Source organism: Lactuca saligna, chromosome 3, assembly GCF_052625555.1.
Source record: "Lactuca saligna cultivar CGN05327 chromosome 3, ASM5262555v1, whole genome shotgun sequence".
NCBI lineage: Eukaryota > Viridiplantae > Streptophyta > Magnoliopsida > Asterales > Asteraceae > Lactuca > Lactuca saligna.
In genome coordinates this window covers 174,913,913-174,986,001 of record NC_136419.1, presented here as the reverse complement: position 1 = coordinate 174,986,001, position 72,089 = coordinate 174,913,913, and the positions used below count along the sequence as shown (strand labels likewise).

Genomic DNA, 72,089 nt, shown 5'->3' with positions numbered 1-72,089 from the left:
CTAAATCAACATTCTCAGGCTATAAGATCTTTATTATGTATAATCGTGATGTATACACTAAATCACTACAGTGATTATGTTAATTTCATATAAGGGAAACCCTAGGCTAGCAGGCACCATGTAATCAGGCAATTCTATCATGCAATTCCTAGAGGTCCCTAGCCTAGTACTAGCATGTTGTTCTAACATATCATATAATCAAACAACTGTATGGTATTTTGATGGGTTTTGGCCATAAGAACATCTTGTGTGCTCATACAAACCCTAATGCTTGGATCTAGGTTTCTCTATTGTACATGCAATTCATCCAAGACTATAAACCCTAATTCTAGCATATGATAATCGATATTAACATAATAATGGGTTTAAGATATTACCTTGATTGTTATGCAGCAATAACAATCTCAAATCCTTCTTGTATTGACTTTAGAAAGCTTAGAGTCACAAATGTCACTCCTCTAATGGTTCACAAACACCAAGAGCAAGAGGATGGAGCAGAGAAGAGAAGGAGGTTGCCCAAAATGTGTGGAAAACCTAACCAATTAGTTCACCACATTTTTGGGGCTTAAGGGTCCTTTAAATAGAGAGGCTATTAGGGTTATCTAACAAGGAAACCCTAATTTGGATGCTTAAGCCCTAAGCAACCCATGGACTCCTTCCTTAACAAGCCTTGGACGATTTCTAATGGGTTTCCCCATTGAATTCGTCCAACCTTATATTATAAGGTAATTCATAGCCCAATTTCAATTATCTTATAATTACAATTCCAGTCCCTTAAGTTTAATTAATCTCTTTTAGCCACAAACTTAATTCTTATTAATTCTTGACTAATATTAATTAAACAATATGATTTACCCTTTAATATATTATTCTCATAATATATTAATAAATCATATTTAATCCTTTCTCTCCATAATTCATCCTATCAAGTTGCTTTGGTGAAGGCAACCCAAAAGGACCATGCACCATCGGGTCAAGTACATACCAAAATAGTTATGGACTTAGACACTAATCCAACAGTCTCCCACTTAGATAAGTCTAATAACTATTCTGCGTGTGACCTCAGATCCTAATCTGAAATCGTAGCTTTCTAAAGCCGCTGTCAACTCTGATCTTATCAGATACCCGTGTCCTTTAGATTAGGGATCATATATTCCTCCATTTTAGATATCGTATAGACTGAGACATGGATCTAAATCATTCTCTCTGTCTATGTGCTGTTTCCCGAATTTAGATTTATGACGACTGACAACAGACTACAATTGAACACATCAATTTAGTCCCGTCTTGGCCAAGCGCTTAGGTGTCATCACTAAATCATCGAGGGGCCCACAGATATCATTTTTATCCTACTTTGGATTGAAGGAACGGATAAACTTTGACTCAATGCTCGCTTGCACTCACTCACCAAATCACACACAACAATATGTTTTATAACACCAAGTTACTGATGCATTTACATATTATCAATTTGGAACCGACTCGCAAGATACAACTCACACATCTCGGTTTCAAGAATATAAGATATTACCATCTCACCAATCACTCGTGATAGAATCCATGAAGTGATCCAAGTGAGTGTGGGTTTAATCCAATGCTCAAATCATATTCATAAGCACTCATGAACGTTGCAGCAAACATTTTCTTATGTCTAATACACTTTAGACAATCCACACACCAATTCACGATAGTCTTCTTTCATATCTACTTCCAACATATGAACGACTGTGGCCCGTTTGAATAATTTGACTGTTCTTAACCAATTAAATTATTCAGGAAGTCCAAACATGCAAAGTGAAACACAAGAATAATACTAATCCCATATGGCCTCAAATCTTTGAGTATAAATAAAACACCTTTTATTTATCACTATATCGATTACTCATTATTTGTCGTTTCGGGTAATCAACTTCTTACTTGAATTATTACCACACTTGTCCCATGCTCTTACCATGCACACAATGATTACCTATGGTTCTTACTTTGTGAAATATATCAAATGAACACATTACCAATCATACTCATTTCACAACTCCCAATCGTTACAAGTGAAAGAATATCAAATTCTTGCCACTTATAGAATATGCTAGATTCTAACATATTATGTAATGATCCTTTTGTAATGTCACTGCACTAAGGTCATAATAACTATTGCCAATGAATTACAAAGCTCTCTATTGGAAATTGTTACAAGACAATTCCATAGATGTGATGTATCTCACTCAAAGTACATTTCTATGAACATCCTTTTGCATAAAAGTTTCTAATCGGGACATAGATTCTCAATATCTAACTCCCAATATGGAAACGTTTCCATATTTTTCATATGACAACTCATTCTTAATAGAATCTTATCTATTCATAATAATGTCGATATGCTCCATCCAATACTATACTTCCAACTACTCACAAGCGACCAATCCTCAGTGAACTTCGGATTGTCCTTTGATAGTTGTTTAATTGTCTTAGTCAAAACCGATTCTTGTCCTTTTCCCTCTAAATGTCCTGGACATTTGGAAAATTTAGAATGGTCAAATATTATAGCATTTGCAATCGATCCTATACCCGAAGCATATGGGACACGATGCATAATGTCTTACATAAAGATTTGATACTTTATCAATCTTTTGTCATAAGATTTTATGTACTATGTTCTCACAATTCGAACTATGAAGAGGAATGTGGTAATCATAATCGAAATTTAAGAACACATTATGTATCTTTGACCAAAAAGTATTAACATTCCACAACCTAAGCCTTTAGATTTGAAATGAAGAATAATATTCTCTCCCTTAATTATAGCAAAACAACTATTCAACCCTTACAACTTTGCAAAGTATGACTCCTGTTTTCTATAATTAATATTGCTAACTTGCAATAATTGCCTTAATAATCATACAATCATAACATTTATGCTCCTACTATCATGATGATTATTATAAACATAACACTTATGCTCCCACTAGCTTTGACATGTATTCAGAAACAACATAACTTTCAGAAAAACAATACCTATTGAATTTCTTAAGTTCATGTTTCTAATACCTAATGCTTTGATAATCTTTTATCTAAGCTTCTTAATCTCATACACCTTAATCCAAAATAGCTCATATGTGTGTCTTAAACAATTCAGACTAATTGCCAAATCTCACAATTCGAATCATGGAAAGGGATACCGTAACCATAATCGAATTCGAGAATCCAACTTTCACAATCACTATCTTCTCAAAATCTTTCTTAGTGAAAGCATTTCATCACAGTCATTTTTCATGAAGGAGGGAATCTTATGACACTTATATTTTAATGGTGTATGTGTTCTTATCCATGTGAATTGTCAAAACCAAAGTTTGCGACAAATTCAAACTCTTATGGACGAAACCTTTTCAATCTTGATTTCTTGCCTTATGGTAACACGGCTGCCCACCATTTCTTTCAAGTAGTTAAGAAACTCACCCTTTCCTATCAATGTACTTTTCATTGATCAAGGTCCTTGCCTTTTATGCATTCAATGAGAACTCATAGGACTCATATGCATAATTAACTCTATTGGAACGACACAGAAACAATATAATGTCAACATGATAGGTTGTAAACCTCTACTCGTGTGCTAGTGATGATCGATAAGGTTATTCTTGATTAGTTCTTGAATCTTTTCAAGACCATTAAGACTCCCACTGACTCCTTGACATATAAGATTCTCTTGTCAATAACCATTTCTTGACAAACAAATATTCAAGAGTTAGTGTAGCTTTTATCAAGATAAAACACTTCACAAATTGGTCCTAGTTGGTCTTTGTCTTATCCAAGACATCACAACTTTCTACATTTGGTGAATGTTATAAACCTTCTTAAGACTTGTCACTCAATGTCACAATCTTAGCTCTAAGAATTGTTTTGGAACGAAGTATGATTGACTTCTTGATTTAACCATTTCTTCAATTCTTGATTCTCTTATCAAACATAGAATTGTACTAAGACTCACTTAGAGGATCAATTGAGATATGGTTCTTAATCATTGAGACCTATCATAAAACATAATAAAAGGTACTCTCCCTTCTTCTTAGAATAGAGAAACTTTTATCTTTCTGCCTACTTGATTCTTTTTATTCGTTCTGCTATTGATTTAAACTCTTTCAATCAATTTAGTATTACACCATATTTACTAAACCTTTAGTAAATTATGACGAATATCTTTGTTACTCTGGTGGTGGACTTGATCAACACACAACTTTGTGTACTCGATCTCCTAGTCCTTCACTTGACACTTTGTCAACAAATTAGTCTAATTTCCAAATATGAAATTTCTCATTCATCATGTAACCAAGTTGCATGATTCCTAGTTTTTTTTTGTCCAATTGAAACTTGGGTGATGAGAAACTCTCCCTATTTGGTAAATTCTTGACCTTTCCATAATTAAGAATCAAATCCATTATTGCTAATAATAGAAACTTACAAACATCAATTTTTTCATACATGCCATTGCAAGGATAAATAAATAATATAAAATCAAAATTTTATTTTATTGCGGGAAAATTTGTTCTTACAATGCAATTCATTGAAAAACTATGCTAATACATATTTCTTAGCACTCTTATTCTAACTCTAAGTAGTAGCTCAAGAATCTAATCTTCAAGTAATGCGATCAAATCCATTTCTTCACGATTAGATTCCGCTCACTTCTTCCCTTAAGCTTCCTCTCTTTTCTTCAATTCTACAAAACATCAAATGTAATCTTATCACATCATGTATTAAGAATCTTGAATAGGAACTTAAAAGAGTTAGTTAATGGATTTTACCTAAATTAGAGCCATACATTTTGACTCTCCCATCTCTTAGATCTCTTAGGTAAATAGGGCAGCTTCGTCTCCAATGCCCCTTCTCTTGGTAATAAAAGCAAATGGATTCCTTTGGAATGGCACATGGAATTATCTCAAAATCTACATTTTCTGGATCTCCAATGTCACCATTTTTAATATCCATTGAAGTTTGGGAGTTTGATTTACCAGACAAAATTGCTCGACCAGCTCGCCAAATCATTTCTGATTCAGAAGCTATAAGCAAATAGGTCAAATCAATGAGGGTCACGTCATGATCCATCATATAGTACTCTCTTGCAAACTCACTGTATGATTCAGGAAGTGACTGAAGAACCCAATCAACAGCCAACTTGCCTGAAATCTTGACACCCAACATCCTTAACCTTTCAATGTGTGACTTCATCTCTAATACATGTACACTCACAAGTTTCCCATGTTTACTTGCCAAAAGGGCTTGAGTGAGCTTGAACTTTTAAAGCCTTCGAACTTGTGGGTTAGGGAGAATAATTGGAGGAGGTGGAGGAAGGGAAGCATGATCTCTTGTTCCTCGATCGAATCGTGGAATATCATCTTTATGTGGAATGCTTGTTCCACGGGATTTGGGAAGACCATAGTTGTCGTACTTTGACATCTACAAAATGGGAGAAAACAAATTCTAGTTAGTTGATAGATTGAGTCCTTAATAAATCACCCAAATGAGATATTAAGGCTAGGACCCAACACAATACGCTACAACCTAGAAGAGGGATGCCATAATCTAGTTGAAAAATATTTGAAGGTAAGTGAATGATGATTCACTAATTTCCACCATTAAAAATGAAAAAAGAAATTTAAGTTTTAAGATTATGAAAACTCCTAGATCCTTTGAGATTCATTGAACCTTTTCAATGGCATGTTTAAATCTCGATATGCCCCTCTAGTTTGTGGCTGGGATACCGAGGATCACAAAGCGGGTGTGAATAACCATGCAAACTTACATGGTGCCCCCACATGTTATAGTCACCTATTCGATGTGCCGGTAAACCACACACGCTCCACCGAACTATGATAAACATTAAGTCACCCTTTGATACCTTTGCTTAGAACCATTTAGTGTGCCGGTAAACCACACACGCTCCACTAACGTCTTCGCAAGGGCACAAAGTGTAATTTCATGGACTTGCATCAATTCACTTTTTCCTAAAGTAACTAAGATTGGGAATTTGTAAAACATTTAGTTACTTTTGTACTTCATTATACTTATAATGGAAGGTTTTGTCCTATCCTACCCGTTCGGCTAACGACCCTCCACTAGTCAAGAGTGCGGTGGGTAAGAGTGGATACCCATTCAATCGCCATTTTATAGGCAATTTCCTTAAACACCCCTTATAGACCAACTTCGTGAATGAGGCCTACTAACGGTAAGACTAACTTTTACTTATACATATATATAATGTTAGACTTTTAATGTTATATATAGTATAGGGTGTATTTTACACTTTTAAAATACTATGTGGTCAAATTTAACAATTATACTTTTAATTCAATTAAATTGTAAACCAAAACTTTATGGATTTATTAAACCTCTTTTAATTATACACTTTAATTAATCAATAAAACCATAAGGGTATTATTTGAACTTTTCAAAACAATACTAGGGTTTTAGAATTTAACATTTGTAAATTAAACTTTTAATCAACTTTTAAATTCCAAAACTTGAGGGCAAGTTTTGAAACATTTCAAAACATTAGGGTTTTAACTATTTAAATTTCAAAACCAAAACTATTAAGTTCAAATTTAAACTATAAAACCTACATGGGCATAATTGAAACTTTTTCATAACACAAGGATCAAATAACAAATAATATAAATTAAACAATTAATTTCATCATTATCTATATTTGACTTAATTTTAATTTCTTTCAAAACAAGTTACCCAATTAATACAAATAATCAAACTTTATCATATAAGGAAGTTATTATCCAATCAATTGGTAATTATCTTTTGTTTAATCAAGGATATACTCACAAATATGAATAAAATCGAATTTTATCATAAAAATACGTTTTTGGTATTAATCCTTCAGCAAAACAGCAAGAAATCTCGATATTCCCTCTGTCCGACGCTCCGACTCGCCGAGTCACACATTGGAACTCATCGAGTAGGGTAGACTCGCCGAGTCCATGTAGTGACTCGCTGAGTCAGTTCGAACAGAAGGCCAGAATTCGATTTTTGCAACTTGAACAAACATACAAGGCATCAATACAATAGAAACCAATCATGACTCAGATACCACTGATGGGTTTTGGCCATAAGAACATCCTATGTGCTCATACAAACCCTAATGCATGGATCTAGGTTTCTCTATTTTACATGCAATTCATCCAAGACTATAAACCCTAATTCTAGCATATGATAATCGATATTAACATAATAATGGGTTTAAGATATTGCCTTGATTGTTATGTAGCAATAACAATCTCAAATCCTTCTTGTATTGACTTTAGAAAGCTTAGAGTCACAAATGTCACTCCTCTAATGGTTCACAAACACCAAGAGCAAGAGGATGAAGAAGAGAATAGAAGGAGGTTGCCCAAAACGTGTGGAAACCCTAACCAATTAGTTCACCACGTTTTTTGGGGCTTAAGGTTCATTTAAATAGAGAGACTATTAGGGTTATCTAACAAGGAAACCCTAATTTGGATGCTTAAGCCCTAAGCAACCCATGGACTCCTTCCTTAACAAGCCTTGGACGATTTCTAATGGGTTTCCCCATATATTTCGTCCAACCTTATATTATAAGGTAATTCATAGCCCAATTTCAATTATCTTATAATTACAATTCCAGTCCCTTAAGTTTAATTAATCTCTTTTAGCCACAAACTTAATTCTTATTAATTCTTGACTAATATTAATTAAACAATATGATTTCTCCTTTAATATATTATTCTCATAATATATTAATAAATCATATTTAATCCTTTCTCTCCATAATTCATCCTATCAAGTTGCTTTGGTGAAGGCAACCCAAAAGGACCATGCACCATCGGGTCAAGTATATACCAAAATAGTTATGGACTTAGACACTAATCCAACAATTTTGGGGTTTACTTACTGGCTCCGGCTGATCGTACACCCTACATCCTCCTTTATTTATTTTGAAAACCAATTTCTTAAAACATTTTTGAAAACCTTTCCTTGGTTTGAGACTGGATTCACACGAATGTTCCTCCAATTCACTCAAACCAAGGCTCTGATACCAACCTGTAACATCCAAATTTTCAAACCAATTTAAACTTTTTAAACATATCAAGTTCATCAAAACAGTACAACTTTGTTTTCAAAATATATTGATTATCAGAGTTTTTCCCAGAAACATAAGCATAATAGGAGGGGCTGTACGATCATGCATTCACCTTGCCGCGATCCTATGATGTACCTGAAACAATAAGCTGAAACTGTAAGCCCGAAAGCTTAGTGAGTTACCCCTAAAATACCGATACACAAACAGTCCACATAGCAATATCAACATTAGCATATAATATCAATAAAACAGAACAACATATACTGGGTCTACAGCTTAACAAGCTGGACTACCCCTGGGACATTAGTACGAGTCTGGAATGCCTACCGGGACCTCAGATCGTATCTGGAATGCCATCGATCCCTCAGTACGAGTCTGTAATGCCTACCGGGCCCTCAGCTCGTATCTCGAATGCTCCCGAGTCCTCAGTATGAGTCTGGAATGCCTACCGGGCCCTCAACTCATATCTAGAATACTCTAGGGTTTGTTGGCTACCATACGGAGTAGTACAACCTTAACCCATCCCACATAACATGTCGACATGTAACAGATAAATGCACATACAGGTAATCAATCAGTATCACAAGCAGTGCTACAGATCTACCCGACTAGCATATCAACTGGCATACATTACTAACTCAACTCAACATATCAACAACTACTAGGTTATCAAAATCCAATGGGTCGACCTTGGTGCCTTAGACCCCTTAGTATAGTGAGGATAACTCACCTCGTAGATGTCAGCTTGGTAAATAATCAAAGCTCTTTGATCACTTGTCAAAGGCTCCACCACCTATTACCATAATATGACATGCTCATAAGTCTCTATCCTCACAGGATAACTAACCTTGATCAAGGTCGAAGTCCTTAGTCAAGGTCAACAGTCCATGTTGACCTCAACTCGCCGAGTTTACTCGGCTACTCGCTGAGTCCTTTGAAGCACATCCAACTCGCCGAGTCATCGGGGTGACTCGTCGAGTTCCTTCGAATCTCGATCAAACCCTAAGGCCACCCGTCGAGTTCCTTCCTTGTAACTCGACGGATATACATGCAAACATGTCCTGGTTAAAACTTATCCGACTCGCCGAGTTGTTCTTCAACTCGTCGAGTCTTATGTCAATCTTCATCAGACTCGCCTAGTCGTTCGTCCAACTCGTTGATTCTAATGCACGACTTCATGTGACTCGCCGAGTTGGCTTTGCGACTCGTCGAGTCCCTTTAGTCATTTATCATGCATACAACTTTTAAGCCATGGTAAAGCCCCAAATTGTAGATCCAACTTCCTTAGGCCTGCTTATCACGTAAAGTTGCAAACTTTACGTGCATGCAAGGCTCCAATGACTCAAAAAGCCCAAACTATGCTTGAAATGGGGTTTTACACTTAGGGAGGGGCTCAAACTTGCCAAAGCTAAGAACTTTATGGTCCTTCAATCTATAGGGAGTTCAGATCTGAAGTTACAACTTCAGATCTTGGCTCATACTCCAGGAAATGACTTTATAACCCAACCAAGAACCTTAATCTCCAACCAAGGAGGTCTAGAACGAAATAGAAAGGAGGATAACAGCTTGATACCTTCCCAAGAGATGACAACTGGAGTAGATCCGGATTTTCCCTAAGCTCCTTGCTTCAAACCACTTGCTTCCCAAGCTCTTTTCACCAAATCCTCTTCCAAGGCTTCAAACACACAATGGGCACACACACATATTAGGGTTTGTTAAGAGACTGCAAAGAGGCTGAAAGAGGTTTGTGTTCCCTTAAATAGGGTGTACAACCCCGAGATTTAGGGTTTCAGCTGCCAGCTCCTACTCGCCGAGTCCTAATATGGACTCGTCGAGTAGGTTACTTAACCCGTGATCCTTCCTGCTACTACTCGACGAGTAGATCAACCAACTCGTTGAGTGGGCTTAACCCAATAGCTCATATTTAGACAATACTTGAGAATCAGGGCGTTACAGAAATACGCATTTGAAAACTAGCAACCCAAATATATATATATATATATATATATATATATATATATATATATATATATATATATATATATATATATATATATATATATTATTTCATGAGTAGTGTTAATTATTATTATTTCAAAGACATAAAAAAATATTTTACTAAAACATATTTTTTATACGAAAATGTATTTTTAAAAACATAAAAAAATATATATATTTTACGTTAAATAAATACATAAAAATACATACAAATTGTTTGTAAATTATTTTTATAATACGAACTAAAATACATTTCGTTTTATTTATAAAAAAAATATGTAAAAAAGTGTTTTTTTTTTAATTTATTTATTATTTAAATATTAACGTTTTCAATATTATATATGTTAGTTTTAGAATGCTCAACTGGTTAATGCTTTGGCAATAAAGAGGGGTGGAGGTTGTGAGTTTGAGCCTTCCCCACTTCCTTGAGTAGATTAATTCGTTTTTTCAAAGAAATTTCAAAAATGGTCCATGTGGTTTATCAAGTGTCATGAATTCAGTTTCTTTATATTTGAAAAGATGAAAATACCCTTAAAGATTCAGTTCCTAACGGTGTTAGTAAAAAGGACCCATTTTACAAGTTTTACAAACCAGAATGACTATTTACATCAAAAAAATTAACAAAGATTGAATTTTTGATTTTTAGCAAACCATAAAGATCATTTTTATAATTTTATCTTTTTTTTTTTTTTTTTTAATGGTGGATAAAATAGATTGGTGATGGAGGTTGGCAAACCATTCGAGCATTTTCAGTATTTTTAAAAGATATGTTCGAGTAATTTTGAAAATATATATATTATTAGGATATGATTTTGTTTTTAAAATTTTAAATCGAAGATGTTTTATCGATTATTAAAGAAACAAAATTTTGAAAAAGCCTAGAAATTTGCTACGTGTCGAGTAGCCTAGCTAGAGAGAGGACATATGATATTTTTAGGTTTTATTTAGGAAGAGGAGAATAGATATGTTGTAACATATATAACTATCTGATTTAAAAAAAAAAAAAAAAAAAAAAAAAAAAAAAAAAAAAAAAACGTTAATTTAAATAAAATTAAAATAATGATATTGAAACAAAACTTTAATTTAAATAAAATTATTAAAATACTTATAAGTTATAACCCGAGCAGGGAAGGCAGACCATCCCCCACATTCCCCTCTCCACCCAGTTCCTCCCCTCCTCCCCAGCCCTCGATATTCACACCTCCAAAGCTTGGTCACACCATGCCTAATTCAGAATCGCTTGCCGCCGACGGCGACCAAGCAACGCCGATTACAATCCCGTCGGAGTCCGAAGACCAGGTAGTTACGCCAGACCCGCTTCTGGGATCCGGATCATTCATAGATCCGAACAACGGAGGAGACCAGAATCAGAAGCAGAATGCCTCCAAGGAAACAGAGAACGCATCAGCAAACCCTGACTCCATTCATCTGAAATATACCCGGCCTTCATGGCTGCCGGAAAATTTTGAAATGATACTGCGAAAACGTACTTCTGGTGCCACCGAGGGCACCGTTGACAGGGTCGGTAATCAATTTATGTTCTTGTATACACAACTTTCATTTTTAGCTGCTTAATTTTAGAATCGTTAAATGTTAACCCTATATATTCATACAACATTCCTATCATGTATTCTAATTCTTCGTATGCTACCTATAGTTAGTTTAAGATTGATTTTTGGAAGGCTGTTTAAGTTGTTTAGAGCTTCTTATGGAAGAAAAGTGTATCAATTTAGATAATGTATAAAGGGAGAGGAGGCCAAATTTGAAAGAGAATTAGTATTTGCCCAACGAAGTTCAATATTCAGTAGAGATTTTGAAGTATAAAATCATAAACTAAATACCCTTTAAGATGCTATTTTCATGGTGCAAATTACTATGATTTGGTTGGATTTTACTAGTTAGTTAGTAATATATGAGGAGGACAAGTGTGTAACAAAAGATTTACCTTGTAATCAACTCAATAAGTGATATCTTATATAAATCTTTCACTTATATAATTCCACATTTATTTTAATAATCTATTTTCTTATAGTATCTTCTTATGTGTTTCTTGCAAATCTGATTATTTTGAACCCCCTAAATAATAAAAAAGTATATACTTACTAATGTTAAGTGCATATATCGGTACTTATAATTTATATAGGCTAAATGCAAGAAATTATAGTTTGAAAAATCTATCTGGTTCTGGCATTGAAAAATACATGTAACAGAATGACATTGCTATACTTGGATAGAGTTTTTAAAGACAATGCTTTATAAAAAGAAATGCAATTATGTTGCTATAATAAACAAATCAATGAAAGTACGTTGCTACTTTAATTTACTTGTTTAAAGCATCATACTCTAATTTCTTCTTATTGCTACACTATTCCTCCAATCTTCTTCTTATTAAGGCCTTGTACTTTGAAAATCTATCTAATTATAGCAAATGAAAATTATTTGTATCCGGATGAAATTGCTATAGTTTTTGAAATACAATGTTACAAAAAGAAATGAAAACACGATGCGACAACATCATACTTCCATTCTTTCTATTATAGTAGTGTACTTTAAACATTCTATCTGGTTATAGCGATGTCTGTCTAAATACAAATAGTTATCATTTCTTTCTATTACAGTAGTGTACTTTAAAACTATTTGTATTTAGACGATATCGCTATAACCGGATAGAATGTTTAAAGTACACTACTGTAAATCTGTAATAGAAAGAAATGAAAGTATGACACTATAAGTACATTGCTATATTTTTACATCTAAAAATATATATTTTTCATGTCAACTTCTTTTAGTACTATATCGCACCATCGGGTCAACGTTTGCGCTCCAAAAACGAAGTCCTCACCTTTCTTGAAACCGGAGCCAAGCGAAAGAAGACAACTCCAAGTACTCCAAATTCCGATGACGCGGTAAAACCTAACAACCTCATTATTTTATTATTTCATTTTTCATATTTTTATGTGATTTTATATTTTTCTATTAAATGATAAATGATATTGTTTTTTTTAAGGCATCTGAGGGTTCGGCGCCACGTAGTAAAAAGAAGACAAGCGCAAGGAAAAAAGTTCATGCTGCTTTCAGTTTTGATTTCCGGAATCCTCCGGAAAAAGTTAGTTGGTGTTTGACATATGCCACGGAGGATGTTTGGTCTCCTAGGATTGGTGATTGGGAACTACCGCTTGCCACTAAGCAAGAATGGGCCTCTGTATTCAATCATGTATGCCAAAGCTAAGCTGTTTGTTGGTAGTATTGTAGTAATAGACTTAGTGAAACGGGTAATGGTTTGTAATTTTTTGGTTTTTTTTTTTTTTTTTTGATGGATAATGAAAAAGGATTTAGAGTGATGTTGGTGGATTTAGCCTATGTGTTAGGCTATTTGGTGCTTTTTTAGGTTTTTTTGAAATTGAGTTTTATGGTGAAAAATGGAGGTGGTGGTGAAGTAGAAAATAGGGATGTGTCTTTGGACCGAATACCCGAACCGAAACCCGACCCGAATTCGGATCTATTAAGTTATTCGGGTCGGTTCTTGGGTATGTATTTTAGCCCAATTCGGGTCAGTTTACCCAAATTACACCTAATTCGGTTTTAGGCACCCGGATTGAAAACGTTTAATAATATGTTTTTTTCTTGAACTAGATGGAGTATTTCCTTATAGTTCATGATTGAGTTTTTTAGTTTATTTGAGTTATTCGGGCCATTTCAGTTCAAAAGAGTACCAAATTATTCGGGTTTATTTGGGTTATTCGGGTCATTTCGATTCAAACGAGTACCAAATTATTCGGGTTTATTTGGGTTATTCGGGTCATTTCGGTTCTAAAGCATATTGTACATATTATTTCGGTTTTTTCGGGTTAATAATTGAACTGAAACCTGTATTACCCGAACCGAATTGGTCCTGTATTAGTATAACCAGTCCGGGTTTGGGTTCCAACTTTTTATCTAATTTGGGTTTCAGGATATTCCAGTTTGGATCAGTTTTGGCCCGAATCACATCCCTAGTAGAAACAGTAAGTAAAAATTCTAAAACTTAGAAAGGTATCCACATGCATGGATCAGTTATATGCGATATTAGCTTACTTATCCTACATAAGCAAAGAAACTAACTCATCAAGTGTTACCCGACAACTACGTTGAATATTATCTAAATATGTGAAAACCAAATGTGTTCCTAAACCAATAGGATGTAACAGGTTTGTTGGAAACATGTTTTTCAACAAGTAGGTCGAGGGTTCAAAGTCTTTTGATGGACAAATGATATAAAATTAGGAGTAGGTTTAATGGGTGTTTGAGTAGTTGTTTTAATTTTTTTAATATATATAAAAATGTAAGTTGGTTGTTATTGTGGATTGGAAATAAAATATGTTGATAAGAATAATAAAGAACAGTGTCTATGATAACATACATTTTCCCCATACTTATAACTTTATTAATTGGCAATATACATAAAGATTGTAGCAAAAGTATAAGCAAAAGAGGCCATGGGCCCGAAAATTACACAAAAATAGAATACACTGACACCCCGTTCCCGAGTTCAATTTAAAGAGAGAAAAGAAAGGAAATAGGTGGAAGTGGGAGGAAAGTAAGAGAAATTGGTGTTCCCGAGTTTCATTAAAGGAGGGAAGTGGAAGGAAATGGAGGGATCACTTTCCCTCCTAACTTTCCTTCCGATTTGGAAGGATTTGGAGAGAAAGAACAAAATGTTTAACTTTCTTTCCATTTCTCTCCAACTCGGGAACACAAAACACAAATTTCTTTTCCTTTCTCTTCTCTTCTTTTCTCTCCTTACTTTCTTTTCTCTTCTCTTCTTTTCTCTGCTACAACTCGGGAACGGGGTGTAACAGATAAAAATGTCAAACAAAGCCAAGGGTAGCTTTTTCGTAAAGATTCAGCAAATTGGATTGATATGGTGGTGTTGTATGTGCTTGTTCACAACGTTTTTCATGACGATCAACAACGTTCTTCCAATAAGTCCGTGAAAATCGAATAACATTTGTATTTATTGCAAAAATTTAGTATCTATATATATTAGAATCAGTTTATTTGTATATAATAGGCTAAAGCAACTGTCTATATAAAACTGTTTCTTTTTTTATATAATATTACCCAGAATAGTTTGTAATAATTCTTAATATTTTGGAGATTTTATGTGGTTGTTATTACATATGGGTACTTATGTTAATATTCAAGTCTTTAATGCAGTAGGCATAGAATAATCAATGGTGGTGTGTGTGGAATTAGCTGTTAGGTTTTGTGGAGTTTGGTCAATGAATAACGCGTTTTCATAATTTAGTTTCCTCATGTGGATGGGTGTCTAGAGTATTTAACGCTTAATAGTTTAATATTGATGCACTCACACTCTTTTTAATATACTCTGTATATGGATGGATTGAAAATGTTAATACAATTTTGTTTTATGTAATGTTCGTAAATTAAATACTTAATATAATATAATTAATCAATTCCTCTTTCCAACTTATCTAGATGTGAACATTTCAAATATTATTTATTCCTATAATAGAAAGACTTGTTCGGTAAATTTCAAAAAGGTGACTGTTCCTAAGACTTGACTTATTGGAACTTTACAACGGACCAAATAATACGTTTAGAATGCCTATTACTATATTTATATTGGTAGATAAATATTATGTTTGAACGTATTATTTGAAAAAACTAATTATCAGTTGAAAAACTATTAAATAAAAAGTTAGTTGGTAAACTAAAAAGTAGCTTATAAGTTAGTTTTTTGAAAAACTATTTAAACTAGTTTTTTTTTTTTTTTTTTTTTTTTAATTTCAAAATACATTCCTTAATTAATTATAGAAACACATACTCTTACATTTTCTTTTATGTAATTCTATATATTTCAGCTAACTTTTCAACTAGCTTTACCAAACGTTATTTTTTATCAGCTAATTTTTCAATTATTAACTAGCTTTTTATTTAACGGCTGACTTTTCAACTAATACGTAAAATATAGCCCTAATCTATCACAAGTCACAACCTTAACTAAAATTTGACTATTTTTTAGTTGGAGTCAACTTGTCTTGTTATATTTTTTTTATAACTTTTAATTGGCATCACCATACAATAATTAGGCTAGAATATAATAGATTAAGATGTACTTAACAACAAATTTTGCTATGGATCTTCGGTTTCGCAGAGAAGAAATGACCCGGAGATGGGAAGATTTAATTTTCTTTTAATACTTTAGTATTAGTTTGGTCTTAAATAAATTACCGTTTATTAGTATATATTTTCTAAAATGTACTAGTTTGGTCAATATTTTTTTTGGAGTAAGTTACAATTTTAGTACTTATGGTTGGCATCTTTATGTATTTTTTGTCATAGTCTTCAAAATTTTGCATGGATGGTCATCATGATTGATTGATTGACAAATATTGAACTTTTGGTCATTGATGCTGTTACAATCTCGCTTTTTTTTTTTTTCGTTAAATAAATGAAATACTATTACGATCACCATCGTTAAAAACTCAGTTATCCCAATGGTATATTGTTCCATTTTTTAAAAAAAATCTAAGGTGGTCTCTAAAATAAATACTTGTAAGCTTATCGGTCCATCTTGATGGTTTTTTCGCACAATACGGTTAGAATTTTGACTAAAAAAAATCAAATTAAACAATTCAAGTTTTGTTGTGGATATAGATGGATTTAAGGAATAGTTTAGGAGTAGATTAGATTTATCGTTTAAAAAAAAATCACGTTTTTTTCTTGGTAAAAGTCATAATGTTTGTTTTTCTTTTGATCTTTTTTCATCTTTCGGGTTTTATTTGTGTTTTTAATGATTCATGATGATATATTTAGCAAAAGACTATTTGATTGCTAATAATAATGCAAAAAATAATTTAACACGCGTTTATTATTTTACTATTCTATGAAAGTTTTAACTTACCTTATTAATTAATTTTTAACAAAATTACACAAATGTTCCTATGGTTTACCAATAGTCATAAATGTAATCGTTGTTATTATTTTCTTTTTTGACAAACATAGTCCCTGTGGTTTATAAAACTTATTCTGTTGGTCATTACCCATGTAAAAAAACTTATTTATCCTTTTTATCTTCTTTTTCAATTATTTTTGTTTAAATGCAATATACAAAAAATAAAAAAAACAAAAACAAAAAAAACACCCGGTTCATACCCTATACCCCCACCCATACCTCTCTCTCTCTCTCTCTCTCTCTCTCTCTCTCCTTTACATTTTATCTCCTTGACGAAGTTGGTGATGGTGGAAAAAAAGTAATGTGCGTCGACGGTGCTCGTAAGCTGCATCTTCATCTCCATTGTTTCTTCTCAATATAAGATTTTTGGAGAATTAATCACAAGAGCTAGTGGAGAAATTCCAATCATGGCCAGAGACGTCATTGATGGAGTCGAAAATAATGGTGACAATAATAAATTAGTGGCCAGAAGAGAGGAATAAACCACATCATATATTAGAGTGGATATGAGCTCGGTAATATTTGCATTACCAAGACTAAAAAATGACGATGCAGGAATTGGGTTAGTTTGGGAAATTTTTGTAAAAACTCCATCTGATTTCCTCAAGGTAAGAATTGACCAAATAAGAATGATCTATGAGTTAGAGTTCCGGATCTGACTTCAGAAGACCATATGAGTGTTGCAATGGGGACGACTCGCCGAGTCTATGAGATGACTCGATGAGTCGGATCGGATTTGCCCCGCGATTCGTGACCAAGTGATACCCCGTCGAGTTGGGAGGTTAACTCGACGAGTCGTGTGAGGCCTTAGGGGAATTCAGAGGATACGCATGAACTTGCCGAGTCACACGAGTGCACTCAGCGAGTCTGATCAATATTAAACTGTTGACTAGAGTTGACTTCAATTAACCTTAGGGTTTGGTCAAACTGATTAAGAGAGGTCAGGGAAGGGTGGAATGGTCTTCTACCCATTTTCTAGGAATGAGAATGTAAGGAGTGTATTAATTAGAAATTTTTATCCTTGTGATAGACGAAGGCTAGATCGAGGAGTTCAGGCACCATATTTTTACTAGCTATCTTACGAGGTGAGTCTTCTCACTATACTTACCTTGAGTGGTAACTTATGTGTGACAAGAGGGTCTTATGCGTATGTGTTATGTATTGAGATATCCTGCTATTTGTTTTGTGATATGCTTACTATGTATTATATTAAGATGCTGAGTCGAGGGACCAGAGGGTCCATCAGAGTGTGGGGCCGAAGGGTCCCACTAAGATACATTGACCGGAGGGTCTTATTGAGTATAGCCTCGAGTGGTTGTTATGCTGTGTATGGTATTTTAGGGAACTCACTAAACTTTATGCTTACCGTGTTATGTGTTATGTGTTTCAGGTAGCCCCGAGGATCGCGGCAAGGCACTGACATGATTGTACACACTGGTGGAAGATTGTTTTTATGATTCTAGGATTGTGTTTTACTTGTTGACATTGAGACATATTTGATTTGGTGAATTATGAAATGAGTTTTAACTGGGATCAACTCCTCTCAAACTTGTACACATAACAATCTCCTTTAATTACCCTTTCATATTCATAACCCCTTTAAGGGTCAACTCTGTTCAATGGTCAAAGTCACAGTCAACATCCTGGTCAAATTCAACATCCTGGTTGACTCAAATCGTCGAGTTCCATAATCCATAAAACCCTGAATCTCGATCCTACTCGTCGATTTCTTTCATGAAGCCATCGAGTTCTTCCTTATAACATCGGTGGGACCTTTTACTCATAACTCGCCAAGTTCCTCCTTGAACTCATGAGTTCTCCTTCATACAGAGTCGGGACATTTTGCTCATAACTCCTTGAGTTCCTCATTGAACTTGTCGAGCTCTTCAACCTTCAAGCCCAAAACATGTACAACTTGCTGAGTCATATCCTAGACTCAACAAGTTTACTCAGTAACAGAAAAGGTTGGGGGACCATGAACCAACTCGCCAAGTTGTATGAACAACTTGTCGAGTCTCTCATAGTCTAAATCCATACAGCCGTTTCTAGTTAGACTTTATGCATCCAACTCATAAATCTGGTTCCCTAGGGTCGATATATCACATAAAGTTTCTAACTTTACGTCCATGCATGGGTTATTTAGCTCAAAAATCCCTAAAAAGTGGTTCATAGGTTTCATGGGACTCCTATGGCCATAAAGTTGGCACATTTATGCCATGGAGTCCCTCAAAGGCTCTGGATCTGAAGTCATGACTCCAAAACATGCTTGCATCCATGAATGGTCCCAAAATGGGCTCCTTAAATCCCTAAACAACTTCATGAAGAGATCCAGTAAATAAATAGACAAGGTATAGACTTTATACCTCAATAAGCCTACCTTGACCAAGAAATCTCTAGATCCAAGGCTTATTCCTTCAACTAAGCACTTCTAGCTTCCACTCCTTCAAGGAAATACCAAAGAATCACTCATTTTTCACTCACACACACTCACAAGGCTCAAGATCATGAATTAGGGTTTTGTTGAACTGAGGGAGGCGATGATGGATGCCACAATGGGGTGTTAAGGCCCTTAAATACGGTGCAAACTCTGAAAATTAGGGTTTCAATCTGGCAGCCCTACTTGTCGAGTCGAGTAGACATCAAGTCTCGCGTCCCAAAAATCTATTTCTACTCGACGAGTTTGGGGCCTCCAACTCGTCGAGTCCCTTTACAAAAATAAATAGTTCTTATTAAAATACATACCAGAAACTGGGAATTACAAATCTCCGCCACTTATTTTAGACTTCATCCTCGAAGTCTGCTGCATCTGGGAATAGCTCGGGGTAGTGCTCCCTCTTCTCGTCCTTCAACTCCCAAGTCCATTCCGAGCCCTTGCGGTGCTGCCATTGCACCTTCACTAAATCGACCTTCTTATTCCTTAAATCCTTTGTCTTCCTGTCGAGGATGGCTACCGACCGCTCGATGTAGTTTAGGCTGTCATCCACTTGAATATACTCTAGTGGTACCACCACAGAGTTATCTACTAGGCACTTCCAAAGCTGGGAGACATGAAAGGTATTATGGATCTAACTAAGCTCGAGTGGTAGTTCTAGCCTATACACCACAACAAGAGCATTGGTAAGCCCGAAGGGCATCACCACGAACTCGTAATGGCCATAGCTAGTCCGAAAAGCAGTCTTTTTTACATCCTCATCTCTGAATCGCATCTGGAGGTAGTCTGATCGTAAATCTATCTTGGAAAACCAAGATGCCCCTGAAGTTGGCCGAAGAGATCATCAATCCTAGGGAGTGGGTAACGGTTCTTCACCGTTACCTTGTTCAGCTCCCGGTAGTCTATACACATCCGATGCGACTCGTCCTTCTTCTTCACAAATAGGATCGGGGCTCCCCAGGGCGAACTGCTTGCCCTAATGAATCCCTTGTCTAACAGCTCCTGTAACTATGTAGACAACCACTGCATCTCGAGAGGAGCTAACCAATACGGTGCCTTGGCTATCGGAGCCGCAAAATGGACTAGGTCGATCCTAAACTCCACCTGTATCTTTGGTGGTATGCCAGGAAGCTACTCTAGAAATACGTCCAGGTACTCTTGCACTATGGGTACATCACTCATAGTCGCCTTACCCACCTCCCGAGTATCCATAACTTAGGCGAAATACCCTGCGTAACCCTACTAAAGGTAGTGCCTAGCCCTCTCTGCCGAACATATAGTTGGTCCATGTTGTGGCCTCTCGTTCTGTATCACCAGCTCTCCCCCACTTGGGGTCCTGACACGTACCAACTTCTACGCACAGCCGATCACCGCCCCATTAGGGCTCAACTAATCCATGCCGATGATAACCTTTTTCTCACACAATGGAATGCGAACAAAATCCACTAGATACCACTCGTTGTACAACCTCAAAACGCAATCTCAGAAAACCTCTGATGCCCGGATAGATCATTCGTCAACAATCTCGACCTCTAAAGGGAAATCCAACATGCCCGAAGACTCAGAAAACCTCTTGCTAAGTGAAAGAGAAACAAATGATCAGGTAGCCGCTAAGTCTAATAACTCCTGTACTGGGATGCCGTTCACATGGAACGATCCTAAACAAAACACATAAATATCATAACATACATGTAATAAGAGTTAGGGAGAATACAACATAACAGTCACCACATCCGGTGTGGCACATGCCTCCTCGGTGGTCAGCTGGAAGGCTCAGCTCCTTACCACTGGAGCATCTGTCTTGCCCTGTCAGTCATCCGTGATCCGCAAGGTCGCTGGAGCTGGCGCCACCAATGGCGCTGTTGGTACTAATCTGGGACTGTTGGCCTTTTTATGTCCCTTATGATTGCAATGAAACCAAATCAGGTATGATGTCTGAAGGGTGGGAGTAGGGGCAATACAATCCCTACCAAAGTGCTCAAGCTTGCCACACTCATAGCAGCCTGATGACCCCAGTCTACAAACTCCCTCACGAGTCTTGTTGTATTTTCCACTGCGGCTTCAGCCCTGCTGGCCCTTTGACCTAGTGTCGGAGCCCTTGGGTTTCTTCCATGAAACTCCAGTAACATGCCCAGCCTCCGCCTTCCTTATCTGGATGTGCTCTATATCAATCTCCCTCTCTCTCGCCCTCGCTATCATGTCCTCAAAAGTCGGGTATGCTGAGTAGGTGACATGTTTCCATATTTCAGCTCTCAACATATCATAGTACCAGGTCTTCCTCTTCTCCTCATCCCCCGCGTACTAAGGCACCAGTAAGGCCCTCTCCCTGAAATTGGTGGTAATCTTCGCCACCAACTCAGTCATCTGTCTCATGTCAAGAAACTCCATGGGCAGCTGCTGAATCTCCACAACTGGCGCAAACTCATCCCTAAACCTGGTCACGAAATCCAACCAAGTTATAGCCTTAATGGCTATGGCTCCCAACGAATCGTTGATTGCCTCCCACCAGTCTCTAACTCTATCCCTCAAACAACCTGCATCATACCAGACCCTCGACCCCTCAGGGCAGAAGCTCGTCAACTGTGCAAATTCGATGTCTGCAATCCACCTGCTAGGCACAACGGGGTCCTTCACCCCGTGAAAGTCTGGCGCACCACATCCCCGAAAATCCTTGAAGTAGAGTGTACGCGTCCTTGTCTGGCCAGATTTCGTTTCGCTCCTAAACGCCCTGAGGCAATCCTCAATCAGCTCGATGATCCCTTCCTTGATCGACCCGAAAATCACTGGCGTCGCCTCAAGGATGCCTCTCGTAATCTCTGACGCGATGAACTCGTGTAGTCCATCATCAACCGACTCGGAATCCGCACCCGAACCTCAACCCGAACCTGATCTGGACCCTGAACCTCCTACTCCGAGATGTGTCACCACAATTTAAACAAAACACATAATCATCAGGGTCATACATAATCTTGAGAGGTATTACACACTCTACAAGTTCTCGGGTTCTATCTCAGCCATCCTTACTCAAGTACGAATCCTCTTCTTTAAGTAGTATGGGCCCATACTACCTTCCATATTAATCTATACTTTCCTATAGGATTGCCATGACTTCACCAAGTCCCTTCTACTACTACTGTTCGTTGGACTAATCTCATCCTAGGCTTACCCTAGGGTAACTCTCCGACCTACTCTCCACCATCAACTGCATAATAAAACCCTGCTACCTTTACCTAACTAGCTCGCGAATACCAGTACATATCATTGAGACCAGATAATTCTTTGAATGACAGATCCTACCCTACAACGGTTGGACTCAAACAAGAGATACGAAATAGGGCTAGACCTAACCTTCTGAAATTATTTAGTCCTCGCAATAAGTAACTTAACGTATTCTTTTACTAATTAGCTAGAGATAACGAGAACTCCTAAAAGCACAAAGAAATCAACATTCGGGCATTGAGTAACCCAAACCAATCATATCCTACTCAGGCTTTCATATCACTAACTAGTCAGTCCTAGCATGTTGTTCAATAAGCATATATAACAGGCACATAAGGCATCCTCCTAGATCCTTAGCCCTAATCTAGCATGCAGTTCTCATACACATATAATAGGCATATAAGGCATCCTACCTAGATCATCATCCCAAATCTAGCATGTAGTTCTCATAATCATATCATATATCATAACAAACATGTATGGGCATCTTGGGGAAAACTTACTTGAGCTCGACCGATTGTACACATCACACACTTTGTTCTTTCTCAAAGCTCATTATTTTAATTTTTAGAAAAAATATTTTCTTGTAAAAATCTTCCAAACCCTCGATTTGAGTCCAGACACCCATGAAGATGTGTCCGAATCCCTCAAACCAAGGCTCTGATACCAACTTGTAACATGCCGAAAATCATGACCAGAAATTTCATTTTTGATATAATGATTCATAAAACAATTTATAGAAAACATCATCAAGTTATTATATTTCATAAAAACCATAGATCATATGTCTTAAAAGCATGTCATAATATAGTAACAAAGTCAGAGTACGAATCCCCAGAATCTCATATGTGGAAAATCGTGTGTGTGATGTGTTGCTAGTGTGCCAGCTCCTTTCCCTTCGAGGAAGAAGTACCTGAAACCAAAACTGAAAACCCTAAGCATAAAGGTTAGTGAATTCCCCCATCATACCACATACCATACATAACACATACTGGCTAACGTATTCGGGTACTAGCTACCTATTCGGTCTCTTTCAACTGGTAACTTGCCAAACATATTAGGGTGTTGGCCTACCCCTTCGGCCCTTTCGACCGGTAATTCGGTCCTATCGACCGTACCTCGCCTAGCATATTAGGGTGCTGGCATACCCCTTCGGTCCTTTTGACTAGTATCGGGGACTATTTCAGACCCTACTTTTATCACATATCATCTTAGTGCATAAACATATAAGTCATATACTACCTAGCTTATTTGGGTGTTGGCATACCCCTTCAGCCCTATCGACCGGTACTGGGGTCTATCTTACCCCTCCTAGGCTCCTACCACTATCACACAACATGATAGCATACTAGCACATAAACATAACAGATAGCGACATACCAGATAATTATCATAAAGACAATCATCTCTGCTATAGCTCTTACTAGTGGGCCGACATTGGTGCCTTTGACCCACTTCTACCAGAAGGTAACTTACCTCGATATCACATAATAGCTAAACTGTCCTCGGTGCTGGGATCAACTCCTCTCAAAACCCTACACATAACAATCTCCTTTAATTACCATTTCATACTCATAACCCCTTTAAGGTTCAACTCTGGTCAATGGTCAAAGTCACAGCCAACATCCTGGTCAAAGTCAACATCCTGGTTGACTCAACCCACCGAGTTGGTCCATCAAATCGTCGAGTTCCATAATCTATAAAACCCTGAAATCTCGATCCTACTCATCGACTTCTTTCATGAACTCGTTGAGTTCTTCCTTATAATGTCGGTGGGATCTTTTACTCACAACTCGCCGATTACCTCCTTGATTTCATCGAGTTCTCCTTCATACAGAGTCGGGACATTTTTCTCGTAACTTGCCAAGTTTCTCCTTGAACTCGTTGAGTTCTTCAATCTTCAAGCCCAAAACATGTCCAACTCGCTGAGTCATCTCCTAGACTCAATGAGATTACCCAGTAACAAAAAAGGTTGGGGGACCACGACCCAACTTGTCGAGTTGTATGAACAACTCGTCGAGTCCACCATAGTCTAAATCCATACAGTCATTTCTAGTCAGGCTTTATGCATCCAATGCAAAGATATGGTTCCCTAGGGTCGATATATCACGTAAAGTTTCTAAATTTACGTCAATGCATGGGTTAATTAGCTAAAAAATCCCTAAAAAGTGGTTCACAAGTTGCACGAGACTCCCATGGCCATAAAGTTGTCACCTTTATGCCATGGAGTCCCTCAAAGGTTCTGGATCTGAAGTCATGACTCCAAAACATGCTTGGATCCGTGAATGGTCCCAAAATGTGCTCCTTAAAGCCCTAAACTACTCCACGAAGAGATCTAGTAAATGAATAGACAAGGTATAGACTTTATACCTCAATAAGGCTACTTTGACCATGAAATCTATAATGACCCCGATTTTAAAAAGATTTTTTTTTCATTTTAACATAATGAAACATAATTCCAATATTAAGAAAATATAGTCATAATTTTTTTCAAAACATAAGTCAAATGCAACTTTTATTCCAAACATCAGAGTGTCCCGTGAAAAAAAAACCGAGAGAGTGCATGCCGCGCCATCAAGCTTTGCCGTTGCCCTTGGGCTCCCATGTACCTGAAACAATTCTACAGACTGTAAGCTAGTACTTAGTGAGTTCCCCAGAGCATACCCTAACACACAAGTCACATAACACATAACATAAAAACTGTAAAAGCTTCTTCTACCAGATATCACATATCATCTTAGCTGTAAAGCTATCTATACCATTAGCCATAAAGGCTATCTCTACCGTTAGCTATAAAATCTATCTCTACCATTAACCATAAAGGCTATCTCTATCATTAGCTATAAAGCTTTCTCTACCATAGCCATAAAGGCTATCTCCACTGCATATAACCACGTAATCATACCATACATCTCTACACAACGAGTATACCAACTATCACAAAATGAGCCGACCTTAGTGCCTTGGACCCAATGGTATGATGAGAAGACTCACCTCTCGAAGATAGAACTGGTAAGATGAAGTAAAATATATCCCACATGCTGCTCCTTCTTAAAAGCCTATAATTAACAAGTGATTAACTTAACACCATCCCATAAATACTCTCAGGTCAACCCTGGTCAAAGTCAAGGTCAACAGTCCATGTTGACCTCAACTCGTCGAGTATAGCCAACCACTTGTCGAGTCCTTGCATAACTCGTTAACTTGACGAGTCACTTGAGTGACTCGTCGAGTTCCCTAATGTTTGCGGCCACAAACTCTCAACCACAAACTCCTGACCGGAAACTCATGCCACCCACAAACTCTGAACCGTAAACAAGTAACCCTATTCGACTTGTTGAGTCAGCCAAGGGACTCGACAATTTCCTTCAATCATCCCAAAGTTCATCCTTTCTAGTGGGATCTGAGGTTCCAAACTTTGGATCCAACTTCTCCTAGTGAAGATACCACATAAAGCTACAAACTTTACGTATATGCATGGTCCTGTAAAGCTAAAACTCCAAAACTAGACTTCAAACAAGGTTCTTATGCATGGGAAAAGATGAACTGCATAAAGGGAGCAAATTTATGCCATTGGGGACCTAAAGATGTCTAGATTTGGAAGGATAAGTCCAGATCCACGCTTGACTCCATTTTTTCTTCCCAAAAATGGTCATTCACTTCCAAGAAGAAGAACTTGACAACTAGAGCTCAAGGTCATGGATTTTTACATTAGAATGATGGCTAATATGATGTAGAAGCTGGATCTACTGCTCCTCTCCTGATTCCTTCTCGTTCAACTCCACAAATCATCCACAAATGCTCACAAAGGCTCTTACTCTCACTCAAGGATGTTTACAGCCGCAAACCACTTTCCGTAGGGAGCTAAGGTGCTGGGGGAGGCCACAAGAGCAGTTAATGATCTTTATATTGGGGGCAAACCCCTAAATTGGGTTTTTCTCTTTACAGCTCCAACTCACCGAGTCGGGCCTTCCAACTTTCCGAGTTGGTCCCGATCCGTGCCCATGATTAATGCCCCTACTCGACGAGTTGAACTCTCAACTCACCGAGTCCATGCACCAAAAACACCGAAGTTAACTAAATCAGGTAAAAGTGTGTATTTGGTGCATTTCTTGAAGAAGTTTAAGGATTTAGAGGTTTGGAATGGGAGAAAGCTGATAGATCCAACATCTACTACATTTGGCATTCTTTTGGAGGTAAAAAGCTAATACCTTGGCTTCTCATTGTTTAGATCTGCCTTTGTGAAAGAAATAGTCATTTCTAGGGTAAAATGGTATCACAGTCGGGGTTAATCTTGTCACAAGGACATGGTTTTAGATCTAGACTCCTGTAGGCCCTCCTTGACATAAAGCCTCAAGCTTTATGAAGCTTTGGACCTTCTCTATGCCCTAAAACTCTTCCTAAGCTTAGTATGGATGATTTTAGCCTCATGAGACCTTGCATGCACGTAAAGTTAGCAACTTTACATGGTAAATTCACCCTAGGAACCCAGATCTGGAGTTTGAAGCCATGAACTCGACTGGAATGAGCTGAATGTGAAATGGCTGAAGGAACTCGACAATTTGCATAGTCAACTCGACAAGTTGGATAAGGGTTTCCCACTTTCTTGATTCTGCATGAACTCAACGAGTTGGTTAGGGTTTTACCGACATTTAGACACTACATGGACTAGATGAGTTATCTAGAAACTCGGCGAGTCAACTGGGATTTTCACGATTCTTGGAGTTCTAATGTAACTCGACAAGTCAGTAAGCTACACTCAACAAGTGGGGTCAACATGGACTGTTGACCTTGACCGTTGACTTTGGCTTTGACCAAGGGTTGACCAATTTGAATTTTGAGGGTATTTTGGTAATTTAGGTATTTATGGAAGTGGATCATTGGTGGTTGTAGGTGTTGGTGTTTGGAGCCGTATTTCGGGAGTTTCATATTTTAGTTCTGATCGACATTCTGAGGTGAGTTATCCCCACTATACTAATAGGGTTGAAGGCACCAATGATGACCCTTTTCGGATTTGTATTCGAGTTTATTGCATGTTGATATGCTTAGTGACATGCTAGGTCAGTATCCTAGTATATAGGATGATGCTATGTTAGTGACATGTTAGGTCGGTATCCTGGTATATAGGATGATGCTATGTTAGTGGCCTGTTAGGTCGGTATCCTAGTATATATGATGATGCTATGATTAGTGATCTATTAGATCGATCTGGCTATTGTATATGCTAGCATTTGATATTTATGTGTTGATTGTGTAATTGGGGATGGGTTGAGGAGGTATCTGCTTTGTGCTCTAAGACAACATACCTAGCGCGGCCCTGATAGACTGCATACCCAGTAAGGGCATACTAGTTAGGCCGGAGGTTTGACGAGCAGTCCAGATAGGCTGAAGGCCCACGAGGCGGTCCATACGTGTTGATGGCTCGAAGAGCGGTCCAGATAGGCTGATGGCCCTGCGAGGTGGTCCAGTCAAGCTGATGACTCAGTATGGATGTTGTTGTTTGTTTGCTATGATATGGCTATGATTTGTATGGCGTTGGTATTTTGGGGAAACTCACTAAGCTTCGGGCTTACAGTTTTGGATTTTGTTTCAGGTACTTCGGATGATCGCGGGAAGGCGAAGGTGTGATCATGCACATCTTCTTATTTTTATGATTTGATTTCTAGGATACTCTGATTTGAAACTATTTTGAAAACATTTTGTAATAAATGATGGTTTTTGAATGCTTGAAAAAGTTTTAAATTTTCATGAAATTTATGGATATTACACTTAAGCTTGTGTTTTGGGAGTTAAGACAACTCCAACACCTTCTGAGCTATATGGAACACTCTTAGGACTTTTTGGACTTGAAAAGTTGTGTTTTGATGCTTGTTCTTTATGGCATAGAGGCAGTGTTAGCATTGTTTTTGTCATTTTAGTGCATAAAGTTTAGATCTTGCATGATGGGAATTCCTTAATGGGTAAAGTTGGAAACTTTATCCATTAAGACATTATAAAGGTCCATATATGAATGTTTGAAGGATTGACTTTCTGTATTAAGAGCTTAATAGAAAAGTTGGAAACCAAGCACTACGTGAAGCATAATCTTCCCTACATGGGGCATAGCCTCGTTTTTTCCTGTTTTGCCACCTAATGCTCTACATAGTGCATAGATCTGCATGCTACGTTGGGCATATGTTAAGTAAAGTTAACCATTAACTTTGACCAAGTTTGGCATTAGGTCAAATTAAGTATTTTGAGCTGTAGATTGAGACTTGGTCCCTTTTTGTTGCATATCTGACATGTAGATTCGGTTATTGGATCTGTGATCATCACTATTATCTTCTAGACTGCAAGGTGAGTCCTCTCGTTATATTTGCATGTGTGGTAGTATATGCATGTTGAATAGCTGCGTCTTAATTATTGATAGATGTTATATATGAACTGAGTTGTTCATAACTCCTGGGTTGTATGATTCTATGGGACTGCTGATAGTCCCCAACGTTTCTGATAAATTTTGGGGTGTATTATTAATCCACAGAGCATGTTGTTAGCCCAATGGGACTGCTGATAGTCCTCAGGGTTACTGATAACCCATAGTTGATTATTATATTGTGTTGTATGAAATGTTTTGGGGAACTCACTAAGCTTTTTGCTTACAACTTTAGATTAAATATTTTGCAGGTACCTATCGGGTTGCAAAGGAGAGACTGCGCACACACATCAATAGATTTATGATTCGACTTTTTGCATTGTCTTCTTTAACTTTAATTTCTAAATAGTGGTTGATGAACAAACGTTTTCCCTGAATGTGTTTTCGTTTAAATAGATGTTTTTATTATTTTAAAAATGAAAATTTTAGTTTGGGTTTTTGGGATGTTACATTTGACTTTTGAACTAGTTGACTTTTGGTCAACTGAATAGTTTAGACTTTAGATGATAGAATAAGGTTTGACTTGGTATGTTTCATTAGGTGGTGTGTAGCACCAACCTTTCGTTTGTGCAAGATTTTGATATTTTCAACTTCTATTGTGAGGTGAGTCTTCACGCTATACTATATATGACACGAGGTGTCATTGTATGCTAGATTATATTTGTAACTTTTGCATGAAATATTATGGTGGGATCATAACACTTGTATGAAAGACTGTGGTGGGATCACATCACTTATATGAAAGACGGTGGTGGGACCATAAAACTTGTATGTAAGACCATGGCAAAGGGAGACTGCAGCAGGACTGTAGCAATGGAAGTGATTGTAAGACTATTGTGGGATCATAACATTCACATGGGTTGAAATATATGCCTAGGGTGGGGTCCACGATTATGTATGGTATGTGATATTTTGGGAAATTGGCTAAGCTTTGTGCTTACGACTTTAAGTTTATTGTTTCAAGTACTTCTGGTTCCAAATAAAAGGGCTTGGCGTGATTGCATTTCATCTACTAAAGGATTCCACACTTTTTTATGACATTATACTCTCATGTTCTTTATATGAACTAAATGAATGGATTTATCTATTTAAAAATTAAAAAATTTCTTATTATTTTTGGGATGTTACAAGTTGGTATCAAAGCCTTGGTTTGATGGATTTGGGCACACTCCATAGTGTGTTTGGACTCAAACTGAGGATTGTAAAATCTTTTACAAGAAAATGATTTTCTAAAAAGGTTTTACAAAGAAAAGGGTATGATGCATGCAATCATCCAAGCTCAAATAAGCAATTCCTAAAATACCCATACATTAATGTTATGTTTTAGTATGTTATTATATGAGTTGCATGCTAGGATAGGGCTAAAGTTCTGTTCAGGATTTCATGATTAAGATGCTTGTTAGAAGAGATACCTTTATATTCTTGTTATATGTGAATTTATTAGGTGCTTTAGGGTTTATGTTGATATTGGGAATTATTTGATGAATGCACTAGGGTGGTACATAGTTAAGACTAAATAGCCTTAGATGTTTGATTCAACCTAATTTCTTGTTCTTGTTTAATGAAGGCCTTATGGTACAAAAATCTATTCGAACATTTATTTTATTGGGATTATGTACGACCCTAATTCATAGGATGGTTATAGGTGTCAGTAGAGACCTTTTTTGGCACGTATGGGGAGAGAAATCCAAGGAGGGCCTATGTAGTACTTGAGTATGTTGTGTATCATGTTTAGCACAAGAATCTATTAGATTGGTTATATAGGAGTGACTTAGGAAATTCTAAACGATTCTTGAGAAAAGTATGGATAGGTGTAGAAGGTAGTATGGATCCGTACTACTGAAAGCACAAGGTACCATACTCGAGTCAAGGAAAGTCACAGAGATTCAAAGAAGCTTGTAGTGTGAGAGATTCTTTGAGTATGTTTTGAACCTTATGTTGTCTTTTAGAATGGTGATGGTGACTCGTCATGGCATAGGTTCTGGTTCTGGTTCAGCCACTAATGTTGGACCTAGGAATGCTAAGCTACGTGAGTTTATCACGTCATAGATTTTGCGAGCTATCTTAGATGTGACCCCTGTTATGTTCAGTTCGATGAAGGAGGGGATAATTAAGTTGATGGACGAGCATTTGGGGGTCCTCCGTGCGGGGTTGGCCATCAGTCAGTTTGGGGCCCGTACCGTCACTTTTCGTGAGTTACGTGCATATGGGCTCCTGAGTTCTTTCAGAAGAAGGTCTAACTGACAATAGATGATGGATTTCATACACAAAGAGTGCTTACCGAATGAGCTTTTTCCCTGAGGGGTCGAAGGTTAGATTTATTACTTGACTTTTAAGAGATGGGCTCAAGACTAGTTGAGAGGAGGTATGCCATGCTCTGGGACCAGAGGCCATCGAGCTATAACCTGGAATGCCTTTGTTACTAGTTTCAGGGTAACATTCATGCATGATATTGAGATACAAAGGTTTTATAGGGAGTTATAGGATCTTCAAAAGACGACATAGTCTATGTCGGAGATCACTGCCAAGTTTAGGGAGAGGGCTTTACTGGTTCTGCAGTACGCCATAGATGATGATATAAAGAAGAGATGTTATACCTGCTATTGTTGTTGAGTTATAAAAACTCTTTGATCGATTAGATCTTTGTAACCGGTAAATAATGAACATAAAAACAATGAGATAAAACACAAGTATGGATCTGAATGAGTCGAATGATTAGATTACTCAATCCTCAGCAGAGCTCGATTAAGAACTTCTGCTGTAGAGGATTCTAGGGTTACAATAGATATCTTCAAAACAAGAAGTGAAATCTACTCCAAAAACTGTATAACAAGATGCATGCAAGCGTCTATTAATACTCAAACCCTAACAAACAAATCACGGATGGACAGGACCATACCGGATACAAAATAGGGCTAAGAGACGAGCCCAAGACGCAACACCATATACCCAAAAATCTCCCCCTTTGCGTCAATTGGGGCGAGACTTCACTTCGGCTTGCTTGCACCTGCGGCACCGGCTTTCTTCACGGTCTTGAACATGCATGGAATAATAGCTAGAAGTGTTTGTCGGAAGTGAATATACCAATTGATCATGTCGTTGAAGTATTTCTTATCACTCTCTGAATTCTGCTTGCAACGATTGATGATTCCCAGAACATGCTCCAAGCAGGAAGTGGTGTAAAGATGTTTGTCAGCCAAAGCAAATAAGCATTTCTGACCTTCTGCCCTGGTGAACATGACTGAGTTTCGTTTTGGGTCAATCTTTCCCATCTGCATGCTATTTAAATCACTTGCAGAACCGACTGGAGTGATAGTCGGCTTCTTTCTAAGAACATTTGCAACTTCTTGATCCAACTTGGCAACCTCCAAAATATAGCATACCAACATCCTCTTGAAATGATCTATGATCGGACCATATTCCATTTCATTGACGAGAAGAATGTTGTGCAGGATTATCCAGTCATGAGGATTTAAGTTGGGAAGATCGGCTAGAGAGATGGCATGCTCGGTTTTGTCGGATCCCCTCAAGACCTTGAATCAGACGTTAGTGAAGTTACCCTCCCGAACGGGTTTGAGGACCCGAACATTGATAATCTTCTGTGCGCTCCACATCTGATACTGAGGTTGAGTTGTCCTCCAATAGAAGTCTATAAGTTCCCTATCAACCTTCGGGTGAGGATGAGGAACTTCAGCTATGTGGGCGAATGCATGGAAGATAAAAGCTTTTCTGGTCAAGGGCATGTCAAATTGGGAATCCACCGAATTGACCCGGTCCAAGGAGATCACAGGTTCAATCCAAAGAGTGCTGGGGGACTCGATAGATTCTTTAATAAGCTCTTCAAGAGTCCAAGGAGGAAATAGAGTTTTTCTGCTTTCAAGGAGATCATGAGCCTCCTTTACCTTCCTCTCATTGGCTTCAGCCTCTCTGGCAATCCGAGCATTTTTATCAAGCTCCTTCTCCCTGGCCTGTTTCTTCAGAATGCTGGCAATCGGTTCTTGGTCCTCACTTTCATCACTATCATTGATAATCTGTTTGTCTTTGCTTTGAGCACCCAAACCTGATGCAGGAACAGTTGTTGGTTTGGGTGCTCTCGGAGGAACTAGTGAAGAAACTGGGAGTGATTGAGCTTTGAAAATCGGAGGAGGTTGTGATTGAGCTGTGGCCTTCGTTTCTCCCCTTGTTTCGAATGTTCCTCCTGCTCAGGAATCCCTTCAATTCGGCTAAGCAAGGCAAGGGCGGGAGCAAGCTTCTCTGCAAGAGTGCGCCTCACCGAATAGTTAAGAATCGGATCATGGGCTTCAATGATGTTGGATAAAGCCCCGTGAACATCCGAAACACATCTCTTAACCACAACTTTCTCAGACCGAAGAGAATCGATCTCCTTTTCTGCTTGGGAGAGCTGATGACTTGCAAGATGGAGCTCAGAAGTTTTACGAGCAAGCTCATCCTTTGCAGTAGAGTCTGCGGCAAGAGTTTGTTGGAAGCTGAGTAGACGATCCGCAACAAAAGACTGAAAGGACTGATTGTATTCTTTGAGGGTTTGACGGAAGCTGGTAAAGTATTGTTTTTCTGTTTCTAGTGAAGTGACCAGCTTCTCCACAACCGTGCGAATTTTCTTGGTATTAGTTTCAGATGCCCCCTGCAAAGACTCCAGAAAAATGTTAGCATCTTCAAATAGTTTTTCGACTTTTTCGATCGCTACAGCACAAGCCTTTGTAGAGTTTTCAATAGCAGCAGTAGCGGAGCTAATTGAGGTTTCATGTGCTTTGGTGAAAGTTTCCACCATCCCCTTAATGGCGGCCTCCGAGATGTGAGATTTTAAGGTAGAGGAGGAAGCCACGAGATTATCAATCTTCTCGTGGAGTTCCTTGATGTGCTTTTTGGTGACAGGAGCATCATCATCATCATCACTTTGAACTTGGTAGGGGCTATAGTAGATGGAGTCAAAGGTCATATCCTCCCCTCCCAGAAAGGTTTCGGTTTCAGCAGAGTGAGTGGGAGATAAGGGTGTAGCGGATGGTTCGGTAGTGGAAGTGGGTTCGAGTGCTGAAGTAGGTTCGGGTGTAGGGGTATGTTCTGGTGCTGAAATATGAGCCCCCGTATCAGATACATTGATTCGAACTTCAGTGGTGGTTGTAGTGGCGTCAGAGAAAATGGGTGGTGGTATAGGAATAGTTGTGGGTGGAATGGTAGTAGAGGTAGTTATGGGGGGAATAGAAATAGATGAGGTTATGGTGGGAATGGAAATAGATGTGGTAATAGGAGGAGAAGAGATAGGTTCAGTGACAATAGGTATCTGATGAATGGGAGAAAGGGGAGGAGAGTCGCCTCGGATCGACTCTTCAGAGTCTGAACTTTCAGCTTCGGAATCACTCGAAGAAGCAAGAACCAGTTTACGTTTCGGTTGTGTTTTCTTCTTCTTCAGTGGAGGAGATAGGGATGCTTTTGACAACTTTCGCTTCTTAGGGGTAGGACCTTTCTCCCCTTTTGCAACCTTCTTTATTTTCCCCTTCTCTGGTTTCTTCCCCCTTGTGGCCGGTTTGTCTGCGTCGTTAATGGACTGAATCATCTCAGGGGTCAACTATCTCGGTCCCGAAGGAGGATACTCCTTGTAAGCTTTGAAGATCCTGCTCTCCTTGGATACACCGGCAAACATGGACTTTGGAATGGATCCAACAAAAATAAATTTGGAGGAATCAGTCACAATAATCTTGGTGGTATGAAACACACCAATTGAGGAGAGAGGAGAGTTGGCCACTATAGGAACATGATATTTGTCCATGGCCCATTTGGTGACGATCGTCCAAAACCTGGCATAAGATATTTCAGTATGCCGAGAGGAGCATCCAAGGCTTTGGATCAACTGTTGCCACAAAATCAAACCATAATCAAGATTGATTCCAGTATACAGACCATAAAGAATAGTCATGAATAATCGATTGGCCCTGTCAGAACCTGCACTTCTTTCAGATAAACCCTTGAAGAGGATTTTTAAAAATCCGTTCCATTGAGGACGAAGGCACGACTTCTTGAATTTAGACATCGTCGTAGGGATTTCTGTGTATCCCATGTTATAAAACATGGAGAAGAGTTGACTCATGCTGATTGAATTAGGGTTAACCCTCGATTCGTCAGGTTCAAACCCTAGAAGCCAACAGAAGCGCTGCTAGTTGATAGAGGATTTGTTATCCAGAATGTCGAAGTAGATCCGATCAACTGATTTGTCGTAGTGGGCGTTGGAGAAAATCTGTGAAAGGCGCTCCATTGGAACGATTTCAACCTTTGATAGAGCAAGAATGAGTGGAGAGTATTTGAGACACTCCACTATCGGATACATAAATGCATCATAGGATATTGGGTTGAGATCTATGACAAGGCTTTATTGTGGTCGGATGGGAAGAATGGTTGAGCGGGAAGAGGTTTCATGGACGGAGGAGGAATCTGCCATTGTTGAATGCTTCAAGGAAGAAGAGAAACAGTAGCAAAAAAATTGTCTGTGAGGTTTTAGGAGTGCGATGAAGAGAAGAAATGGCCGGGGTTGAACCCTTTATATCAGTTATGGATGAGAGAGAAACATTCGCCCCCAAATCTTCTCGGAACTCGGAACGGTGCTTGATGTGATTGAAAATTGACAGTTAGCGTCCCCGATGATTACGCATGAGAGAGAATATTGTTCCTGTTTGCACGCGCGCTCATCAAATCACTATTGAAGCCGTTACTCTGTCGGCTGAGTCAGCACCTTATTTGTTAAATAACTGTCATCCAAACAAGAGATAAGGACGGAATCGAACCAGACTTTTGGAAATCAAAGATTTTCGTGCATAGAGTGACAAATGATAAAGAAATAAAACAATGTCTATGTGGGGATATGTGATGTCAATGTAGACACAAAACAATGGATCCCGGGCACGAATCTCTTCCTTCAAAGTCAAGAGAGACTTTAAAGTGTCTGTATGGATTCCCATTGAATTACGATCAATCACTTGTTAAGAAATGTTGAAAGGCATCTTTTGATAAGGCTTAAAAGGGTGCCATTCGCTTCAGTTTAGAATCCTGGACCTTGACATAAGATCGAGACCAAATGAAGTACCTGTGAGACCGATGTGGTATGTTGAACAAGTAGGTTGGGATATATGTATAGTGACTTGCTGGAGATGTTTGTTTGTGAAATCTCAAAAGATTAAAACTGGATTCTAAGGGAAGAAATGTCATGGTGATTAACAATTTCATAAGAATCACACAAAGGAAAGAGATGTCATGATACAACTACAAATGTAATTGTTTACCGTCAATTCATGTTAGGTATTGAATTTTGGGTTTCACTTAGCACGTAGTGACACGAGGCTAAGATCATAAACACAGAGATTGTGTAACCATAAACCTCAGTGGTTATTTCTGAGAGTCTCAAGGGTTACTATATGGGAGCGAAATATGATGGAGAAAAATATTGAGGTGGTGAAAAGAAACCAAAGTACCTCTGCTAAATCAGGGTTTAGGAAACCCTAACCAATTTCGAAAATCAGGGTTCAAGAACCCTAATTTCGAAAATTCAAGCTTCCTAGGGTTTATTGGCCATAAACCCTAATTTTCCAAGTTTATACATTTGTATCATGCTAATTGAAAACAAAAAACCAATGGCTCTGATACCACTGTTGGGTTTTGTACAAACAATCCTATATGTGCATGCAACCCTAGAATTGGATCTATGTTTTTACTATTAGATACACAACATTATGAACACATAAAGAAACCCTAATACTAGCATATAAGTAATCATATTAACATAAGAATAGGTTTATAATATTACCTTGATTGTTATGTAGCAATAACAATCCCAAATCTCCTTGTATTGACTTTGGAAGGCTTAGAGTCACAAGTGTCACTCCTCTAATGGATTACAAACACCAAGAGCAAATGGAGAAGGTATAAAGAGAGAGGAGAGAGGTTAGAATTCGTCGTTAGATGCTCTAGGGATCAAGTGCACGAATTCTAAGGCCTTAGGGGTCTTTATATATGGTTAGGATTAGGGTTTTAGTCCTAATCCTTATCTAGTTGCTTGTCCACCAAGCAACCATAAGATAAGTCTTAGAAACCCTTATCCTAGTCGAATTCTAAGGCATTATCATCTTAAATTCGTTCACCCTATATTTAAGATAATCCTTACCTTATTTTGTAACTATCACATAATTACAATTCAGCCCCTCTAGTTTAATTAATTACACTTGATCACAAAATTAATTCTTAATTAATTATTGACCAATAATAATTAAACAAATATGATTTCTCCTTTAATATATTATTCTTATAACATATTAATAAATCATATTATCCTCTCTCTATATATATTTCTCCAATCAAGTTGCTTCGGTGAAGGCAACCCAAAAGGTCCATGCACCATCGGGTCAAGTACATACCAAAATAGTTATAGACTTAGACACTAATCTAACATGGACAACATGCAGCAGCATGCTTCTAGGGACGCTTAACTAGTATAAAGTGTGAGAATGATACCTGCCCCATTGATATTTAAATAAGAAGAGAAGTAAAAGAAAGAAAATATTTTTGGAGATTTGAAATTTTTGAAAAGAGAAAAACCAAACAAAACAAAAACAAACAAAAATAAAAAAAATTTGAACCGAACGTGAAATGGACCGAACGCTCGGTTCATTTCGGTTCCTAAAAAAATATTTTTGGATTTTTGGAAAACAACTATACATAAGTATAAAACCATAGACAACACCTTTTTGAGATTGAGCGAAAACATGTGCAATGGGACCGAACCGAAATAGACCGAGCGTTCAGTTCATTTCGGTTCCAATGTGAACCGAACCCGAAATAGACCGAGCGTTCGGTTCATTTCGCTTCCAACTGTTAGCTTTGAGATGGTGTTTTTGGTGCCGACTCCGATTCCATCATTCCTAGACCTTGAAGGATTTGATTGAAACTAGCTTCAGGTAGGTCTTTGGTGAAGATATTGGCCAGTTGATCAGTGGTTCGAACAAAGTGAATTTCGACATTTCCATCCTCCACATGATCCTTAACAAAGTGATACCTCAGTGCTATATGCTTGGTCTTGGAGTGTTTCACTGCGTTATGACAGATCCTAATTGCACTTTCTGAATCGCAATATAGTGGGATATTTTTCATGTTGAGTCCATAATCACGGAGTTGGCTTTGGATCCAAATGACTTGAGATGTACAAGAGGTAGCTGCGATGTACTCTGCTTCGGCTGTAGAAAGAGAAACACATGTTTGTTTCTTTGACTGCCAGCTGACCAACTTCCCGTCAAAGAATCGGCAGCCTCCTGTGGTGCTTTTCCTATCTAAACCACATCCTCCAAGGTCTGCATCTGAGAAGGCTTGAACGAAGAAGCCTGAGTTTGATGGATACCATAAACCGAGGGAGGTGGTTCGTTTCAGATACCGGAGTATATTTTTCACTGCAAGCATATGTGGTTCACAAGGATTCTCCTGAAACCTAGCACAATAACATACATAAAACATTATATCAGGCCTGCTAGCAGTAAGGTACATTAAGGACCCAATCATCTGGCGGTACAACGTAATATCAACTGCCGATTTTTCCAAGGAGGGTGTGAGTTTGGTGCCGAATGCCATTGGAACTTTGACCTTTGACTCTCCCATCATGCCAAATTCGGCAAGAAGAGTTTTGGTGTATGCTTCCTGGTTGATAAAGATGCCTTCGGGTCCCTGTCTAATATTCAAACCAAGAAAAAAGTTAATCGGACCCATTGAGCTCATTTCAAATTTAGTCTCCATTAGCTTTCTGAATTCAGCTGTTAAGTTGGGGTTCATTGAGCCAAAGATGATATCATCGACATAGATTTGAACAATCATAAGGTGGTTACCTTCCTTCTTACGAAAGAAGGTTGGGTCAACCGAACCTTGTTTGAATTTGGACATCTTTAAAAACTTAGTTAGCGTTTCATACCAGGCCCTAGGTGCTTGTTTCAGACCGTAAACTGCCTTGTCTAGAATATAACAATGATTTGGGTACTTTTCATTGACAAAACTAGGAGGTTGCTCCACGTAAACCGTTTCTTTAAGTTCTCAATTCAGAAAAGCGCATTTTACATCCATTTGGTAGACCTCGAAGTTTTTGTGTGCAGCATAGGCAAGAAATATTCGAACAGATTCCAGCCTTGCAACTGGAGCGAAAGTCTCTTCGTAATCAATTCCTTCTTCTTGGCAGTATCCTTTCACAACTAGACGAGCTTTTTTTCTTATTACATTGCCTTCCTTGTCCATTTTATTTCTAAAGACCCATTTGAGACCAACAACTGAGGCATCTTGAGGAGTTGGAATGAGACACCAAACTTTATTTCTTTCGAACTCATTAAGTTCGTCTTGCATAGCTTGAACTTAATCAGAGTGATCAAGTGCAGTGTTTACTATCTTTGGTTCAACTTTTGAGACGAAAGAGTTAAACATACAGAACTCTACTTTTGAAAATAAAGAAGTTTGCTTTGCCTTCAGTTGAGATCGGGTCAACACCTTTTTACAGACATTACTCATAACCTGTGAAACAGGATGATCTCTAGTCCATTTGACAAGAGGAGGGTAATTTGGATCATAGGATGGATCCAAGTCAGCGTTCACCATCTCTTCTAATTCAGATTGACTGTCTTCGTCATAAAACATATCGACATTCTCCGCCTCGAGTGATGAGCTTTCCGGTGTGGTTGGTGTTTCTGGTGCTACAGGACTTTCGGGTGTGGTTGTGCTCTCGGGCTGTGTAGAGCTCTCTGGCAGTGTTAAGCTTTCGGGTGCTACAGTACCTTCGGGTACAGTAGAGCTTTCGGGTGCGACAGTACCTTCGGGTGCAGTAGAGCTTTCGGGTGCTACAGTACCTTCGGGTGCAGTAGAGCTTTCGGGTGCTACAGTACCTTCGGATGCAGTAGAGCTTTTGGGTGCAATAGGAATAGAGTGCTCCCCCTCAACTGGTACGCTTAGTTGTTTTGAAGAAGATGGATTCTCCCCCTCAACTGAAGCGCCTTGCTGAGGAGGTTTGTTTGGAACTTGCTCTCCTTTACCCATTCGTTCAGTGGCGTCTTCAACGATTTGCTTCAGATGGTTGATTTTGTTGTCTGCTGCCTTGGCTTCCGAGAGAGTAGCTTTCTCAGGTTCATCCAATAACTCCACAAACTACTCAAACAAATTAGCAATCGAGGCCGTGACATGACCTGTTTGAGTGAAAATTTCTCCTATTGCTTCTTCAGTAGCCTTTATCCTTTTGATGTAGCTATCATCGAAAGTCACATAATATGTCTCTTCGATCTTCCTTGAACGCTTATTTAAGACCCGATATGCTTTTAAAGTAAGAGAGTATCCCAGAAAAATCCCTTCATCAGCTTTAACATCGAACTTGTTATGATGTTCTCTAGAGTTGAAGATGAAGCATCGTGAGCCGAATACATGGAAGAATTTAACGTTCGGCTTCCTGTTGTTGATGATCTCATAAGGAGTAAGAGAGAAACGCTTGTTGAGATATGACCTGTTTTGCGTGAAACATGCTGCAGAAATAGCGTCAGCCCAGAAATATAATGGTAATGAAGCAAAACTTAGCATGGTTCGGGCCGCCTCACACAAAGATCGGTTTCGTCTTTCGACAATTCCGTTTTGTTGAGGGGTGTAGGGAGCTGAGAAGTTGTGACTGGTTCCTTTTTCTGCTAAAAAGTCTTTAAATTCTTTATTTTTGAATTCCAGCCCATTGTCGCTTCTGATGTTGCGGACGACTTTCCTCAGCTGCACTTCAACCTGCTTGATAAACATCTTCAGCTAGAGAGTAGCCTCAGATTTATGCTTCAGAAAGAACACCCATGTAAAACGTGAAAAGTCATCAATAATAACAAGAATATACTTGCTACCGCCAATGCTTTCGATAGAAGATGGACCACACAAGTCAATGTGAATTAACTCAAGTGGTTCGACGACTTTAGTGTTTATGATGGATGGGTGACTTTGACGACTCTGCTTCCCGATTTCACACGCAACACACAAATGTTCTCGATCAAACTTGAGCAATGGAAGACCCCTAACATGACCTCCTGTGACAAGTTTGTTCATATCCTTGAAATTGAGATGGGAGAGCCTACGGTGCCACAGCCAGCTTTCGTCAGAATGTGCTTCGGATAATAGATAGATAGCTGGGTTTCCTTTGATAGGTTTGAGATTGAGAGGAAACATTTCGCCTTTGCGCTCCGATTTGAGAATTACTCTTTTTGTTTTCTTCTCTATTATTTCCGAACCCTCATCATCAAACGAAACTTTAAGACCGGTACCTCCAACAAGCTGAGATACACTGATGAGATTATGCTGTAGTCCTTCAACGTATGGAACTTTTCTAATCGTGAAGTCTCCATTTGTTATCATCCCATAACCTTTAATCGTGCCATATGAGTTGTTCCCGAACTTGACATTCCCGCCGTTTAGAAGTGATCGAAATTCCCTCAGCTCTTCCTTCCTTCCTGTCATGTGACGTGAGCAGCCACTGTCAATATACCATTCTTCTTCGAACTGCTCGTCACTGATAACCTTCTTGATCAATTCATCTAGCTCATTGATCTGCACGCTGAGAGGTTTTGCTGTGAAGCATAGGTCCTCTCGCTCCTTGGAGTCTTCATTCCCACCATCCGTATTGTATCCCCTCATTTGAGATACATATGTCACCATCAAACACTTCCCACCTCTTTCTTCACTTCTTGCAACGTATGCCTCTCCATGAGATGGTTTCCTGACCTCATCATCCTCTGAGTCGGATGACCAGACCTGCACTCCACCGAACTCATCATCCGCTGCCGAACCCTGCACAATTAAAGCATTCATTGAAGGGTTAGCAGTAGCTTTCTTTCTCTTGATCTCTTCCAGCTTTTTCATCAACAAGGCCTCTTCATCTTTTTCCTCATCCTTCTCTGCCATTTTCTTTAGAACGCAATCTTTGGCATAGTGGTTCTTTCCTCCACAATGGTAGCAATTCACACCTGAATCTTCTTCAACTTTCGCCTCTTTCTTTGGTTCCTCTGTCTTTGGCTCCTCCCTAACCTTTTCAAAACTATAGCTTCCCTGCTAGTTTCGGTTCTTATTGGTAGGAAATCTCTTCTTGATAAACCTCTTCGGATTAGACACCATCATTGCATAATCTTCAGAAGTAAGATCATAGTCTTCTAGGTTCATATCTTCATCTTCTACCACATTTTTGCTTTTAGATAGGAGGGCCAAGGACCCCAAACTTGAGACCACATTCTTCTCTTGCATGACAATCTTTTCTTGGAATTTCAAAATTCCCACCAGCTTTGCCAGCGAATAAGACTTGAACTGCTCGTGAGCTTTGACTGTAGACACAACAGCTCTCCATTCAGATCTTAGGCCATTCAAAAAGGTGACTTTCTGTTCAATCAGCTTCCTTTCTATATCATGTTTGATCATCTTGCTAAGAAGATGATTGAAGCGATTGAACATCTGAGTAACAGTTTCATCAGAATTCTGCTTAAATTCACCAAACTCAGACAAAAGCAAGGTCTGAATAGAATGCTCCAAATCTTCATCTGTGGAATATAGCTCTCGCAGCCTATCCCAGATTTCTTTAGCGGTACTGCAGGAACTCACCAACCTAAATGTATCAGATTGAAGAGCGAATCGGATCAGTCTCAATGCTTTAATGTTGCACTGAAACTTTTCTTTTTCGTCTTGAGCAACATCTTTAACATCTTTTAACAGATCATTATACTCTTTCTGAGTTTTAATGATTCTAGATGTTCCTGAGTGAGCGAATGGTCCTGACACAATAGCTTCCCATATAAGATACCCATTGTCTTCAGATCCGATGACGTAGTCTTCAAAGTGATGCGCCCAAAATTCGTAATCTTGACCGTAAAGAATAGGAATCTTTGTTGTTGATCCAATACTGTTTGAGATGTTGATAGGATTAGATTGAGAATCGTCCATGCTTGATCGTTTAACCTGTTTGAAAGATCAGACTTGTAATATATAATATTAGGGCAAAACGAATAAGTAATGAGATACGTCAATTATGGAGTGACGGCTCAATAAATATCAGTTAATGCGGAATAAACCCTAATAACTTCTTTCACAGAAGAGATGTGTATGAATTACACAGCCTCCTGCTCTGATACCAATTGTTGAGTTATAAAAACTCTTTGATCGATCAGATCTTTGTAACAGGTAAATAATGAACGTAAAAACAATGAGATAAAACACAAGTATGGATCTGAATGAGTCGAATGATTAGATTACTCAATCCTCAGCAGAGCTCGATTAAGAACTTCCGCTGTAGAGGATTCTAGGGTTACAAAAGATATCTTCAAAACAAGACGTGAAATCTACTCCAAAAACTGTATAACAAGATGCATGCAAGCATCTATTAATACTCAAACCCTAAAAAACAAATCACGGATGGACAGGCCCATACCGGATACAAAATAGGGCTAAGAGACGAGCCCAAGACGCAACACCATATACCCAAAAATTGTTATGTTTGATTCAGGTACAAATCGATCATTTGTGTCTCTTGATCTTAGCAAGAGGTTTTATGTCACCCAAGAGTATTGGATTATCCTTAGGTAGTAGAGATCATCGACGCTTGTATCGTAGGCACTTCGCGAGTTCACGAGGGTTGTGTATTGGAGATGTTTAGGGATTGATTTCCTATCGATATCGTTTCTATTCCTCTAAGAAGGATGAGGATCATTGTGGGGATGGATTGGTTGAGCAAGAATGGGGAGCAGAAGTTGGTATGAGTTTGAACCCAAAGAGGGGGAGAACTAGTTATTCTAGGCGAGGGCGCACGACGTGACCCAACTATGTGTTCAGTTGCGAGGGATCGGAGATACTTACAACATGGATGTTTGGGATTCCTGGATTGTGTTATAAACACTCAAGTTAAGGGTAAGAGGTACTTAGATGACGTACCTATCGTTTGGGATTTTACCGATGTGTTTCCTTAGGAATTATCGGGAGTGCCTCCTGAGAGGCAGGTGGAGTTTCAAATTTATCTGGTTCTAGGTGTGACTCCGATATCCAAGGCATCATATTAATTGGTACCTCCAAAGATGCAAGAGTTTTCCACATAACTATAGAAGCTGTTGGACAAAGGGATTTATCAGACTGAGCAGTTCCCTGTGGGGAGCCCACATTTTGCTTGTGAAGAAAAATGGATGCATCTCATTGTATATGTATCGATTAGAAGGAGCTAAAAAAGTTAACGGTGAAGAAACGTTATCCACTTTTGAGGATCGATGATTTGTTTGACCAACTTTAGGGTGCAGAGATGAGGATAACTAGAAGACGGACTTCAGGAGTTGTTATGGGCATTATGAGTTTGTGGTGATGACATTCGGGCTCACTAACGCATCGACATCGTTCATGGATCTCATGAAATAGGTGTCAAGGTCGATGTTGGACCAATCTATGATCGTGTTCATTGACAATATCTTGGTATACTCTAAGACCAAAGAGCAACATGAAGAACACTTGCGATAGGTACTTGATACTTTGAGGAGGGAGGGGTTTTAGGTAAAATGTGAAATCCTTAATTTCACTGCAAAAAAAAAACGACCAATTTGTTTATGCTTTATTTAAAATCAGAGTATCCTTTTTAACAATAATATTATAGAATTTGCTCCCAAAAATATGATAAAGATATTATCAGATCATTTCCGAAGAAATGTATTTTAATTATATTAAATAAAAACGTGAGGATGTCATTATCAATACAGTACATAAGCATAAACGGAAATAACAGAGGCCTGACAACATCTATTATTCTACTGGCCTATAATCCATAATTCTCACATATAATAATCATACCGGTGCTCTTGTGCCACTACGTGTAATACATAGGATTTTCAACCCACAATAATTAAGTTCTTTAATTTCATCCAATCATCCAACCCGGTTACCCGTTCCCGTTATCCTCACTTTCTGTCTCTAAAGCATCTAATTCAAAGGACCTAGCCTAAGGATTATCATCGGGAAGACAATACTGCTTAGGGATTCCTCATCAATATATTCCAGTAAGGCAACCATGAGGGGGATGAAGTACACCTGGTGAACACATAGTTCAAAAACACCTACAGGTTCCGAGCCTGCTAACATTCTACTAGGCTGTCTAGAATAGTTTATGGTCGTCACTTATACTCTACTAGATGACTGGATTAGATTTCAACATTGAGGTCTCTCATCATTTATTTCATCTTTCATCATCTATATCATCTACCCATCTTTACCCAACATAATTATAGGTATAAATACATATAAAGTGTAAATCGAGTAAAACGTGTATAAATCGTTCATCTAGCACATATATCAGGAACACGGATAATAGGAATATATAGCAAGTAATTTATATTAAATACTTCATATCTATGTGTAAGATGAAAATAACTATGCACTCACTTGTTAAAGTGATGACTCGAAATTCGGGCAGCGCTTCGCTTCTAACAATTGTCTTTTCCGTTGACGAAACCTAGTATTATTATCACTAAGTCTTAGTGTATTATTTATCACGACTAATTATTAGTCTAGATTCATCATTTACTCAAAGTCTACTTTCATGATCTATCAAGTAAGGAACAACCAGGTAGGATCATATTGGAGGTAGGGTTCATTTGGTATACGAAGTATACTGTTTGGAAATCCCACTTTAAACACCTCATTAAATTACAGCCTAGACATCATCCCCGTAATTAGATCAATCAGTATAACGACTTTAAATCACTAATAAATGTTGTTTATTAGTTCTTAATTAAGATAATGAACTTAAACATAAGTTATATTTAAAGTAGGGTAATCATAACTCACTTACAAGGGGGTTTAGCGAGGAACCGAGCTCTGCGTGAGTAGAATTTCTGAGCCAAAAGCTCTTCTTCTCAGTGTCTTATAGTGCTTCAAGACTTGCTTCTAACACCTAGGAGGTTCTAGGGGAAATAATAGAGGGTTTTGGGGGTGTTTGGGAGAGATTGGTTGAGAAAGGTATGAGAAAATGAGTGAAAACGAGCTCTATTTATAGGTTGAGATTCTGAGTTACGATGGGCGTAATTTAGATGTACGCACGACATACTGCTGTACGTTGGGCATACTCATGCTACGTTGGGCGTACGCATGATATGTGTCACAATCTTATTCAAATCTGTAGGGAAGAAGTAGTGGCTAAGATTGTGCCACATGTCACTCTGGGATTTTAATCCAAAACTAATTATCTTCTAAAATCTGTAACTTTTGCATACAAGCTCTGTTTTTGACGTTCTTTATATCCACACGTAGGTAGCGACGTGATCAACAACTTTCATTTAGACTTCATCGACTAAATTTGACTTTATTTTTAAAGGTATATTTTTATAAGCTTAAATAGTTAAAGTCCGTTAAAAATTCATAACTTTGTTATCTGATGTCCGTTTTTAACTGTCTTTATATCGTTGAGTTCCTATTAATGAGATCTTCAATTCTCGTTTAGGTCATGTTGGCTAATAATCAATTGATTTAAAATTCGATTTTTGGATTATGCACTGCTACGCTAAATCTTAGAAAATCATAATTTCCTCAAACAAAGTCAGATTTGGACGTTCTCTATATGTATGCTCTTGGTTTAACATATATTATGACTTTCGTTTAGATCTCTTAGGCTAAAAAGTAGTTTATCAAAAATTCCTTTTTTACGATATACGACGTCGTGCCAGTTTAGTCGCAAAACTTCAACGGGTCATAACTTCTTCGTTATAAATCGGATTCCAACGTTATTTATATCTCCGGAATCCTTGTGACGACTACTTCAACTTTCTTCAAATATATCGGGTATAATTATTATTTTATTTTTGACACATATTTTTATTATTATTTTATTATATCGTATAAGTACATATGTTGTACATAAAGCACATAATTTCTTCTTTATTACTTCAAAATAGATTACAATTCTTGGCCCTAAATGTTACATAATCGTAATAATGCTTAACCAAAAACGCATACATTAATTTTTTTTTCTAAATATAAGTTCTGATTGCGCGGAGTGCAATTGTAGGGCTCCCTTGTCAATCATAATGACATCCTGGTCGACCCTGACAAGATTGAGGCTGTGATGCGGTGAGAGATTCTGAGATCTTCATCTGAGATTCAAAGTTTCTTTGGTTTAACAGCATATTATCGGAGGTTCATCTAGGATATCTCTAAGGTTGTAGTTCATGTGATGAAACTAATGAAGAAGAAAATCACTTTCCGGTGGGGGCCTAATCAGCAGACTAACGTGGTCGCCGATGCTTTGAGCCACAAGATGACTAGTGCGAGTGTCAAAATCTAGATAGAAGATTAAGAAAAAAAATATTGGTTTTCACATATCTTTATTTTATATGAGCTGAAAGATAAGTAGTAACTAAAGGTTATATATATATATATATATATATATATATATATATATATATATATATATATATATGCGTAGGTTATTCTATTCAAAGTAATTAATGTGTTATTGTATGCATAACTGTGGGCCAATCAATTTTACCTATTTTAAGAAAGTGATTAATATATATTATTGAATTAAATGTAATTGAAAAATATCATCTAATTTAATTACAAGGGTATTTTAGTCAATTAATATAGGTTTAATAAAGAAAAATTGCATATTTTAAGGGATCATAGATTCTATTAATTTTAAAAATCTGATTTTACGAATTATAACTATTTTAATTCGGACATTCTCACAGAATATGTTTATTTATTTAATTATTTACTCAAAAATAAAAATATTCTTGAACAATAAATAATAAAAATATTCTTGAACTTATTTCTTGATCGTGACTTTAAGAACTTCTTGTAGAATAACAAATTCTTGAACAAACAATTGAAGAATAAATACAAAAAATACTTTATTTCTTATAGAATATGGGTAACAATTGTTAAGAATTACAACGACTAATACATTCTAAGAGAATAATGTGGTCCGTTTCAATTTTATGGTCCGTTCTTCAAGCATCAACTTCTGTGATTCCAATAGAATTGGAATACGTGATTCCATTCCAATAGAATTGGAATCTCACCAATATCAGCCATTGAATCATCTACATAAACATACTTGATACCTTTTCATAATTCAACCTTGTCAAGATCCTGCACTGTCCACATAAATGAAGTTTTAAATCAGAAAAAAAAAAAAACATAAATTGAAATATGAATCAGACCATTTGAATCAGTCTCTATGCTGCATCAATCAGACCATTTGAAAGAAACACAGATGATCTCCATATCACTCAAAACCCCCAAATTCCACTTGAATTGGAATTATAAAGCTGAGTTATCGATTCCAGTAACAAACAAAAATGGAAGGAAAAAACCCTAAGTGAAAATTAACTCGAATAGAGCTTCATGTTAGTTCATTATATCAAAAATCGAATCTAACCAAACATCGATTCACTCGAATACGAAGCTCAAAAGAAAAATAATTCAATCAAACAAGTAAAGCAATAAACCTCGTAACCAACAGAGAAACTCGAACTGGACAAAAAATGGATCATTGGAAGAGAAAAAAACGCTGACTAGAAGAGAGTAAGCTAACCTGATTGGTAGAAGTTGGTTTATTGATTTGAACAGAAATTGATAGATCAAAGGAAGTAAGAAGTGTAGACCGGAAGGGGGATTAAGGTTCGTAATCGGAATCTTTTCGTTAGAAGGATGGTGAAAGTCAGGGGTGATGATGGGGTATTGGTATTGGAGTACGTTGCCGTTTCAAAAAAAAAAAAGATATAAAACCTGGAGAAATTAGGGTTCAAAATTAATACCATGATTATAGGGATTATTTTTGGAAGTTGTTAATCATATTACTAAATTACCCTTATTTATTTATTAAATTATTTATTATTATTATTATTTTTTTAATTTTGATTGCCCCACATTTATACATACGATAATACAATAATTATTTTAAACACCTGAACCTATCTCCCTCCCTCTCTCTCTCTCTCCCTCTATATATATATATATATATATATATATATATATATATATATATATATATATATATATATATATATATATATATATATATATATATATATATATATATATATATATATATAGAGAGAGAGAGAGAGAGAGAGAGAGAAAGAGAGAAAGAGAGAGAGAGAGAGGGAGAGAAAGAGAAAGAGAGAGAGAAGTATGTAAGCTCAATTGAGAAAATAAAAAAGATTGATAATAGATGAATCATTCGGAGCCAATCATTTATTTTTGCCGCAAAACGCTCCGGCGTACCGGACCGACGGAAGTTAAGTAATATTCATATATGAGTACAAATATATGCGTATTCATATATGAATACACCACCTCCTTCCGCCACCAACCACCACCGCCACCGCCACCGCCATCAACCACCACCACCACCTCCATAACCAACAACCACCTTCGCCACCACCCATTGTCACCATATTCGTATATGAATAATCACTTCAGTTATATTTATTTATATATGAATATACGTATTCATATATGAATATGATCTGTTCAGTCGATCTGGTACGCTCGAACGCTTAAGCGACAATTTCGAAATGAATGACCTAGATTCATTAGCTCGCGTAGGGTAGGGATGAAAGTGGGTCCAAACCCGAACTGGATGGACCCGGACCCGGAAAACCCGGAACCGGTTAACGGGATTTTATAGAACCGGAAACCGGACCGGTATATAGGAACCGGTTCCGGTTTGGTTCCGGGTATGGTTCCGGGTAAAGTGGGTTTAGAACCGGAAAACCCGGAAACATCAAAGTGGGTAGGTTGGAACCGGATAAAGTGGGTTTAGACCCGAAAAAACAGAAATTTTTTGGTAATTACTTACTACTTAGTGGGTTGAACTTTGAAAATTTTCATATTGATATCCCGACTTTGGGGGGGGGGGGGGGGGGGGCTGTAACTTATTGAATACGAAACCACAATTAACAAAATTATAGTCTAAAATCATGTACAAACTCTAAAATACACTCTGGAAAAACCCGCATGTCAATCCGAATTTAAACGAATGAGATATACTTGTGTTAATATTTTCACATAATACAAAGTACAAAAACAAATAGCTGAAAAGTTGAAAATTTTCAGTTTTGATATCCCGACTTCGGAGGACTGTAAATCATTGAATGTTAAACCAAAAATTACAAAATTATAGTCTAAACTCATGTACAAACTGTAAACTAGAAGTTGGAAAAAAAAACCATATGTCAATCCGACTTCAAACGAATTAGATATGCATGTTTTAAAACTTTCACCAAATACAAAAAAAAACTAAAAAACTAAAAACTTTCAGCTTTAGTATCTCAACTTTTGAGGACTGTAAGTCAATGAATATAAAACTAAAAATGACAAATTTATAGTCTAGAATCATGTACAAACTCTAAACTACATGTTAGAAAAAACCGTATGTCAATTGGAGTTGAAACGAATAAGATATGCATCTTGTAAACGTTTCACAAAAAGTGGTTCCGGCCCTAAAAGTGGTTCCGGTTCCGGATTTTAGACCCGGTTTACCCGGACCCAATGGACCCAAACCCGGATTACCCGGAACCCGAATAAAACCAATTTTTAAACCCGGAACCGGACCCGGTTCTATATATTCCGGTTCTAACGGGTCCGGTTCCGATTTCGGTCCGGTTCCGGTTCTAAATCTCATCCCTAGCGTAGGGACTATGAAATGTGTGAGTAACAGAAATTGCTTAAAGAACAAAATATAAACTTTTCACTACAATGTAGGGACTATTATTAAAATTTACATTATAAAACAATAAAAGAAAGACGTGTTTAGGTGGTTGGAGAGGCTCAACGGATCTATGAAATTGGAATAACGCGGAAAGCGTAAAAGGGGCCGGCAACATTAAGCATGCGACCGTTTATATAAAGTCGAGGCATACAAGCGCGTGATAGTGATTTCCATGAGGTCACAATGTTTCCTTGCTTATATATATATATATATATATATATATATATATATATATATATATATATATATATATATATATATATATATATATATAGGAAAAGTGAATATACCTTTAAGGGTATACAAACTTAGGTACCCAAACCCACCATAATACGTCATTTTGTTTGATATATTTATTATAATGTTCTTTAACGTCAATTCCTAACTTTACTTACAATCAAGATTTTCGAAATTTTACTATTATCTTCTTCCTACATCATATCTTTTTACCGAACACCTACTATGTTATATATATTATAGTTGAAAATGAAAAATATATAAGTGGGAGATAAATGTGAAATTTATACAAATCTTGGAAGTAAATAAAGTTATAAGTTGAATTATAAAAACAATGGACAATTATAATGTATATATATGATACAAAAAGACATAGTATTGTAAGTTTGGATACCTAAATGTAAATTTATTCTGAAAGGATGTTATTGCTGACATTAACAACGAATTTAATTAATTTCCATAAAAAGATAATTATAATTATTGATATCATTTAATATATCTACAATTATAGAGATTATTTAATATCTATATTTATTCATTCAAATAATTATTTAGCTTTACTAAATTTCTATTGATGCATTCTAGCATACAATAAATATAAGAAACACATTAACCTATATATATATATATATATATATATATATATATATATATATATATATATATATAGAGAGAGAGAGAGAGAGAGAGAGAGAGATAGGTTCAAATGTTTTTAACTAATATGTGTTTTCCAATACACCAACCACAAATTAACAAATAATTAAATAATTTATTAAATGAATAATGGTGTTTTGGACCTTTTGTACTTTGAATTAATTGGATCATTTAATTGAATTCGTCCAATTAAGGAAAGAAAATAACTATGTTTGAACTAGCCTCTCTTATATCTTATGATGTTTCTTCTTCTTCACATACCGGTAGATCGACCATAAAAGAAAAAAAAACAAGCGAGTCGATTGCTTCACAGGAAACACACATGACTCCACCACTAACGTCCACTATTTGTTATCCTCACCACATGTGATCTACTTAATCTCTCACCATTATCTTCTTGCAACCCTATCTTGCTCGTTATTTTAAGAACCCTAACCAGCCACCACCAAGCCTCCATTCTATATTCTTCATCGTCCTACACTAGCATCGTCTTCATAACCATTTTTTGCCACTATTCTGTACAGGTAAACATATTCTTATATATCTTTTAGTTGCAAAACATCATACGAACTTCCTCTATACTTCTAATTATAGGTAATCATATTCTTATATCCTTTTTAGCCAAATTTTGATATGTAATTTGGTAATGGTGTTCAAGGTGTCTTTATTTTTAAAATCCTTTTTATGTGGGTGGATTTAGTTCATTTCATTAGTGATATTCTATAAAGCATGATGATTTGGGTGTGTCCTAAACATGTTTTAATGTAATTAGTGATTCTTAAAGAATAAAATATGTATTCTTTAGAAAATGTTATTCTTGATAATATGTTGTATAAATCTTTAAGCATGTTAATTATAAAAAATATATTGAATGAACCATATTCTGCAAGAATAAAATCGAATATATCTTTACTGGTTTATGTTTTATTCTCTATCATTCTGACAAAATAAAATCGGTTATTTTTAGAAATTATAATAGAATTACATTTGAATTAATTTAAAAAATTCAAATTTAAAAAAAGGAAATTAATTATCCATTGAAATCCGAAAATTTTCTTTTTTAATATATGTTAATTGAGCAAAACACCATTCTTCTGAAATTTGTATGATTATATGGTATATGTTACCCTATTATCATATCGTAGACCCTTAGATCATAACCATTGATTTTACTCATCCATTGGTCCAAAATTATGCTTACGGACATACAATAGATGTAAGAAACATAATAACCTATATATATATATATATATATATATATATATATATATATATATATATATATATATATATATATATATATATATATATATATATATATATATATATATATATATATATATATATATATATATATATATATATATATATATATATATATATATACTGACTGCTTGTAAATAATCTGAATTCAAAATGATTTTTGAACAACAATATGTCTAATACTTGTTTATGCAATTATAGAGATTTAAATATATATTTTTAATTTATGCTATGAAATACGTAAGCTTTGATAAAATATTAAAATGATGAGTTAACTGGTTATTTATATAAGTTATACCATATGTTTAGAGTAATGTGTTATTTGTTTTTTTCTAAGGCAAAATGTCTACGATCTGCGGACTACATCTGTAGACCTCTGCAGTAGAAGAGGTGAACCAAACGTCTGCAGTCTGAAAAAAGAAGATTGTTTGTTTTTTTAACATTTGCGGGCTACTAAAATAAACTGAAATTTAAATAAACTCATTTTTTTAAACTTCAAAGTGATTTTTTAATATTTTTCTGACTTTGTTATAAATAATTAACGAATTTAGATCAACTTTTATGTATTATTGTATAAAAAATAAAAATAAAACGATATGAATTAACGTATATATTTGATAAAAACCAACAACTTTGGTTGCAAAGTTACAACTAAACATTATAGTTAGTGATCAAAGAATTTTGATATATAAATGGATGGAAATAAACTTCAATTTTTTTTAATTAAATCCATTAAAAACGTACCATAAATATTTTCTCGAGAAATTAAAGATACTGTATTAAATAATGTTTTATAAAATTTGGCAAAAAAATATAAGAATATATTATGATTTTTTTTTCATATTTGTATAAACAACTTCAATGGCTATCAGTGTAATAAATCTTTAGTTATAAATTTATCAAAAATATCATGTTTATATCGTCAAACGTTTTTTTTTTTTTTTTTTTTTTTTTTTTTTTTAAGTTTTGTAATTTTTTTTCAAATTGTTTATCATTAATAAAGTTGGAAAAAATATAAATTAAAAAAAACTTGAAATATATAATATATTAGGCTAGAAGATGTCTGAAAATGTTAGAAGATTCTGGTCCACATCTGCGCCAAGAAGAAGGCGCGCAGACATTTTTAGGCCTGCAGTCTTCAAAAAAAAAACAAACAGTCTGCAAAGACTAATGTCTGCGCGTGATCTGCGCGGCGCAGACAGAAGAGATCATACAGATCTGCAGACAAATACCAAATACTAGCTAAATTACATTGTAATAACCGTTAGTACCTTTGAAAAACTAGGGAACATGTTCATGGCAAAAGAAACATTGCAGTTTTTAAAACGACCAAAAGTAAAAATCAATAATGTATTCCTTTTATGATAGATCAATATTATATTTTTATGAAACATGTAATGCAATTTTTAACTAAATGATTTTCGTGGGAATTTCTATAAAGTGCTTAATGTAGTGTTTATGTATCATCATGATTTGATGAGAAAGGTATATTAAATTTATAGTTGTAGGCATTTCTATGAAGTGTTGGTTAAAAGAATTATAATAAGTTAATATGATTTCATTTTTTTTTTTTTTTTGCAATACTCTAAAAATTGTTTTATAGCTTTTGGTTTGTTTGGGAAATTTCACTTATATTTTTGGTATTGTTAATAAATTACATAGAAATTTGTTGCATAGCTTTTAGCTTGTTTTGGAATTCATTAAATATTCAATGGGTGTTGGAAGGAATTAAATTCTATTTCTTATTATTATTATTATTATTATTATTATTATTATTATAAATACTATCAATTTATTTCTAGTCATTAGTATATTTTCTTTTTATTTTTTGAAAAATATCTAATAAATGATAATTATATCATTTTCAAAACTTTTTTTATGCAACAAGAAATAAATTAGTAAACCAACCCTCACTCCATGTCCATGACACCATGTATTATAAGAAGATGTTTCTTCCCTTCACTTTCCTTCATCAACTTCTTCTGCAAAAACCAGCTTAAAAATGGCTGCAATTTGCTCCAGAATTTTCCTCTTCTACAATCTCATCTACACGATCTTCCTCTCTTTCATTCCAAAAAAACTCAGACATTACCTCCCTTCTTCATACAATCCACACCAACAACAACAACAACAACAGATCCACGACCTCACCACCACCACCAGTCCATTACTTCCACCTCCATCAACACCGCGTTCTTCTCGCATGGATTCCGACCAGCTCCACCGCATCTTCCAGATGTTCGACAAAAACGGAGATTCCAGAATCACCAAACAGGAGCTCAACGAGTCCTTAGAGAACATGGGGATATTCATCCCAGACTCAGATCTAGTTAAAATGATCGAAAACATCGATGAAAACAACGACGGATGTGTTGATATCGACGAGTTTGGTGCTCTGTACAAATCGATCATGGACGACAGGGAAAACGAGGAGGATGTGATGGAAGCCTTCAATGTGTTCGATCAAAATCGAGATGGGTTTATCACTGTGGAAGAATTGAGATCGGTGTTAGAGTCGCTAGGGCTGAAGCAAGGGCGGCAGGCGGATGATTGCAGGCGAATGATCATGAAGGTGGATGTTGATGGTGATGGGATGGTTAGTTTTACGGAATTTAAAGAGATGATGAGATCAGGTGGGTTTTCCGCCATGGCTCAAAATTGAAAGCTTGAATTACACATCGATTATGATCTGATTAATCAAATCATTCATTCCAATTATGTTCATTTGTTTGTTAATTTCGTTTTTTATGATCTGGGGATGATTTTAGGACTTTTAAGAGTCTTTTTTTTATAATGATCTTTATTTTGGGGGTTTTATGTTCTTGACCTCGAACCCAAGATACAATCCCAACATGAATTTCTGTAAGGATGTATATAGTTCGATCATCATTGATTCTTTAATTTTATTGGAGAAATTACATTTTAAGTTGTTTATGATATGTGTAATGTGTCACTGAACGATGAGGATCTTCCTTCTGGACTTGTTCTATAATTGATATATTTTATTTTAATTTAAGTTGGACTAAATTACAAATTTGGTCCCTACATTTTATCCAAAATTGCAAGTTCCTTCTCAATTTTGAAATTGTCTTGTTGTTGTCTTTAATTCTGTAATTCGTTGTGTATATGGTCTCTACCGGCTAAATTGATGTCAAAGTTTGTAGAGACATTGACTTTGAGTAAAACAGTCGGTTAACTCTATTTTTGATGATAACAAATGTTATAAAAATTTATTAATTTATTAAACATGACAAATGTTATAATTTTAAGTATGGAGATAGATGGTGAGAGGATATTTATTTCTTCTATTTTTCTTCTTATCCATTTCTCTTATTATTTTTAGATTCAATGAAAGTTCCTAAATAACTTCAACCACATATACAAACATGTTTTGAAAATGGGACCACACTTCAAAAAGTTAGGCAACGATCAAGTTATTTTTTTTAATTTTTTTTTAAATCTCAAAAAACCACTTGTTAGCACACTAATGGGAAGCAATGCGAAAACCAATTTATAATAAAAAAGTGTTGGGAGAATGCTTATTAACTTATTAGCATAGTCGTATTCACCAAACACAATTTAAACTTTTTTCTTCTTCTTGATATTTATAAGGTATCATTTATAACCCATTTTATTTTGTTGGTTGATGTGCCACTGACTATAGGTGGTAAATATATTATGAATCAAATGACAAATCCATTCTTTTAATTAATAAATGCGTTTTTTCTTTTTTCTTTTTTCTTTTTTTGTCCAACACTTCTTAAAAAACAATAGGTCCTACATTTTTTGTATATAATTTATAAAATCGGGTGGTTCATGGACCACCTTCAACATATATAAACTCTCTAAATGAATTTTAGGTGAAGTACAACAACTATTTCCATAATTATCTTTTTAGGTTATATACGACCACTCGTTACGGACAACGCCGGAGGACGTTATTCCGTCGTGGCCAATGAAAAACGGTGTCATAACGTCTGAAACACCGCCCCCTAGTGGCATTATTTGGTATTACAACATTACCGTGTTTGTGGTAACGGGAGGGAACAATTCCAATTTTGTCCAATTTTATTAAAACGGTCAATTTTAAACCCTTAAAAATGGTCACAAAGTCTCTCTCTCTCTCTCTCTCTCTCTCTATATATATATATATATATATATATATATATATATATATATATATATATATATATATATATATATATATATATATATATATACCTACAAAATTCATCAATTCCTCTCAATTACACATTTCTTTCAATTTCTTTATATTTTCTATTTTTCAGTTTATAGAAAATGGGTTATTTTGATCTGTTTCATCTATACAACGATGATAACGACGACAAAGATATATTCATGAGTATGATGTACCAATATTCTATGGACATGCTATCGTCAGAGTCAGCTCCACTACTGACAAGACGTGCGGCATCGAATATAGATCGTGAAGAAGGATACAAACGTCTAGTACACGATTATTTTGAGAATAATTGTATCTACCAACCTAGCGATTTCAAAAGATGGTTTCATTTGCGAAAAAAATATGTTTCAACGGATAGCCAATATATTGGAAAACGGGTATCGTAAATACACGTTTTAGATAATTGTTTTTTAGATAACATAAATATACCTTTTAGATAACTCTTTTTAGATAACATAAGTACACATTTTTTACAAATTAAATATATATTTAGGTATGAATTTTTCCAAATGAGGTATGATAGAAGAGGTGAACGAGGTTTTACAAGATTGCAAAAATATATTGTTGCAATCAAGCTTATGGCTATGGAGGAGTCGCCCGATTCCATTGATGACTATATGAGAATGTCGGAGCGAACTGTACAAGAAAGTTTGTATAGATTGGTGAGAGGTGTTATCGAAACCTTCATGTAACATCCGGTTCCTGGTGCGTATTTAATTCCAAGTATTATTGTATTTTACCCTGGGACTCGGCGAGTTGAATGCCCAACTCATCCAATAAACTCGGCTTTACGCGCGGATTTTAAGTGACCTACTCGACGAGTTGGGAGACCGACTCGGCAAGTAGGAGCTGTCTGAGTGAAACCCTAAATTTGAGGGTTTGTACCCTATTTAAACAACTTATCTCCTCCCTAAATTTGAGAAAGAACGAGGTATGTGATGCGTACGATCGACCGAGCTCAAGTAAGTTTTTCCCAAGATACCCATACATGCTATGTTATGTTGTATGTTCTGACTATGAGAACTGCATGCTAGACTAGGGCTAAGGATCTAGGGAGGATGGCATATATGTCTGTTGTATGAGTTTATTGAGCTATGTGCTAGGGCTGGTTAGTCAGCAATATAGTATCCTGATTAGGTTATTTCTGGTATTCGATACTCAATGCACAAATGCTACTTGATTTGTGCTGAAAGGGGGTTCCGGCTAGCTTTAACTAACTAGAGAGCAAATATGTAATAGTATCCACAAGATAGTTAGGGAAAGATGGTAGGGACTCCTTGTGTAGTTGATGGCAGAGAGTAGGTCGGAGAGTGCCCTAGGACAAGCCCAGGATGAGATTAGTTGGAAAGTTGTATTAGTAGAAAAGGACTTGGTGAAGTCAAGGCAATTCTTGAGGAAAGTACAGATAGATGTGGAAGGTAGTATGTGCCCATACTACTGGAAGCAGAGGATCCGTACTCGAATCAAGGAGGGCTAAGATAGAACCAGGAAACTTGGAGAGTGTGTGAGATCTCTTGAAAGTATATATGACCCTAACATCATTGTGTTTGTTTTCAGTATGGCGATTATGCAACATGGAGCAGGATCTGGGTCAGGCTCGGGTGCGGGATCCGAGCAGGTTGATGATGGGCTACGTGAGTTAATCGCATCTGAGATCACGAGAGGTATCCTTGAGGCGACCGCGGTCATTTTCGGGTCGATCAAGGAAGGGTTATCGAGCTGATGGAGGATCGCCTCCGGACATTCAGAAGTGACTTGGCGTCCATCCAGTCGGTTACGCGCACACTTTCCTTCAAGGACTTTAGGGGGAGTGGTGCGCCATACTTTCATGGGGCGAATGACCCCATTGCAGCTAGGGGATGGATCACGAACATCGAGTATGCGTAGCTAACGAGCTTCTCCCCGGAGGGGTCAAAGGTCCGCCTCGTTACGGGTTGTTTGAGAGACAGAGCTAGGGATTGGTGGGATTCAGTTGGTGACTCGTTGGGAGCCCCAACCATTGAGGCTATGACTTGGTCAGACTTTGTGACCAGGTTCAGGGCTGAGTTTGCACCAGTTGTGGAGCTTCAGTAGCTAGCCAGTGAGTTTCTTGATATGGGACAAACTACAGAGTCAGTGGCGGAGATCACTGCCAAGTTCTGGGAGAGGGCCTTGTTGGTACCTCAGTATGCAAGGGATGAGGATATGCGGAAGACCCGCTATCATGATATGTTGAGGGCTGACATTTGGGAGCATGTCAGCTATTCAGCCTGTCCGACCTTGGAGTCCATGATTGCCAGGACGATGGAGAGAGATTGGTTTAGAGCACCTCAGGAAGAGGAAGGCAGAGACAGAGCAGAGTATTAGGGTTTCGGGGAACAAAACCAGGGGATCCGATGCTAGTTCGAAGGGCTAGCCAGGCCAGAGTCATTGTAGGAAATGCAGTAGGCCGCATGAGGGAGCTTGTAGAATGGGATCATCAGGCTGCTACAAGTGTGGTAATACGGGGCATTTTGGTAGGGATTATACTGCTCATTCCCCCACTGTTCAGACTTTGGATCTGATTTGCTTTCTTTAAAATCAGAGGGGACATAAAAAGGCCAACTGCCCTAGATTGACAGCAGTAGTAGCAGCGCCAGTGGTGGCACCGACTCTAGTGACTGCACGAGTTACGGATGGCCGGAAGGTCAATTCAGAGGCTCCATTGATGAGGAGCCGAGCTTTTCAGTTGACAGCCGAGGAGGCACGCGCCGCACCCGATGTGGTGACGGGTATGGTTTCTGATGGGTTTTGGTCATAAGACATCCTATATGCTCATACAAACCCTAATGCTTGGATCTAGGTTTCTCTATTGTACATGCTTTGAATCCAAGACTATAAACCCTAATTCTAGCATACAAGTAATCATATTAACATGTAATTAGGTTTAAGATCATACCTTGATTGTTATGTAGCAATAACAATCCTAATTCCTCCTTGAATTGACTTTGGAAGGCTTAGAGTCACAAGTGTCACTCCTCTAATGGTTCACAAACACCATAAGCAAGAGGATGAAGAGGAGAGAGGTTGGAGGCTGCCAAAAACATGTGTAAACCCTTACAAGAAGCTTAGCCACGTTTTTGAGCCTTAAGGGGTCTTTATATAGTTGGGCTATTAGGGTTATCTAACAAGGAAACCCTAATTTGGATGCTTAAGCCCTAAGCAACCCATAGACTCCTTTTATCAAGCCCATGGACGATTTCCTTATGGGTTTCCCATTAGAATTCGTCCATCCCTTAATACAAGGCAATCCATGGCCCAAATTGCAATTATCTTATAATTACAATTCCAGTCCCTTAAGTTTAATTAATCTCTTTTAGTCACAAAACTAATTACCAATTAATTATTGACTAATATTAATTAAACAATATGATTTCTCCTTTAATATATTATTCTCATAATATATTAATAAATCATATTTAATCCTTACTCTCCATAATTCATCCTATCAAGTTGCTTTGGTGAAGGCAACCCAAAAGGACCATGCACCATCGGGTCAAGTACATACCAAAATAGTTATGGACTTAGACACTAATCCAACAGTCTCCCACTTGGATAAGTCTAACAACTATTCTGCGTATGACTTCACATCCCGATCTGCAATCGTAGCTTTCTAAAGCCGCTGTCAACTCTGATCATATCAGATATGCGTGTCCTTAGATAAGGGATCATATATTCCTCCATTCTAGATATCGTATGAGATATGATTTCAAATCATTCTCTTTGTACTATATCTCGATTTCCGATTTACGACGACAGACTAATTGAACAAATCAAATTAGCCCTAGCCCGGCCGAGCATTTACGTATGTCATCACTAAACCATCGAGGGGCCCAAAGATATCGCTTCTATCCTACCTTGGATAAAAGGAACGGATAAACTTTGATACAATGCTTGCTTGCACTCACTAACCAAATCACACACAACAATATGTTTTATAACACCAAGTTACTAGTGAGTTTACATATTATCAATGTGCAACCGATTAGTAAGATACAACTCACACATCTCGGTTTCAAGAATACAAGATGTTATCGTCTCACTAATCACTCAAGATAGTGATCCAAGTGAGCGTGGGTTTAATCCAATGCTCAAATCATATTCATAAGCACTCATGAACGTTGCAGCAAACATTTGCTTATGTCTAATACTTTTCTAGACAATCCACACACCAATTCATGACAGTCTTCATTCATATCTACTTCCAAAATATGAACGACTGTGGCCCGTTTGAATAATTCGATTATTCTTAATAAACTCAATTATTCTGGAAGTCAAAACATGCAAGGTGAAACACAAGAATAATACTAATCCCATATAGCCTCAAACCTTTGAGTATAAACAAAACACGTTTTATTTATCACCATATCGATTACTCATTATTTGTCGTTTCGGGTAATCAACTTCTTACTTGAATTCCAACACTTGTCCCATGCTCCTAGCATGCACACAATGTTTACCTATGGTTCTTACTTTTGTGAAATAGACAAATTGAACACATTTCCAATCATTCTCATTTTACAACTCCAAATCCATTTTCTTAAGTGCAAGAATATCAAATTCTTGTTACTTATAGAATATACTAGATTCTAACACTTTATGCAACGATCCTTTTGTAATGTCACTGTACCAAAGTCTCAAAGACTATTGCCAATGATATTACAAAGTCCTCTATCGGAGATTGTTACAAGACAATTCCTTAGATATGATGTCTCTCACTCAAAGTACATTCCTTTGAACATCCTTTTGCAAAAAAATTTCTAATCTAGACATAGATTTTCAATATTTACTTCCTAATATGGACACGCTTCCATATTTTCCATATGACAACTCATTTCTTAATAGAATCTTATCTATTCGTAATGATGTCGATATTGTCCATCCAATATGGAAACATTTCCATAATTTCCAATACTATACTTCCAACTACTCACAAGCGACCAATTCTCGTCGAACTTCGAATCGTCCTTTGATAGTTGTTTAATTATTTTAGTCAGAACCAATTCTAGTCCCTTTTCCCTCTAAATGCGCTGGACATTTGGAAAATTTTAGAATGGTCAAACATTAAAGCATTTGCAATCGATCCTATACCCGAAGCGTATGGGACACGACGCACAATGTTTTATTTTCTATGTTCTCAAAATTCGAATTGTGAAGAGGAATGCCGTAATCATAATCGAAATTTTAAGAACACACTATGTACCTTTGACTAAATTTATTAACATTCCACAACCTAATCCTTTATATTTGAAATGAAGCATAATATTCTCTCCCTTAATTATAGCAAAACAACTTTTCAACTCTTACAACTTTGCAAAGTATGACTCTTGTTTTCTATAATTAATATTGCCAACTATGCAATACGTGCCTTAATAATCATACAATCATAACATTTATGCTCCCACTATCATGATGATTATTATAAAACATAACACTTATGCTCCCACTAGCTTCGACATGTATTTATAAACATCTTAACTTTCAGAAAAACAATACTTATTGAATTTCTTAAGTTCATGTTTCTAATACTTAGTGCTTTGATAATCTTTTATCAAGGCTTCTTGAACTTATACACTTTTGCCTTAGATAGTTCATATGTGTGTCTTAACAATTAAGACTAATTGCCAAACCTCACAATTCAAATTATGGAAAGGGATGCCGTAAGCATGATCGAATTCGAGAATGCAATTTTACAATCACTATCTTTTAAAATCTTTCTTAGTGAAAGCATTTTCTCACAATCATTTTCATGAAGGAGGAAATCTTATGACACTTAGATTTAAACGGTGTATGTGTTCCTATCCATGTGAATTTGTTAAAAGGCAAAGTTTACGACAAATTCAAACTCATATGGATCGAACTTTCTTAATCTTGATTTCTTGCCTTATGGTAGCACAGCTGCCCACCACGTCTTCCAAGTAGTTAAGTAGCTCACCTTTTCCTATCAATGTACTTTCCATTGATCAAGGTACTTGCCTTTTATGCATTCAAATGAGAACTCATAGGACTCACATGCATAATTAACTCGATTGGATTTGCACAGAAACAAAATAATGTCTTCACGATAGGTTGTAAACCTCAACTCGTGTGCTAGTGATGATCAATAAGGTTTATTTGATTTGTTCTTGAAACCTTTCAAGACCATTAAGACTCCCACTGACTCCTTGACATATAAGATTCTTTTGTCAATAAACATTTCTTGACAAACAAATATTCAAGAGTTAGTGTAGTTTTTATCAAAACACTTCACAAATTTGTCCTAGTTGGTCTTTTGTCTTATCCAAGACATCACAACTTTCCACATTTGATGAATGTTATAAACCTTTATAATACTATTCACTCAATGTCACAATCTTGACTTTAAGACTTGTTTTGGAACGAAGTGTGATTGACTTCTTGATTTGACCATTTCTACAATCTTTGATTCCTCTTCTTGGACATACAATTGTACCAAGACTCAGTTAGAGGATCAATTGAGATATGGTTCTTAATCATTAAGACCTATCATAAAGCATAAAAGCTACTCTCCCTTCTTCTTAGAATGGAGAAACTCTTATCTTTCTGTCTATTTGATTCTTCTTATTCGTTTTGCTATTGATCTAAACCCTTTAATCAATTCAAAATTACACTTAATCTTGTAAGTATAATCATATTTACTAAACCTTTAGTAAATCATGATGAATATCTTTGTTACTCTTATGGTGAACTTGATCAACACACAACTTTGTGTATTCGATCTCCTAGTCCTTCACTTGACACTTTGTCAATGAATTAGTCTAATTTCCAAAATATGAAATTTCTCATTCATCGTGCAACCAGGTTGCATGATTCCAAGTTTCTATCCGATTGAAACTTTGGGTGATGAGAAACTCTCCCTATTTGGTAAATTCTTGACATTTCCATAAATAACATAACTAAGAATCACATCCATTCGTTGTAGAAATATTCAAACACCAATTTTCATAACGATTTCATTGCAAGGAAATAAACAAACAAATAAGTGAGTCAAAATTTATTTTATTTATAAAAGCAGCGGAAAAACATTTGTCCTTACAATGCAAAATCTATTGAAAACTATATAAAAGGAAAATTTCTAACAACTCTATCATAACTATCTAAGCTCAAAATCCAATCTTCAAGTCCATGCGATCGAGATCCATCACTTGTGATTAGATTTAGGGGTGCAAACGAGCCGAGCCGAGCCCGAGCCTGGCCAGGCTCGGCTCGGGCTCGTTTAAGTTATATGAGGCTCGAGCTCGAGCTCGGCTCGATTCGAGCTTTCTTGTACTGAGCTCGGCTCGAGCTCGTAAAGAATTATCCAAGCTTGGCTCGGGCTCGGGATCAACTCGTTTTTTATCTGACATGCCTAAATGAGCTTAAGCTCGGCTCGAGCTCGTTAAGAAGCTCGTTTACTAATACCCTAAATCCGTAATTCCTCTAATATATTTTTATTTTAATATATATAAATAATAATAAATTATATTATGTAAAGGCTCGTTTAGGCTCGCGAGCCTAATCGAGCTTAATGACATAGGCTCGAGCTCGAGCTCGTTTAATAAACGAGCTTAATATTAAGCTCGAGCTCGGCTCGGGCTCGTTTAAAATCGATTTCGAGTCAAGCTTTTAATGATCCGATCTCGAGTAGCTCACGAGTAGCTTGGCTCGTTTGCACCCCTAATTAGATTCATCTTGCTCTCTTATCAAGCTTCCTTTCTTTTCACCGATCCTTCAAAACATTCAAATGCAATCTTATCACATCATGTATTAAGAATCAATGAATAGGAACTTAATGGAGTTAGATAGTGGATTCTTACCTAAAGCGTAGTCATACTTTTGACTCTCCCATCTCTTAGATCTCTTAGGTAAGTAGGGAAACTTCATCTCCAATGCCCTTTCTCTTGGCAATAAAAGCAAATTGACTCTTTTGGAACAACACATGGAACTACTTCAGACATCGCCTTTCTCTTATGATCAAACTTTTCGATCATTGCATGTCTTTCATTGCCATTGTCTATATCCATAGAGGTCTTGAAGGCAGATTCACCAATCAACTTTGCTTTTCTATTGCGCCAAACCATTGTTGATTCAGCAGCAATAAGCATGTAGGTGAGATCTATAAGTGTCATGTCGTGGTTCATCATATAGTAGTCTCTTACGAACTCACTATACGAGTTAGGAAGTGAGTGAAGAACCCAATCAACAGCAATCGCTTTACCGACAACGGATCCCATCATTCTTAATCTATCAATGTGTGACTTCATCCCTAAGACGTGTGCACACACCGACTTGCCCTCTTTATGTTTACTTGCCAAAAGGGCTTGAGTGATATTGAACCTTTCAATTTTACAATCTTGTGGGTTAGGGAGAATAATTGGAGGAGGAGGAGGAAGTGAAGCATGATTTCTTGTTCCTCGATCGAATCATGGAATATCATCTTCATGTGGAATGCTTGTTCCATGGGATTTGAGAAGACCATAGTTGTCGAACTTTGACATCGGGAGAAAAACGAATTCAAGTTAGTTGATTGATTGAGTCCTTGGTAAATCACCCAAATGAAATTCCAAGGCTAGGACCCAACACAATATCCTACAACTCGGGAGAGGGATGCCGTAACCCAAATTGCAGAATATTTGAAGGTAAGTGAATGACGATTCACTAATTTCCACCATGAAAAACGAAAAAGAAATTTAAGTTTTAAATCTATGAAAACTCCTAGATCCTTTGAGATTCATTGAACATTTCAATGGCATGTTTAAATCTCGATATGCCCCTCTTGTTTGTGACTGGGATGCCGAGGATCACAAAGCGGGTGTGAATAACCATGCAAACTACATGGTGCCCTCACATGTTACAATCACCTACTCGATGTGCCGATAAACCACACACGCTCCACTGAACTATGACAAACATTGAGTCACCCTTTGCTACCTTTGCTTAGAACCATTTAGTGTGCCGGTAAACCACACACGCTCCACTAACATCTTCGCAAGGGCACAAAGTGTAATTTCATGGAATTGCATCAATTCACTTTTGCCTAAGTAACTAAGATTGGGAATTTGATAAACATTTAGTTACTTTGTATTTCATTATACTTATAATGGAAGGTTTCGTCCTATCCTACCCGTTCGGCTAACGACCCTCCACTAGTCAAGAGTGCGGTGGGTAAGAGTGGATACCCATTCAATCGCCATTTTATAGGCAATTTCCTTAAACACCCCTTATAGACCAGCTTCGTGAATGAGGCCTACTAACGGTAAGACTGACTTTTACTCATACATATATATAATGTTAGACTTTTAATGTTATATATAGTATAGGGTGTATTTTATACTTTTACAATACTATATGGTTAACTTTAACAATTACACTTTTAATTCAATTAAAAGGTTAACCTAAACCTTTATGGATTTATTAAATCTCTTTTAATTATACTCCTTAATTAATTAATAAAACCATAAGGGTGTGATTTGAACTTTTCAAAACATTACTAGGGTTTTAGAATTTAACATTTCTAATTAAACTTTTAATCAACTTTTAAATTCCAAAACTTGAGGGCAAGTTTTGAAACCTTTTTCAAAACATTAGGGTTTTAACTATTTAAATTTCAAAACTCCAAAACTTTTGGGTTCAAATTTAAACTATAAAACCTAAAGGGGAAAATATGAAACCTTTCATAACAACAAGGATCAAATACCAAATAATTTTAAATTAACATTTAATCACATAATTATCCATATTTGATTTATTTAATGATTTCTTGCAAAACAATTTATCAATTTACTCAAAATAATTAATCAATTATCTTATAAGGAAACAATTATCTTATAAATTGATAATTATCTTTAATTAGATCAAGAATATAGTCATATATATCATAAAATCGGATTTATATTGGTCTAACATGATAAGGTAACTATCCATATGCAAAAATAGCAAGAAATCCCGAGACAAGCATTATCTGACGAGTTGACTCGTCGAGTCAGGCATGGACTCATCGAGTCTGCATGGACTCGGCGAGTTCAGCCATGGACTCGGCGAGTCCGGCCACCACAATCCAAAAAATCGAAATTTTCAGTTATACAATGCATCAATACAATTGAAACCAAGCTAGGCTCTGATACCACTGATGGGTTTTGGTCATAAGACATCCTATGTGCTCATACAAACCCTAATGCTTGGATCTAGGTTTCTCTATTGTACATGCTTTGAATCCAAGACTATAAACCCTAATTCTAGCATACAAGTAATCATATTAACATGTAATTAGGTTTAAGATCATACCTTGATTGTTATGTAGCAATAACAATCCTAATTCCTCCTTGAATTGACTTTGGAAGGCTTAGAGTCACAAGTGTCACTCCTCTAATGGTTCACAAACACCATAAGCAAGAGGATGAAGAGGAGAGAGGTTGGAGGCTGCCAAAAACATGTGTAAACCCTTACAAGAAGCTTAGCCACGTTTTTGAGCCTTAAGGGGTCTTTATATAGTTGGGCTATTAGGGTTATCTAACAAGGAAACCCTAATTTGGATGCTTAAGCCCTAAGCAACCCATAGACTCCTTTTATCAAGCCCATGGACGATTTCCTTATGGGTTTCCCATTAGAATTCGTCCATCCCTTAATACAAGGCAATCCATGGCCCAAATTTCAATTATCTTATAATTACAATTCCAGTCCCTTAAGTTTAATTAATCTCTTTTAGTCACAAAACTAATTACCAATTAATTATTGACTAATATTAATTAAACAATATGATTTCTCCTTTAATATATTATTCCCATAATATATTAATAAATCATATTTAATCCTTACTCTCCATAATTCATCCTATCAAGTTGCTTTGGTGAAGGCAACCCAAAAGGACCATGCACCATCGGGTCAAGTACATACCAAAATAGTTATGGACTTAGACACTAATCCAACAATTTCTTCTCTCTAGATTTTATTATATTTCGCTTGTATGATTGATGTGTTATGCTATACATTTTGTTTAGGATCGTTCCATGTAAACGGTATTCCATTCCAAGTGTTGCTTGATTCGGGTGCTACCCAATCGTTTATTTCTCTTGCGCTCAGCAAGAGGTTTCTTGAGTCTTCTAGCATGTTAGATTGCCCCCTAGAGGTTGAGATTGTGGACGACCGATCAGTGCGAGCATTAGAGGCTTTCAGAGATTGTTTTCTGAGGTTGTACAAAGAGTGCTACTTGGTAGATTTGGTTCCCATACCATTGCGGGGGAACAAGGTTATCATAGGGATGGATTGGTTGAGCCCCAATGGAGCGGGGGTTGACTACGCAACAGTTGGTGTGGATCAGGACCCCAAGTGAGGGAGAGCTGGTAATTCAGGGTGAGAGCCCACAACAAGGACCAACTTTATCTTCACCAACGAGAGTTAGGCGCTACCTCCAGCAGGGGTGCGCAGGGTATGTCGCCTATGTCTTGGATACCCGCGAGACAAGTAAGGCGACAGTGAGTGATGTGCTAGTGGTACAAGAGTTCGCGGATGTATTTCCAGAGGAGTTGCCTAGAATACCTCCGGAGAGGCAGGTAGAGTTCAGGATCGACCTAGTCCCGGGTGCGGCTCCGATAGCCAAGGCACCGTATCGGTTGGCTCCTCCAGAGATGCAGGAGTTGTGTACACAGTTGCAGGAACTGTTCATTAGACCGAGCAGTTCACCCTAGGGAGCCCCGATTTTATTTGAGAAAAAGAAGGACGGGTGGCATCAGATGTGTTTAGATTACTGAGAGTTGAATAAGGTAATGGTGAAGAACCATTACCCACTCCCAAGGATTTATGATCTCTTTAACCAGCTTCAGGGACCATTTTGGTTCTCCAAGATTGATTTGCGTTCTGGTTATCATCAGATGAGAGTCAGAGAGGAGGATGTGCAGAAGACTGCTTTTCGGACGTGATATGGTCACTATGAGTTCGTGGTGATGCCTTTTGGGTTCAACAATGCTCCTCCTGCGTTCATGGATCTCATGAACCGCGTGTGTAGACTGATGTTGGATAAGTCTGTGATTGTTTTCATTGACGACATCTTGGTTTATTCCAAGACGTAAGAGTAGCATGAGGAGCACTTGTAGGAGGTTTTGGATACTTTGAGGAGGGAGAGCTTGTATACTAAGTTATCCAAGTGCGAGTTCTGGTTACGTGAGGTGCAGTTTCTTGGGCACCTTGTCAACCAGAACAGGATTTTGGTTGACCTGGCCAAGGTAGAGACCATGATGAGGTGGGAGGTTTCGAGGTCTCCATCTGAGATTCAGAGCTTTCTGGGACTGGTTGGCTATTATTGGAGATTCATTCAAGACTTCTCCAATATAGTCGTGCCCCTGACCCGGCTGCCGAGGAAAGCCATGGTCTTTTGCTAGGGGACTGAGCAGCATGCTGCATTTTAGACGTTGAGACAAAGATTGTGCGAGGTGCTAATCTTAGCCCTACCAGAGGGAATGGATGATTTTGTAGTATATTGTGATGCGTCCATCTTGGGTTTAGGCGCAGTATTAATGCATAAAGGGCATGTTATCACTTATGCTTCGAGGCAGTTGAAGCCTAATGAGGCGAACTATCTGACACATGATTTGGAGCTGGGGGCTGTTTTTTTTCCCTTCAAGATTTGGCGTCATTACCTCCGTGGGGTTCATTGTACCATTTATACGGACCACAAGAGGAAGGATAAAAAGGTCTTTTACCTAATTTTGACTCATAATGTGAATCAGGGGCTAGACGTGAATGGGTTATCATTTGTGCTATTTAATAGTGCACAGATTTTAGTGGATTGCAATCAAAGATTATTTGTAGGACCAGCTATTGATGGGGTGATGTCTTGATATTGACAGTCTGGGGATCTATCAGCCAACAGCCATGGATCGTTTGTGTGATTCGATAGTATGAGGTGAGTTTTTCCTCACTATACTTATAGGTCAAGGCACCAAGGCCGACCCTTTGGATTGTTATTCTGGTTTATCATATGACTGTGTACTGTTGTGATCTGTTAGATCGGTATCCTAGTATATAGGATGATGCTATGCTTGGTGGTCTATAAATCTGTTCTCTGCCTGTAGACTGCTATATGATTATTTGTTATATATACATATGTTTGGTCCGTAGCTAAGGCTTCACTACTTTGTGAGTGAGCCAACATGCCAGGGCATACCAATCCAATGTTTGAATGAGCCTGAGGGTATTCTAACTCGATGGTTGATTGGATCTATAGTATGTTGGCATTCCAACTCGATGATTAAGTGTTTGGGGTATTCCTACCCCATGGTTGATTGGACCCATAGTATGTTGTCAATCTAACCTGATGGTTGAGGGCCTGGGGTATTCCAACCCAATGGTTGATGGGACCCATAATATGTTGGCATTCCCACTCGATGGTTGAGGGATTGGGGTAGGGATGAGATTTAGAACCGGAAAACCGGACCGAAACCTTTAGAACCAGAAACCGGCTCTAACAGTTCTGGTTCTGGTTTTAAAGATTGGCTTTATTCCGGGTTGCGGGTAATCCGGGTTTGGGTTCATTAGGTCCGGGTAAACCGGGTCTAAAAACTGGAACCGATGTTTGGAACCGGAACCGGTTTTTTTTGAAACATTTAAAAGATGCATATCTCATTCGTTTCAACTCCGATTGACATGCAGGTTTTTCCAAAATTTAATTTAGAGTTTATACATGATTTTAGACAATAAATTTGCCATTGTTAGTTTTATATTCATGGACTTACAATCCCCCAAAGTCGAGATATCAAAGTTGGAAGTTTTTAGTTTTTCAGTTTTTTTATATTCAGTGAAAGTTTTAAATATGCATATCTAATTCGTTTGAAGTCGGATTGACATGTAGTTTTTTTTTCCAATTTGTAGTTTATAGTTTGTACATGAGTTTAGACTATAAGTTTGTCATTTTTGGTTTAATATTCAATGATTTATAGTCCTCCAAAGTCGGGATATTAAAACTGAAAAATTTCAACTTTTCAGCTATTTGTTTTTGTACTTTGTATTCTGTGAAAATGTTAACACATGCATATCTCATTCGTTTAAAGTCGGATTGACATCAAGTTATTTCTAGAGTGTATTTTAGAGTTTGTAGATGATTTTAGACTATAATTTTGTAACATCCCGAAACTCAGGTAAAGCTATTTAACCCTTCCCTTTTGTTAAGTTGTCAAGATTAGTCCCTGGAATGAGTTTTTGTAACAAACGAGTATGGTAGGCGTACTGGGGCGTATGTTGCGCGTACTCATGCGCTTAAGTTGGATGCGGACTCGCTTGGGTACGCTGGGCGTACCCAGGGTTACGCTGGGCGTAGCGGGCCCATATGCAAACCCTAATATTTCGCGTGTGCACTATATAAAGGATGCTAAGGCTCATTTCTCAACCTCCATATCAGAGAGTGAAACCTTAAGAGAGCCTTCCATCGTCCTTAGCTTGAGTGTCAATGTTTTTTAGCTAAAAGTGCCTTGGTGTGTTAGTGAAGAAGAAGGAGAGGATCTTGTGGAGGCTAGGGCTTGAAGTGCAAGTTTGGATCTGGGATCTTCAGAAGAAGGAGCTTCATCTAGAGGTGTAAAGCTCAAAAAATTCCTCTTTATTTGGTTTGATGTTGCATGGACCATTTCTAGGGTTAAAAGTCCCAAAGGTGGAGACTTTATGAGTGTAATAGACTCCATGGATCTAGATCTGTCCCAATTCAATGATATTTGTGTTATAGATCCATAAAAATCCCAACTTGGTCGCTGTTATGGGGTCATGCTTGAGTTATGAGATTTCTAGGGTTGGAAATGGAATGTTATGGGTGTTAGTGACTTGTCCAGCCGTGCAAAGGCTTGAAG

The 72,089-nt window shown here is 37.0% G+C and overlaps 1 protein-coding gene and 1 pseudogene across 1 annotated transcript; both read left to right on the top strand.

The window, feature by feature from the left end:
- The first annotated feature begins 11,231 nt into the window (after positions 1–11,231).
- Positions 11,232–13,480, top strand: LOC145037506 (methyl-CpG-binding domain-containing protein 5-like). Its single transcript, XM_078986187.1, has 3 exons — positions 11,232–11,620; positions 12,889–13,005; positions 13,107–13,480. Exons 1-3 carry the CDS (start codon positions 11,321–11,323, stop codon positions 13,326–13,328), a joined length of 639 nt encoding a protein of 212 aa, XP_078842313.1. The 5' UTR covers positions 11,232–11,320; the 3' UTR covers positions 13,329–13,480.
- Positions 13,481–54,990: 41,510 nt separating this feature from the next.
- Positions 54,991–55,981, top strand: LOC145037505 (calmodulin-like protein 3 pseudogene; annotated as a pseudogene).
- Positions 55,982–72,089: the final 16,108 nt, after the last annotated feature.

Coding starts and splice junctions, on each gene's coding strand:
- LOC145037506 (XM_078986187.1), top strand. CDS start 11,321: ATGCCTAATTCAGAATCGCTTGCCGCCGACGGCGACCAAGCAACGCCG. Junction 11,621..12,888: donor CCGAGGGCACCGTTGACAGG/GTCGGTAATCAA, acceptor AACTTCTTTTAG/TACTATATCGCACCATCGGG. Junction 13,006..13,106: donor CTCCAAATTCCGATGACGCG/GTAAAACCTAAC, acceptor GTTTTTTTTAAG/GCATCTGAGGGTTCGGCGCC.